General features: G+C 43.6%; 1 protein-coding gene across 1 annotated transcript; it reads left to right on the top strand.

Annotated features, from left to right (window-relative positions):
• Positions 1-47,942: 47,942 nt before the first annotated feature.
• Positions 47,943-49,756, top strand: LOC126412525 (ATP-dependent RNA helicase p62-like). Its single transcript, XM_050082162.1, is given in 1 exon segment — positions 47,943-49,756. A coding segment is annotated over 1 exon segment (1,305 nt). The 5' UTR covers positions 47,943-48,185; the 3' UTR covers positions 49,491-49,756.
• Positions 49,757-72,089: the final 22,333 nt, after the last annotated feature.

The following is a 72,089-nucleotide window of genomic DNA, read 5'->3' as shown; positions in this document are numbered from 1 at the left end:
TAGGTGAGGTATCTACGGGCGAAGAAGCGACAGTATAGAGTACTGGAATAGGCAGAGGGGCGTTAAGTAGCACCAGCGTCGCAGAACGAGAGGGTCGACACATCGCGCCGTCGCAGAACGAGAGGGTCGACACATCGCGCAGCTGCGGAGCCAGAGGGTCGACGCAGTGCACCGTCGCGGGTCCAGGGGGTCGCCGCGGCACGTCTAAGCAGAAGGTGCTGATTCACGCCAACGCAGCACCAGCGTCGCATCGCGCCGCCGCCGGGGTGGAGAGGCGCCGGTCCGCGCCGTCCCAGCAGCTGCACCGTCTCGCACCGCGCTCATCTCGAGCGGGTCTACGCGCCGCCACCGCGACGCGCCACATTCAGCACCAGCCAGCAGGAGTCAAGGTTAGTGGAGATGTCAACCTCCAATGAAGTAGACTCGGGCGAAGGCCCGCAGACACTCTCCAGTGGAAGCAGGCTATATTTAAGTTATAGTGAGGCTACCAAGTTGGTACCCCATAAATTTGATGGGGACAGAGAAAGATTGTCCGAATTTATTGATAATTGCGATAACGCTTACAAGTTAGTAAATCCTAGTTATAAGCAAGTGTTTCTGAAGTTCATTATTGGTCAGATAACGGGCTCAGCCCGCAGTAAACTATTGGTTAGAGATCATACAGAGACTTGGTCTGCCGCGAGGTCTATATTGTTGGAAAATTATGAGAGCAAACGCACAATTGACTACTATGCTTGTACTATGTTTAATAGTCGGCAGGGAAACGGTGAAAGTGTGGCTCAATGGGGCTCTCGCGTTGATTCTATGCAGTTCCACTTTCGAGAGGCAATGAAGAGGGTCATGGATGAGGACGAGATTGCAGGATGGGCTGTGTTCATTCAGGGATTATACGACGAGAGAATAAAAACAGTAATACGGGCGCAAGGCGAACGGATAACCCTGTCAGAGGCTATTGACTTATCCGCAACGGAGGAATGTGCGATAACGTCCGAGCGAGATAAACGCCGCGTGACGACTGCAAGCAGGACAGGAAGGAAAAGTAGTATGAAATGCTTTAATTGCAGAAAAGAAGGGCATGTAGCACGTGAATGTAGAACAAAGTATACCGTCCGAAAGACAGACGTGGTAAAGAGCGGCTCCCATGGGACAGACCGAAATCGATTACCAGTCAAGGAAATTGACGTGCGGGAATTTAGGGGAAATGGGGGACGAGCTCAGTGTCCTCCACCCGTACGGTGTACAGCATGTAACCTACCGGGACACACACCCCCGTGTACCAAAGCCAAACCAGTGACATGCTTCACGTGTCACCGACACGGACACTATGCTCGCGATTGCCACGAAAGTAAATGGGTTAACATCCGTGGGAAGAATACGCAGGGAAACGAGAAGAGGGCGTAATGCCGCAGTTCCATTACGCTGCGTCAGGAATAATAATAGCTGCCGAATGCACGGGCAAAAATGACTATATATGTGTGAGGAGCAAAGATGTAAAAGGAACTGAGACGAGATTACTAATAGATAGTGGGGCCCACATTAACCTCATTAAATCCAGGGTTTTGAGGGATGGTGTAAAGAAGGACACCGAAAGGGCAGTGACAATAAAGAGTATCGTCAATGAAGAGGTCAGGACGGAGGGTCCTGTATTAATCGAATTAAGTAGCGGCATAGGAAGAAAATGGGTTACTCAGTTTCAAGTTGTAACTGAATGTCTTGATCTGCCGTTTGATGGGTTACTTGGACGGGAGTTCCTGGACGAACATAAAGTCGTGCTGGATTATGGGCGACGGAGAATGTATGTGCAAGACGAATGGGTAGAATTACGAGAAGCGTGCGAAGAGGACACTTTTTTTTTTCACTAGCTGCTTATATTTTATGACCCACCGTCTAATTTCTTATGGTGGGTCGTATATTGCCACTTACCCGCTGTGACTGGGTCCGGGGTCCGCAGTGACTTAAAGTAACACCACACCGGCTCCCGTCCCCACTCACACCGTTGCCCGTGTCCCGCCACGTGGAGGCGGGCTCTGTTTAGATCCATTTGTTATCTTTTTTTTTGTGCAGCATTAGAAAAACTTATAACTAATACAAAATCAAGTAAGATATTAATAAACAAAACGAAATTAAATATTTAGAAGAGGACACTGCAAATCGATTAGTTGCGCAAAGTGGTAAGATGGGGATGGAGGTAAGAGCCAGTTACGCAGATGTAGCGCGAGGAGATAAGGCGCCGGTCGAGGTTACGACGCGCGCGCGCGCAGTCGCTGGGAGACAAATAAGACATAGCGGTCCAAGTTATACAGATAGTAAGGGTGGCGGTTACTCCAAATACCCGACGAGGCGAGACAGCCGAGTGCCGGTTGCGCCAACTTGTAAGAATTGTGCGACGCCAGATGACAGTGAAGTTATTCGAAACGAAGAGCTGCCAGAACGAGCAAAGAAGCCCTGTAATATCACGACGAGTAGGCGTGACAAGTCACTAGCCCCGGAGGATCTGGAAGAAGTCAGGATAGGTCCCCGGGAAGAGAGGTTTATAAGAGTCCGCGTGACGCGAAAAATAGGTAGGGAGGCAGTAATTCCCAAACAAGAAATTAGACCAGGGGTCTATATACCAGAAGCCATAGTGGCCGTCCAAGATGGAACATGTATAACGAGCGTAATGAATACCCGAACCCAAGAAGTGCGGTTTAGGGTGCCGGAAGTACTAGCAGAAGAGGTCCCACCGCCCAGTAGCTACAAAGTTAGACGTGCACCCCAGAACAGGAGGATCGAGAGAAAAACGCGGCAAAAGTTGTTAACGGAAAATATGCGTATAGACCATTTAAATCGGGAGGAGCACAACGCCATACGGGAATTGTGCTTGGCGTATAACGACGTGTTTCACTTACCAGGGGACGTGCCCACCTACACTACCGTAGTGAAGCACCAGATCCCACTAACGCCGGAAGCTGAAGGAACAGTTATGAATCAAAGGCCGTATCGCATCCCACAAGCTCAGCAAGATGCACTGCAAACGGAAATTCAGGGCATGTTGAGAGACGGCATAATCTCGCCGAGTACCAGTCCATTTAATTTCCCCTTGTTATTATTGCCAAAGAAACTTGATGCTAGTGGTAAACCCAAATGGAGAGTAGTTGTTGATTATAGGAAACTAAATGATGTCTCGATAAATATGGTTTACCCGTTACCTAGAATTGACGAAATTCTAGATAGTCTAGGAAAGGCAAAATATTTTTCAACGTTAGATCTCGCGAAGGGATACCACCAAGTATTAATAGATGAGAAGGACCGGGAAAAGACGGCATTTAGTACGCCGACGGGACATTACGAATGTAATAGAATGGCCATGGGCTTAAAAAGGGCCCCATCTACATTTCAACGGCTAATGAACACCGTGCTGACGGGCGTGCAAGGGAATAAAGTGTTCATTTATCTGGATGACATCGTCATCGTAGGTGCATCGCTTGAGGAGCATAACGCACGCCTTGAAGAAGTATTTGAACATTTAAGAGAAGCGAACCTGAAGTTGCAGGTCGACAAATGCGAATTCTTGCGGACAGAAGTTACGTTCTTAGGACACGTTTTAACGGCAGAAGGTTTGAAACCCGATCCCACGAAAGTAACGGCAATAGAAAATTACCCGCCGCCAAAGACAACTACGGAATTGAAATGTTACCTGGGAATGGTCGGATATTACCGACGGTTTCTGAGCAATTTTAGTAAAATTGCCAAGCCTCTTCATGAACTACTGAAAAAGGGAGTTCCGTACGAATGGGGCGAAGTGCAACAGGATGCTTTTCAGACCTTGAAAGAGAAGTTAACCAAACCTCCAATACTAGAGTACCCGGATTTCACTAAGGAATTTTTGGTAACCACAGACGCCAGCAAATACGCGGTAGGAGCGTATCTGAGTCAAGGTCCTATAGGAAAAGATTTACCGGTTGCGTATATATCGCGCACTCTCAATAAAGCAGAGATAAACTATAGTACAATAGAGCGAGAGTTAACTGCTATAGTGTGGGCTGTTAAATATTTTCGTCCTTATCTGTTTGGGAGGAAATTCAAAATACTCACGGACCACAAACCCCTGATGTGGTTAGGCAGTATCACAGATCCATCGTCTCGATTAATGAAACTTCGGCTAAAATTGGAGGAATATGATTACCAAATCCTGTACAAGGAAGGGAAACAAAACCGCGTAGGTGATGCATTATCACGGATTCGGAGTGTACAAGACAGCGATAAGGAAGTACCGCAGGATAGCAGGAGGCAAGGAGAAATAAAGGCGGACGCCGCGCAGCGGGACGAGAACCGAGAAGTAGATAACGAAGCAGCGACAGAAGCAGTAGCGACAGCTGAGATAACAGACCCCGAGGAAACAGCTGACGCGACCGAGACAAGTGAAGACGGAGCCGCACCGCCGATAAACGAAGAAGACGTTCTAAGCGCAGAGGACAAATTGGAAATCCTAAAACAGATGCACATATCTCCCATAGGAGGCCATCAGGGAATGGGAAGAACATATGCGCGAATAAAGCAGTACTGTACCTGGCCGGGTATGAAAGCCGATATAGAAAAATTCATAAGAATGTGTGAAAGTTGTCAAAAGAATAAGATAACCCAAGCAAAAACGAAGCAACCGATGGAACTAACGCCGACTCCCGAATTCATATTTGAGCGATGTGACATCGATATAGTAGGTCCCTTACCAGTTACCCGAGTTGGCCACAAGTATATTTTGACCTTTCAAGACTCTCTTACGAAGTTTGTAGTAGCTTCGACAGGACGCGGATACAGTCGCTCGAACGTTAGTAGAAAACATTATTTTGAAGTTCGGCGTTCCGACCGCCCTATTAAGTGACATGGGGAGTAATTTTATTGGTGATACGATGAGACGAGTCTGCAAATTACTGAGAATAGAGAAGATACAAACAACGGCGTATCATCCGCAGTCGAACGGAGCATTAGAACGTACGCACCGCACGCTAACAGAGATGTTACGACATTACGTGAACCGGGACCAGACGGATTGGGACAAATGGGTATCGTTCGCATGTTTTGTGTACAACACAACACCACACAGTACCACGGGATACACTCCATTCCAGTTATTCTTCGGCAGGAAGTGTAATCTGCCAGGGTGGCTACAGAAGAAGCCAGCCAACGTGATCTACAATTATGATGATTACGTGACGGGAATCCGACAGCGACTGCAGTTAGTACACCAAGAGGCCCGTAAGGCAACACAAGAAAGCAAAATCAGGAATAAAAGCGATTACGATACAACGCAGAACCCGAGAGAATTTAAAAACGACGATCGCGTATTACTGTATGATGAAAGCGTGCGTCGGGGACGCTCAAGGAAGTTAGACAGCCAGTGGCGAGGACCGTTTACTGTAGTAGATGTACAGGGACCGAACGTGATAATTAGACTGAAGGGAAATAAATGTATAAAAGTGCACGCGAATAGGCTGAAGGAATTCTACTAAGCAGCCAAGAATATCTTTTAGTTGTTCGTGGTAGAGGAAGTGAACAGATTGCAAGCGATAGCACATTGTATAAGTACGATGAATCAAGCAAAGTTAGATGCCGGAGAATGTGAAAATGTACAACAAACTGTAAAATGGCAGGTGGGAGAGATTTCTAAATCAAAGGACTTGATTGACCAGTTGGCTAGACATGAACGGCCCAGAACCAAAAGGGGGATATTGAACTTTATTGGGGTAACAAGCAAGGTATTGTTAGGTACACCAGATGAGGATGATGCGGAATTCTTTAAAGCTAAGATAGATGTTTCAGAGGAACAGCAAAGGGAATTATTGCGATTGTCCAAGGAACAAGTAACCATTGTGAGGGCGTCACTGACGGGGGTGAACCAAACAATTAATGCAGTCACCAGGAATACTCAAATAATTGCGGATGGGATAAGGAAACTGAGTAAACATGTCGAGGATTACGAAAATAGTACCAACAGGAAGATACAACACACCCTGATTGTTTTGACTATGACGGAACAACTTATGCAAATCTCTAATATGTTCAATGAGCTCGAAAGGGAATATGATCTATTGATCTCTGCCATAGTTAATGCGCACAAAGGGCTATTGGAACCACACTTGATTAACCCTGTACAAGTAGTCACGTATCTCAAACTGATAAAGGAGGAATTAAAAGACAAGAAATTTCCCGTTGAACTCACGAAGGACCAAGGGTATCTGTTACTTCGTATAATAGATATAGATGTAGTTCTTGCCGGCAATACCTTAAGTTATGTACTAAATATACCTTTAGTAGATAGTAGTGTATACACTTTATATAGAATATGGCCATTACCCGCAGAATATGATACAGCTAAGAAGTTATTTGCGTATATCGAGCCTGAACGAAACTTTCTACTTATTGACGATGCGAAACGACAGTACGCACTACTGTCTCGTGACCAATTGCAGTGTAAAACGGTTACGGCGAGAAATCAAATTTGTAAACAACGGTTCGTTCTGATGTCGACCTATGATCACGAGCGATGTGAAGCTCGAATGCTACAGCCTATAAGGGAAATTCCGAAAGATTGCAATCAAAAGTATGTCATACTGAACGAAAGTATCTGGACACAGATCACGAGCGATGTGAAGCTCGAATGCTACAGCCTATAAGGGAAATTCCGAAAGATTGCAATCAAAAGTATGTCATATTGAACGAAAGTATCTGGACACAGATACAGGATAATGAGTGGCTGTATGTCGCTCCCAAGGATGAAGGACTGACAATATTATGTAACGGATTACCCCCAAATGACCTTATTGTAAGGGGTACCGGAAAGTTAACCTTTACGAGTCAGTGTAAAGGATACGGTGCGCAGGTCATGTTACAAGCTGACCATATAATTAGTACTAATGTAAGTAAGAATGATATAGTACCTATGCTAAACTTAAATATAGATTGTTGTATCATAGACGAAACAAAGCAAGAGGTCACACGTATACCTATAGATTTACCCTTAGAACATATTGTTAGACACTTAGATGACCTCAAGGTAGCCAGTCACAAAGTGGATGAACTGCAGAGTGAAATAGAATATCAGCAGCGAACTACCTTTAGCGGATGGTCTAAGAGCGTATCTTCCGTATGGGGATATACGGGTTCAGTAGTGTTAGTTGTCTTAATTATATCATGTTGTTTATACATCTATTGTAAGTGTTGCCGTATGTGTGTCAAAAGATTGTGTGAAATCGGAGGACATTGTTGTCCTAAAGTGTGTGTGACAAATACAGTGGTAGCGGATGGCCGCTGGGAACGAAGTGTTCAGTACACCCCTGCCCGACAAACCGAGCAATGTGAAGCGGTAGCAGAAGGTGGAGAGTATGAATTAAGTTGTACACGTCGCACTCCTCTCTCCGATAGGGTACAATGGAGAGAACAGAGTCGAACGCCACAACTCTCAGAGCTCCGTGCCAGAGCAATGGAGCTGTTAACCTCCAAGACAGACAGGATATAACACAATTGTATGTTTATTGATAATCTTACCCTCCTGATGTATCCTAAATTGTTGACAAATCAGATCTTTTGTATGTGTATAAAACTCAAAATGTGTACTTATATATGTAACTATTCTATATGCTCTTGGTAAAAATTTGCAGCATTTTTTGAATATGTGACATAAATTTTGTTTGCTCTATGCACATTATGGACGGCACTCAACTGTATCTTATAACTTCTTGTGTTTTTTTTATTTTTGTGCCATGTATTTTTCATGTTTATAATGTCAAGTCTTGATGGCAATAAAGACTGGTAAGTTTTACTGGCACCGCGAGTAGAGAACGAAAATTTTGTAATCTCGAGGGACCGAGCTTACAAAATTTTCCCCTGGGGAAGGGGAGGTGTCGCGAATAGTAGAAGATAGAATTAAAATCATGTAGGCTGTAGGCTGGAAAATTATTGCTACAGATCAAGCGAGGCGGACGTGACCAGACTATGTCATGTGTAATGTGTAATGTGTACTCGAATAACAAGAGCGGAGTATGCAGTATCACGAGGCTCAAACACAGTTAGTGGCAACCCTTGGACACAGCAAACAGTGGAGAATGGCTAGTTCATCACGTAGGCATCACATGCTGCCGCGTGACTGGCCTACTCAGGGCTCAAAGTTCGGGGTGCTAGAACCTGCTAGAACCTTCTAGAACAAGTGGTGCCGGGTGCACTAACCCCTATAAAAGCGGATAGCCGCTAGATCGAAGGACAGTGATGGAATGAGGTACTTAGGACGCCGGTCCACGTTAGTCTGCGTCGGGATGCTGCAAGAGTTGCAGGAGAGTATTGAGCATAGCAACAAGCAGGGACTTAGGTTGAATCGACACAGCTGACACTTAGTCTCGTGCGCTCGCCTCTGCTGTATTAGGACTTAGGTTTGGGAAGTTAGGAATGGCAACTGCATAGCCAGATAGACAATCATTGGAGACTGTATATAGAATCTTATGTAAATCACAAGTGCCAGGGGTGCTTCCAGTGTAATCGTTCTATACATCGAGTGTTCATACATGAAAGCTTCCCTAAGATCCTATCCGAGTTCCGTACTCTAGCTCACCTTGCAGCCTTCTCTGCAACGGAGCAGTGAGGAGTTGGCGGCCCACACCACCGAGACCTCATGCCAAGTAAGTTCTCTGACGCGCACCAACGCAGTCCTTCCACTCCCTCTCAGGACACGTCAGTGGGACACGACAATTTTACCCCTGCCACCTTCAGAATTTGAAAGAGAGTATTCCAGTTAACATTATCAAAAGCTTTCTCTAAATCTACAAATGCTAGAAACGTAGGATTGCCTTTTCTTAATCTTTCTTCTAAGGTAAGTCGTAAGGTTAGTATTGCCTCACGTGTTCCAACATTTCTACGGAATCCAAACTGATCTTCCCCGAGGTCCACTTCTACCAGTTTTTCCATTCGTCTGTAAAAAATTCGCGTTAGTATTTTGCAGCTGTTACTTATTAAACTGATAGTTCGGTAATTTTCACATCTGTCAACACCTGCTTTCTTTGGGATTGGAATTATTATATCCTTCTTGAAGTCTGAGGGTATTTCGCCTGTCTCAGACATCTTGCTCACCAGATGGTAGAGTTTTGTCATGAATGGCTCTCCCAAGGCCATCAGTAGTTCTAATGGAATGTTGTCTACTCCCGTGGCCTTGTTTCGACTCAGGTCTTTCAGTGCTCTGTCAAACTCTTCACACAGTATCTTATCTCCCATTTCGTCTTCATCTACATCCTCTTCCATTTCCATATTGTCCTCAAGTACATCGCCCTTGTATAAACCCTCTATATACTCCTTCCACCTTTCTGCCTTCCCTTCTTTGCTTAGAACTGGGTTGCCATCTGAGCTCTTGATATTCATACAAGTGGTTCTCTTCTCTCCAAAGGCCTCTTTAATTTTCCTGTAGGCAGTATCTATCTTACCCCTAGAACAACTGTGTGAAGTGAAATGACAAGCTTAATGTCGCAATATTTCGCCCCACATTACAGCTTTTCACACAGTTTTCAACTCGCCAACATAAAAACAGTGCAATGAATAACGCATCTTGCCAACATCAAAAAGTGAAATAAGTTTATACACAACAATGTTAAATATTAACTCGCTGAAAGAAGCACCATATTATGAAAGTTTAACTGGAAGTTTCTTTACATTAATCCTAAGCACAATAGTATGAAATTTTAATTCGACATTTCTTTGCAAATTTGCTCCTACACATACGTTATGATGTTGGTCAGTACTACGAAAATCGTCCGATTCCTGTTCAAATTTCGGTACTATTTAGGATGACAATCAAGTTTACGGTGGATGGTTAGTCAAGTGACAAATTTGAGTGCAAGATTACCCAAGGCCGCTCGAGTTTACAGTGGACGCAAGCTGGTGAACTAACAAGGTTTACACGTCTGCACATGGTATTTACCTTAAGCTGCGATGTGATGCTGTCTGCAAAGCCGCTCTCTCACACTGAAATTCCTACAAAACTGATCTAGCCTTTGCTGAACTTTCCAGCAGAAACTTTCCCTATGTTTCCCATTATGCAAGAAAACATTATGTGGCGACATACAAGCGCTTGGTTGGAGCAGAATGCATATTAGAGTGCCCACTCAATTCTCACAAGAACAAATTAACTAATTTGGCTGGTTCATTTCTCCAAAGTTGGAGCTAAACGTTGCTACAGCTAATTTTAGATGGAGTACAGCTGCTGTGAACACAGTGTCCACACCAATTTCTTCTTTGCACCGTAAGGAGCGCTAAGCACTCCGTTCTGCACTTGACACCAGTTCAGAGAAGAGTCCATACCACAAAATTTCTCTCTTGTCCTACTCATGGCAGAACTGCCTCCCTCCACTTGGGTTACTTTTTCACATCATGGCCTTTTTTGACCAATAGGAACTTTCCTATTATTTTGTAGAAACACCCTCTACCAATCGCAACGTCCCTTCTATGAAACCACATGGAAACTTCAGTAGTCTTCTCCTTCCTAGTGAGTTTCCTCCAGCGGACATTGTGTGCCCGCTCTAGACACCTAAGGTACATTGACCTTTCCGTGTGTCGCGCTCGCTGGACGAAAATACGTCACTTGCTTTTGTTCGTATCCAGTTGGAATTTCGGAACGCAGTTTTCTAAAGCTTCTTTTCTGGCCTTGTACCGATGCCCTCGCTACAGGCGGCCCTCCAGCTTCAATCACCTGGCCCAGGGTCGCTGTCCTCCTTCCTGCCACCCCTTTAAGTGGTTGCCAGCATGACTCCCGCAGGGCGGTTTCGCTACGCCGTTGTGGAGCTGGCTTTTAAAAACTAGAAGCGACTGGACTCGCATTCCCTGTTCAACCTTACACTCAAAGACATGCATTGTATAGGAATGGTGTGTTAATTACCATCGATTGACTGTCATCCCTTTTTGCATTACATACTGATAGGCAAATGTTCTCATAACTGTCGATTTACGTTAGATGTCATCTTCACCTTCTCATTGCGATTTGGAAAGGTCTCATGTAAGGTGCAAATCTGACTATTTATTCTGCCACCTTACACAGTTTCGCTCAGACCATCACCTGAGCTACAATCAATCTCACTCTGGTGAATACCATTCACCTGGTTCCAAAAAAACCACCTCTACTGTGGACTGCATCATGAACTTCCAACTCAGAACTGCTCTCGATCTTGTGTCACTGTCTCTCTGACAGATGCTGGTGTGATTGCCACCACCGTTAATTGCACCTATGTCCGAGGGAGAACTCAAACCTCTGGCGGGAGCAGACGAGCAATCAGTGACATGGCGCCTCTAACCACGAGGCTACTCCGGGCTGCGTTAATGCTTTGAGCCCTCAGTTATCCTGAATGTCTCCATTACGATGTCATGTCCTCTCAGGGATGTTGGAAAAGGATAAAAGTAACAATCGGTGAAGAGGTACCCTGATTGGAAACGACTCACTCGAAAGTTGTAACCTAATATGAGAAAATTTCACACTTCTCATCGGCCCTTTGATAGTTATTTGTCCAAACAGCCTGTAAAAGGAACTACATTCACACCAGTTGATCACAATGGCATGCCCCAGCAACAACGAGTATGTGGGCGTGAAATCGTCAGTCAGTGTTCTACTGTACCCATTCAGACAACCACGGTGTTAATCAAGCAGTATCACATGCAGCCATAATTCTCACCAGGTAATCCTACTGAATCCCCACATGTGTTCGATATGCACGAATTTTAACATCATCATCTCCATGCAGACCTGGAGCCACAGACATTACGTAGCATTACAGATATAATTAAAAATAAATATAAATATTACTTCCATTACATAGGTGGCTATATATCGCGAGGAGTTTATATGAACCTGCGTTGTTCATCCCAGTGTCTTATTTTTCGTTAATTGTTATTTCATCCACTGTGCCCCCATGATCACGGCGTGAGCTGTGAGTCGTTACAATTCAACTCTACTCAGCTGAACTATTTCCAAAATTTTAAAACGTAATAAATAGGTATTAAAAGGCATTGAAACTGAATGCACAGATAGTGAGTTGCAATAGTTAAAGGATGAAGAATTTATTTGTTGATTGCTTAAAATATTGACAAGGAAAAGGAATAAGAGATCATTTTACGCGGACTGTCAGTGGCAGGAGTATTTTGGGGTTCAGGTATTTTGGGTTTTGTGTAGCACAGGTTTTATGTGAGTGGATGATTGGCTGAGGAATCTCAGAGGGTGGTGAGGAAGGGCTACAAACCAAGACTTAGAATGGGGATAGAGGGGAGTCGTGATCCGGGTTAGTGTTTAACGTCCCGTCGACAACGAGGTCATTAGAGACGGAGCGCAAGCTCGGGTTACGGAAGGATTGGGAAGGAAATCGGACGTGCCCTTTCAAAGGAACCATCCCGGCATTTGCTTGAAACGATTTAGGAAAATCACGGAAAACCTAAATCAGGATGGCTGGAGACGGGATTGAACCGTCGTCCTCCCGAATGCGGGTGATCAGGGAGCCAGGTCAAGATGAGTAGAGGCGGTTTCTGCTAAATCGGGCAAGACCAGTATGTATCTGGTCGGATTTCAAGGTTTGATAATGGGAATGATTAAAGTTTCGTTGTGAGAAGGTGTGGAGGATGTGATGTGTGGGTGCAGTGTTTGAGGAATATCAGGTTTCCAGGTAACTGGTATATTACACTGGGTTCGATAGAATTTTGAAGGACAGAAATCCATGCTACAGCGGCATCGCAGATGATGGATTGGATCTGGGATTTATAGCTGTGGTGGGCTACCGAGGGATCAGTGGTCTTAACAGTTTCACTCTATCTTCATAGCACCCGGCGTATACCACTGAAAGATGTACATAAAGAGAACGGCGGTATATGAGCTGCTTACAGACCTAGACTGTTAAGTTCTTCACTAAGTAAGTAATACACAATGGGAACAATTCTCACAGCATTTTCTCGAGATGATGTGTATTTGATACTACAACAGAAGAGGCTTAGGAGCGAGCGGCGCCCGCTCCGGAACTTAATTAAATCCGCGCAGCGCCAGAGAGGCCTGCGGTGGGCGCAGCGTCGGCAGCGCTTTGTGGCGCCACCGCCAGAGCGCGCGCGTGCAGCCCGGCGCGTTTCGCCCCTTCTGGGAATCTTCAGCTGCAGGTTAAGCCGCATTACTGCGGCACCAGGCATAAACAGCCGGTTTGTTTGCACGTTGCGGAAGCGGCGCCGCCGCGGTGCTCGGCTGGCAAAAGAGCTACAGGCTCTCCCGCAGACGTGAATGCTGAGACAAGTTCCGTGCAGCTGTTCTCCTTTGTTACTCAAGTTTCAGCGCTTTCCCCGTGGTATTCCGACGCTCCTTTTGAGTCGACTGGGGTATACTATGATAGTTGGTGTCATCACAATTTTAAGTTAACATGTCCTGTGTATGTAAACTAGCTGAAAGAGAAAGTGAGGCAGCGAAAAGGGCAGCGGGAAACGAAATGAAACTCCACGGGTACGGAGGGTATATGATGATATTTCAGTCTAGACAATATCGGTTCAAATTTATGAAGAACATATGTATGAACCCAGTTATCAGTATGTCAGTCAACCACTACATACCTGTATACATGCATAGATTTGGCTTGGAAGGCTGACTTAAAGCCGCTGTATCTCAAATGCATCATCACGTGGATTTATGTGACTGAAACTACTAGCTTTAAGAATGACGTTGATTCTCATTAAACATGCAATTTATTGTGGCACTTTTCTCAAACCTTTGCGGAGAACAAAGCATATGTTGCGTGAGTCAGCTGTTCCTACTGATGTTGATTTATGCAACCCAGAATGTTATGTATGCCTCCAAAAGCCCGCAAGAGGTTTTCATATTCTCTCGCTTGCTATGGTCAAACTATTCGTCCTAATAAAAAAAAGTACAAAAGTAACCTTCGAACTCACATCCACCCCCACAGTCATCCCTCACGAGTCAGCATATATAACATGTTGTTCGAAGCTCTCCCACGTACCGAAGTACAAAAGTTTCCGACTGCACGAGCTTTTCTCGATATTCGACCTTGTTTGGTCACTGTTGGCTAAGCTATCACGCCGCCAGCATTGTAGGGTATTTCGTCAACGTTAAATCTGAAACGCGCCCGTGAAGGTAACGAAAGAAAGAAGGCCGTTTTTAAATAAAAAAAATGGCTCTGAGCACTATGGGACTCAACTGCTGTGGTCATCAGTCCCCTAGAACTTAGAACTACTTAAACCTAACTAACCTAAGGACATCACACACACCCATGCCCGAGGCAGGATTCGAACCTGCGACCGTAGCAGCAGCGCGGCTCCGGACTGGAGCGCCTAGAACCGCACGGCCACCGCGGCCGGCCTTTTTTTTCCTTTTTTTTAAAAAAAATATTAGAAGATTAGATGGGTAGATCACATAACTAATGAGGAAGTATTGAATAGGATTGGGGAGAAGAGACGTTTGTGGCACAACTTGACCAGAAGAAGGGATCGGTTGGTAGGACATGTTCTGAGGCACCAAGGGATCACAAATTTAGTATTGGAGGGCAGCGTGGAGGGTAAAAATCGTAGGGGGAGACCAAGAGATGAATACACTAAGCAGATTCAGAAGGATGTAGGTTGCAGTAGGTACTGGGAGATGAAAAAGCTTGCACAGGATAGAGTAGCATGGAGAGCTGCATCAAACCAGTCTCAGGACTGAAGACCACAACAACAACAACATCTAATTACGTTGACAAATTGATCCAAACCTAACCCCTTAATGAAGAGTGGTTTCGTTGTCAGGAGGCCTGACGAATACAGCTATGTCATTGTCTATTTTCTACTGTGCAAATTCACAAAGTGATTAGGAAAAATCCACACAAACGTCAAGTTTACAATCTGCAAGAGCTCGAGCACGCAAGTGGCGTAATACGTCCAGTCAATGAAGGTTGACGAAAAATTATTTGTACAGTGGTGGGAGAGAGTGCCGTGATAAACATACTGGAAATCTTGACCGATGGGGGCTGAATGTGGAACTGGGCGTCCCTCTCGTGCGTTTCTCTTGAATAACACGAAAAATACGGCATCTAGGAAAAACATATCCCAGTACAAAATTTAACTAAATTAAATTTCCTACAAAAAGGTCCTGCTCATATTTTCTGTAGGGCTAACAGTTCGGATGAGTGAGCGAGAGAATATGAAAATGTCGAGCGTGTTTTTTGAAGGCCCGATATAACGTTGTAGGTTGCATTAAACGACATTGGTAGGGGCAGCTGAATCAGCCTGTGTAATATCTTTCACCCACTGATGACGCTCGACATCTAAATCTAAGAAGTCTTTCACGTTGTTATTCGCAGGATTAGGTTGCTTCCGGGATTAAGGTAGTACTTACGAGTAACTTCCATATTCATACCATCGATTCACTGTTTCCTGGCTACTTTTTTCTGATAATTATCCACACACTGTACCTATTGGTGGGCTGAACTGATTTGGAGCGAATAATAGATGTATAATTTCAAGATATCACAAAACGGGTGCAAATAGAGATAAAGCAGATAAAACTACATGCAATAAAATAAATATAAGTCATCAGAAATTACACGTTTAAACCGCTGTGACATTCTACAACAACGATCAGTTCGCAATGACCGTGCAGCTAGCACCATGTGAGTTATTGGAAATCAATGCCAGAAACATGCACTCATCGTGGCGGATCGAGTTTGGATTAATAGCAAAATTTCACATGCAACACACATTGTAAAATTACACAGAAACGTAAGTAGCTCATTGACTATGTAGCCAGCACAATATGGGTGACTGGAAGTCAATGGCACGATTATGTACTCACTATGTTGGGTCGTTCTTGCATTACTAACAAAAGTTCACACGCATCACAAGCAAATCATATCCCTAGCTGACTTAGGAAGCAGCTCGTCCTTTCTCCGTGCACATTTAGTCACGTCGGAGCATGTAGACAGCGACCAGCAGAGAAATACAAATAAAATCAAATAATTCCACACGCACACGAATAAAATCAAATATTTAACCATCAAACGTCGTTGTGGGGTCCTTTCGGGTACCAGTGAGTACCAGTGAAACTGTACACCGCTGCCATTTCCTCTGTTGGCCGTTCTATAGTTGGTTGTTCTACGTACCTCATCGTCAGCTGTCTCCGACCAGTGCACAAACTACAAGCATTGTCGGGTCATCGACTTTTTCAGTGCACAGTTGAGAAGGTTGGGTGGTGCCATTACTGATCCCAGGACACCGTAAGGGTTTCTGTATTCCATATTTCCAAAATTTACTTACCAACTAAGTATCGTCTTATTTTTAGTCTCGGTTAGTGTGTATATTTATTTTCAATGCTACTATGGCTTCACGGTCTTATTCATGTAGCTGAGCCAAATTTTTCAGGCATTATGAGAAAAACGATAGAAGAAATAGAAGAAGAAGAAGAAGAAGAAGAAGAAGGAAGCAATGAAAATGATCTCGAAGATTAAAGTAACCCTTCTTACAACAGTAAACATGAAACTGCTTCAGAACGAAGTTGTAACTCTAGTAAATCAGATAATGTAGGGAGAAATAATTAAAGAGGGGAGAGGTCTAGTTCCTTTGGCAGAAGTGGATACACGTTGTCCGCTCTTGAAACTCAAAGGAGTGTGACAACATCAGGCCGCAACATTATCACAAAAGTTCGTTAACTGAAGGACCCTGCAAGCATATTGGGAGTCGCATGCAGTCCATTGGAAACCTTAGTGTTTTTTTTTTTTTTTTTTTTTTTTTTTACCATAGATGTGTTGGAGAAAACTGAGAGTTACCAGTGTGAAAATATCTTCATACCCCTCAAAATTTTCTGATCAACAGCACACTAAACTACGATACATGAATGTCAACGAGCTTAGGGCGCTATTTAAATTATTATATTTTAGTATTATTTTCAAATCTGATCATGAAATTTCTGAATGTATATATGCAACAGACGGCACTGGAAGAGACATTTTCCGCTCCAAAAATGAATGAAGAGGGTACTGATGTTACTTTGCTGCCTAAAATTTGAAGATGTAAGTAGCAGACATGAGAGGAAGAAAAATGTTGCTATGATTTCTAGGGTTATTGAAAGAATGGTTCACAATTATGAGGCATGGTATAACATATGTTCCTTTGGATGCATGGATGAAACGCTGTTTGGTTTTCGTGGTAAATGGGCATACAGGGTTTATATTGCTAGTAAACCAGCGAAATATGGACTGAATATAATGACTTTAGCTGATAGTCGTACAAATTACTTTCTGAATGCCTATTTGTACACTGGAAATGAGAGTGATGTCGTTGACTTGACAGTAGAAGAAAGACAGTTTCAGAAATCTTTTCAGTCTCTCCTGAGACTAGCAAAGCCCATTTATGGTACACACCGTAACATTATATCTGTTAAAATGGTACATTGGTACATTGACAAAAAAGAAAAAGAAAATTCCACCTTAATTCTAGCCATCTAAGGGGCTTGTAGATGGTATCAACACTTCATGGAGTCACAAATGACAGGACATTTATTTCGAATGTCCCTAAAAAAGAACAAGCTGTCATTTTGATTTCCAGTATGCATCATTCAAACTATACATATCCCAAAACAGGAAAACCAGAAATAGCACAAAAGCTTGAGTAGACTCTCTTGACCAGGAGTGTGCTACAGCAGCACAAGCAGACAAATACGTAGATGGCCTTTTGATGTGTTTTATGTAATTCTGAACACATTCGGAGTTAATCCATACGCAATACAAACATCTTGCAAGAAGTGAATTCCTGTTTACCTATTTGACTTCATGAAAGCACTGTCCAGGCAGATTACTGAGCCCTATCTCAACGAGAGGCTGATCAATGGCAGACTGCCAAAAGAACTAAGAATAGGAAACTCAGAAGTTTTGAAGAAACCTCTCCTAACATCACAAATACCCGTTCTAGATTCAAAGAGGGAATGATGTGCTCTGTCTCCCCGTGCCAGCGTGAAAAAGACCAACCATTATTGTAGTTGCTGCAGTCTTCCAGATCGCCAAACTTGTCCTTCAGTCGTGTGTAAATAGTATGCAGAGGATGTCTTAGTGTGTGAAACTGCAAAAAAATGACCAGATGTGAAAAACTCTCTATCAATTCATGTCTGTTGTTCATCATATACTACTAATTTTTCACACTTTATATGTTCATCTTGCAGCAATTTATTACTAATTCGTTTTATTTCTAACACAATTAGTCTGAACTCTTATGCAGGGTTACGTAAAAATGTTTTCCTATTTTGATTTATTTTGAGTATTTTGTATTAACTGATATACAGGGTCGTCCATTGATAGCGACCAGGCCAAATATCTCACGAAATAAGCGTCAAACGAAAAAACTACAGAGAACGAAACTCGTCTAGCTTGAAGGGGGAAACAAAATGGCGCTATGGTTGGCCCGCTAGATGGCGCTGCCATAGGTCAAACGGATATCAACTGCGATTTTTATTTTTTATTTTTTTCATTTATTTATTTATTTATTTTTGTAAATAGGGACCCCCAATTTTTAGTACATATTCGTGTAGTACGTCAAGAAATATGAATGTTTTAGTTGGACTACTTTTTTCGCATTGTGATAAATGGCGCTGAAATAGTCACAAACGTATAAGTTCGTGGTATTACGTAACATTCCGCCAGTGCGGACGGTATTTGCTTCGTGATACATAACCCGCGTTAACTTGTACCGTTTACCAATTGCGGGAAAGGTCGATATCGTGTTGATGTATGGTTATTGTGATCAAAATGCCCAACGGGCGTGGGCAATGTATGCTGCTCGGTATCCTGGACGACATCATCCAAGTGTCCGGACCGTTCGCCGGATAGTTATGTTATTTAAGGAAACAGGAAGTGTTCAGCCACATGTGAAACGTCAACCACGACCTGCAACAAATGATGATGCCCAAGTAGGTGTTTTAGCTGCTGCCGCGGCTAATCCACACGTCAGTAGCAAACAAATTGCGCCCGTACCATATTTCCATGCATCAGGAATTGGATGGCTACGACTTTGAACGTCGTGTACAGTTCCGCCAGTGGGCACACAAGAAATTACGGGACGATGACAGATTTTTTGCATGCGTTCTATTTAGCGACGAAGCGTCATTCACCAACAGCGGTAACGTAAACCGGCATAATATGCACTACTGGGCAACGGAAAATCCACGATGACTGCGAAAAGTGGAACATCAGCATGGTGAGGCATTATCGGAGGAAGGATAATTGTCCCCCATTTTATCGATAGCAATCTAAATGGTGCAATGTATGCTGATTTCCTACGTAATGTTCTACCGATGTTACTACAAGATGATTCACTGCATGACAGGACGGCGATGCACTTCCAACATGATGGATGTCCGGCACACATCTCACGTGCGGTTGAAGAGGTATTTTAACAGCATATTTCATGACAGGTGGATTCGTCGTCGAAGCAGCATATCATGGTCCGCACGTTCACCGGATCTGACGTCCCCGGATTTCTTTCTGTGGGGACAGTTGAAGGATATTTGCTATCGTGATCCACCGACAACGCCTGACAACATGCGTCAGTGCACTGTCAATGCATGTGCGAACATTACGGAAGGCGAACTACTCGCTGTGAGAGGAATGTCGTTACACGTATTTCCAAATGCATTGAGGTTGACGCACGTCATTTTGAGCATTTATTGCATTAATGTGGAATTTACAGGTAATCACGCTGCAATAGCATGCGTTCTCATAAATGATAAGTTCACAAAGGTACATGTATCACATTGGAACAAGCGAAATGAAATGTTCAAACGTACTTACGTTCTGTATTTTAATTTAAAAAACCTACCTGTTACCAACTGTTCGTCTAAAATTGTGAGCGATATGTTTGTGACTGTTACAGCGCCATCTATCACAAAGCGAAAAAAGTGGTCCAACTAAAACATTCGTATTTCTTTACGTACTACACGAATATGTAATAAAAGAAGGGGTTCCTATTTTTAAAAAACGCAGTTGATATCCGTTTGGCCTATGGCAGCGCCATCTAGCGGGCCAACCATGCACCATCTGGTTTCTCTCTTCAAGCTATACAAGTTTCCTTCTTTGTAGTTTTTTCGTTTGACGCTTATTTCGTGAAATATTTGGCCCGGTCACGATCAATGGACCGCTCTGTATATGCAAATATGAAAGTGATTAATAAAAGTTTGTGGTGGGACTAAATTAAATTAATTTTCATGGCTGAAACGAAGTGGTATTCTTTTGGATCCACAACACCATACTAGCTGTTATGTCGCCTCTTTGTCTCTGCAAAGCCGTAACACGGGAAGCAAGGAGAGAATGTTGGCTGGTGGCCGATATCCTTGTTCTATAACCCAAAATGCACGCAATTATTAAGTGCGTTCTTTATTCATAATCAAAGAGCTGATTAACTCAAGCTGTGGTACAAGCTGTCCTATATAGTCCACTTTAGCCTCCCTCATTGCTGTTGAAGTACAAAGTCCGCTATGAACACTATTATGTTCGCTATGTGCTAGAGGCTGTGTCTGCGGCTCCGTCTCGGGGACACGCTGAAACTCACATGGCGTACAGACTCCAGCTAACTGAATTAACTGGCCATCCAGTCCCCAGCGGCGATCCTAAATACTGGCGGCCGAGAGGGCGTTGGCAGCATGTTTCTGGCGAGTCTGATTTTGGACTCTGTCGATTTTCTCATGACCTCTATGGTGCATGGTGTGCTGGCGCCAGCTAATTCCAGCACAACAACTCATTTGAGGGTGAAATATTTCACACTGTTCGCTCGGTTATGAACAAATACAAAAAAGTGTAATCTTTGTTATAATGTCAGTCAGTAGGGTGACACATACAGCGGGTGTGGCCCATATAATAAAGGAAAAACTTTAAACATTCTGGAAAAAAGTTAACGAAAACGAATAGAGGCATATTAAGGGAAAGAAATAATACAACAGACATCAAAAGTGTGGAGGGCGCCACAGGATTAATATCATTCAACTGGATTTGAAATGAGCTCCACGTCCTCGTTATAAATTTAAGACTTAACAGCCGAATTTACTTAGAAAATAATTAGAAAAGTAGTCGCAAGATAACCCTTACTATGAGGGTAATCCCAAAAGTAGGGTCTGCTATTTTTTATAAGTAGATAGACTTGTTTGTTTCTACAATGGTTTACATCAGATTGCAGCTTGAACATCTAGCTATTTTTCAACATAATCACCATTTCAGTCGCTGCATTTTTGTAGACGCTGTGGCAGCTTTTGTATACCCATACCAATGCTGTTCAGAAAGTTATGAACCTCTTCTTTCACCTCGTCGTCGGAGCTGAATCGCTGGGACCACAATTAACGCTGACAGGTACTGTGGGACTCTGAAAAACTCAAATGGGCAATTCAGAACCAGAGAAGAGGAATGTTGAGTAAGGGCGTACACATTCTCCATGACAACACTCGGCCACACATCGCTCGGCAAACTGACAGTTTCACTGGAATATAATCAGCCACCCACCCTATAGTCCTGACTTGGAGCCCATTGACTATCACCTGTTCCCTAGGTTAAAAGAACATTTGGATGGAAATGGACGACGAGGTGAAAGAAGAGGTTCATAACTTTCTGAACAGTATGGCTTGGGCATACAAAAACTGCCACGGCGTCTACAAAAATGCAGCGACTGAAATGGTGATTATGTCGAAAAATAGCTAAATGTTCAAGCTGTAAACTGATGTAAACCATTGTAGAAATAAACAAGTCTATGTAGTTATGAAAAAATTGGAGACCTTACTTTTGGGATTACCCTCGTAGTAAGGGTTGTGTCATGGGGCGATATTTTGCTGCGTTTGCTGTGTCTGCTTGATCTTTAGGTTTCAGATAAGTTTTCCTTGTGTAAGTGTATCAGGGACTGTGTATGCGTCTGCAATGTAACTGTTAAATAATATAGTTAGGTGTGAATGTATTGAGGTGAACTTCTTTAGCCAGAAATTTGCTATTTTATCTTTTCCAGGGGCGTTCCAATTGTGCGTAGAATTAATTGCTCGGGTGACTTCATGTCGCAAAATTATCACTTATGGCGTTTGTGGTATCATCTTGTATGTGTCTGTTTCTGCTTGTATGCAGCGTTCATGTCTGTTATGTTGTACCGGGTTTGACCATACGTTGCTCCGGAAGTGTTCCATGTCTGTTATGTTTGGTGGATTGTCTATTTTAACGTGTGTGTTATCTATTGTCTGGTAAAATTTCTTTTGGTTTGTGCTGAATTTTTGGTTTTGTTTCCTTCTATATTCACTTTTTTTGTGTCTTCTAAGTCGTTTGGCCAATGCTTGTAATTTCTACTTCCTTTCATCTAATTGCTCTATCGTTTCTTGTTATGAGATTTTACCTAACCTTTTTCGTTTTTTGTCTGATATTTCGTTTCTTATAAATTGTGTTAGCTGTCCGATGTCTTTTCTCAGTTTTTCTATTCTGATCTGTAGCCTGTGTTGCCATGCTGGTTTTGTTTGTTGGTTGGTTCTGATCTCTGCCTAGTGTGTATATTTAGTGTAGTGAGTGCTCCTATATAAACCAGTAGTTGTAACTCTTCCATAGTTGTATTTTCATTTATTTTGTTGTGTATGATTGTGTTTATAGTTGTTATTGTTGTTTCGACTTGTGGGTTATTTGGTGGTCTATGCAAGAATGGTCTAATGTCTGTATTTGTGTCTTTGTATTCTATATATGTCAGCTGAAATTTTTCTTCTATATCTAAGATGTGTGTCACTTTGTGTTCTATTTGTGCTTGTTCTGGTGGCTGTCTTAAGATTTCGTTTTCCTCTGATTGTGTAATTGATGCGTGTTGTTCTTTATTTGTTTGCTCTGGGATGTTTGAGTCCATTACTGTATTTTCTTCTTCTTCTGATTGCACATTATTTTGTTCCAGTATTTGTTGTACTTGTTGTTTGATGTTTTCTTATTCTGACTGGGGTATCCTGTTATTTTTTATTATTACACGGATCTGATCAGCTAGTCGTTGTTCTGTTAAAAATTTTAATTCTGGGTATCTGGTAATAAATGTTGTGTATACTTGTGATCTGTGTTGGTTCCTAAGTTTGTTGCTTGGTAATAACAGAACATGATGTGTCGGCTAATTTCATCTGACCATCTCATCCTCTGTCTTTGTTTTCCTTCTAGAGTGGTTGCAGGAAGCATACCCTGCAAAACACCTCTAGTTGGATTTAAATCATTTTCCGTGTGGCTAGCACTGTCGTTACCATTGTGGACGGGCATAGGGTTCAAGCGTCGTCCCCGACCACGATAGCGCTTATCCGAAGCTTCATTAGTTCCGTTCTGAAACAACTAATCACACTAAAAGGGGGGTTAGCCCTATTAGTGGTTTGTTCTTTCGTCGCCTTTTACGACTGGCAGAATATACCGGAGGCCTATTCTTTTATTATTTTTATTATTATTATAGGATGACGAAGCAATGTCAGTGCATTGCGATTACTACCTACAACTCCTACGCAGAAAAGAAAGCCAACTATCCACGCTGAAGGTAGACAATTGTTACAAAACACGTTCCCTATGTTTTTCTCCAGTCCCAGGGGACAATTTCTTCACCCACACCTTGCACCCCTATTTAAAAGCAACCAAGTTAAAACTTATGTAACAAATCTAAAGAAACGCTAAAGAAATTATCCAGAGTTCGAAAACAGACATCCAAGATCTTAAGACGAAATAAACAAAAATATGTCAATGAACAACTGTTATCAATTGAAGACAACTTCAAAAGTTGCAGTACGAGGTGCATTCAAGTTCTAAGGCCTCCGATTTTTTTTCTAACTAACTACTCACCCGAAATCGATGAAACTGGCGTTACTTCTCGACGTAATCGCCCCGCAGACGTACACATTTTTCACAACTCTGACGCCATGATTCCATGGCAGCGGCGAAGGCTTCTTTAGGAGTCTGTTTTGACCACTGGAAAATCGCTGAGGCTATAGCAGCACGGCTGGTGAATGTGCGGCCACGGAGAGTGTCTTTCATTGTTGGAAAAAGCCAAATGTCACTAAGAGCCAGGTCAGGTGAGTAGGGAACATGAGGAATCACTTCAAAGTTGTTATCACGAAGAAACTGTTGCGTAACGTTAAGAAAAATGGTTCAAATGGCTCTGAGCACTATGGGACTTAACATCTGTGGTCATCAGTCCCCTAGAACTTAGAACTACTTAAACCTAACTAACCTGAGGACATCACACACATCCATGCCCGAGGCAGGATTCGAACCTGCGACCGTAGCAGTCGCGCGGTTCCGGACTGCGAGCCTAGAACCGCTAGACCACCGCGGCCGGCTGCGTAACGTTAGCTCGATGTGCGGGTGCGTTGTCTTGGTGAAACAGCACACGCGCAGCCCTTCGCGGACGTTTTTGTTGCAGTGCAGGAAGGAATTTGTTCTTCAAAACTTTTTTGTAAGATGCACCTGTTACCGTAGTGTCCTTCGGAACGCAATGGGTATGGATTACGCCCTCGCTGTCCCAGAACATGGACACCATCATTTTTTCAGCACTGGCGGTTACCCGAAATTTTTTGGTGGCGGTGAATCTGTGTGCTTCCAGTGAGCTGACTGGCGCTTTGTTTCTGGATTGAAAAATGGCATCCACGTCTCATCCATTGTCACAACCGACGAAAAGAAAGTCCCATTTGTGCTGTCGTTGCGCGTCAACATTGCTTGGCAACATGCCACAAGGGCAGCCATGTGGTCGTCCGTCAGCATTCGTGGCACCCACCTGGATGACACTTTTCGCATTTTCAGGTCTTCATGCAGGATTGGGTGCACAGAACCCACAGAAATGCCAACTCTAGAGGAGATCTGTTCAACAGTCATTCGGCGATCCCCCAAAACAATTCTCTCCACTTTCTCGATCATGTCGTCAGACCGGCTTGTGCGAGCCCGAGGTTGTTTCGGTTTGTTGTCACACGATGTTCTGCCTTCATTAAACTGTCGCACCCACGAACGCACTTTTGACACATCCATAACTCCATCACCACATGTCTCCTTCAACTGTCGATGAATTTCAATTGGTTTTACACCACGCAAATTCAGAAAACGAATGATTGCACGCTGTTCAAGTAAGGAAAACGTCGCCATTTTAAGTATTTAAAACAGTTCTCAATCTCGCCGCTGGCGGTAAAATTCCATCGGCCGTACGGTGCAGCCATCTCTGGGACGTACTGATAATGAACGCGGCCTCATTTTAAAACAATGCGCATGTTTCTATCTCTTTCCAGTCCAGAGAAAAAAAATCGGAGGCCTTAGAACTTGAATGCACCTCATACACAAGATTTCTACAAGACCTTTGCGAACCAAATCAAAGGGTACTCGCCACAGATACCCTGGTTTCGAAACAGGATGGTAAATTAGCTTTGACAAATAAAGAAAATTGCCAAGAACTAGCAACATATTTGTCCAAAGAGAGATTCCCGAAAATACACAAGGAATGACAACAGAAACTTCGTCACCCTAACGCAAGAGGAAATTTATCACAAGGAGCTTAAAAATAACACAGCATTACGGGAGGATGGAATTGTAGCTGAACTCTTGAAAAATTTAGGTGCAAACTCACTGAGAGATATAATACAAAAACATGTGGCAAAACAAAAAAGTCCCGGATGGATAGAAAATTGCTCTGTTCGTCAACAACAAATCAGATGTAAACAACCATAGAGCCATTTCTCTCTTACCGGTCATCCACAAAATATTATCAGCTTGTCTCTTGATTAGAACACATAAGCGGTTAGAACCAAAATCAGCAATATATCAGGGGTGGGTCCATAAAGATGAGATCATGCCCAGAAAAAATTTTTATCCTCAAAACCTTGCTCAAAATTCGAACTGTCAGACAAAAATCTGTACTATGAAGGTTTGTGCAATTCAAGTAGACGTACGACTTGAGACAAAGACCCTCACCGTTCCAAACTTTAGATGAGAGGCGACTAGACCTCAAAACAACAGAACTCATAAAACAAACAATATATGCCACGGAAATATAAAGTAAAATTAATGGGGGAAATCTCAGGAACCTTTGATATTCAAATAGGTGTGAGACAAGGAGGTGGACTCCTTTCCTATTCTGATCGACGGCGTCATAGACCAGATTATGGAAGGAGGGAGAAAGAACGCAAGAAACGTGGGTTTTGGAAGCCAATCTTACTGTGCTTTCCAAAAACATCTACGCAGGATACCTCGCGATTGCAGACGACCTCACGACGCTTACAGAGGACGAGGAGACTACCGTGAAACGCCTATAGACACTTACAGAACGTGCAAAAAAAGTAGAGCTATGAATCGCGTTCGATAAAGCTGAATTCTTATGTTCAGAGACAGAAATCGCGAACCTAAAAACAAAATATGGTAAATTCAACAGAGCCTCGTACTTTGAATACCTCGGAGAATTCATGGAACCGACAGACCTTGAAAAACTCTCATAGCTAAATCTCCTCCAAAAAGTAAATCTGCATTAGGGTTAGTCCAAAACTGCTACAACAAACATCGCTTAAGAACTCAACACCTTGGCTGATCGAAAGTCGAAAGCATGGCATCAGTCAGACAAGTGTTCCAATAGACGTCAACCATCTCGGCAGTTACCTACCAACCTCTCCAACCAGTTACCTGGAAGTGCTAGTTTAACACCCACACAACGCAAAAGAGAAAGAAACAGGTGACGGCAGAAGAGGGGGAATTACTGTTCTTGCTGCTGTTACAGCGCCGGCCGCGGTGGCCGTGTGGTTATAGCGCTGCAGTCCGGAACCGCGGGAATGCTACGGTCGCCGGTTCGAATCCTGCCTCGGGCATGGATGTGTGTGATTTCCTTAGGATAGTTAGGTTTAAGTAGTTCTAAGTTCTAGGGGACTGATGTCCTAAGATGTTAAGTCCCATAGTGCTCAGAGACATTTGAACCATTTTTTTTTTTTTTTTTTTTTTTTTTTTTTTTTTTTTTTTTTGCTGTTACAGCTGGTCCGCACGTTAGCTCTCGCACAGTCGCACAAGGAAGTGGCATGAGTCAGCTAAATGTCCTACTCATACTCCATCGACATAATTTTCTAATCTATCACATCTCTCTCCATTAAGAGCTGCATGGAAATGATTGTGAGAATCGTGTTAACTTCTGTACACGGGCATTGAGACAGGATACTCCAGATACATCATGTATCTTGTTTAGTGATGAAGCCATATTTACCACTTATGGCCGGCAAACCGCCGAAACATGCACTATTGATCTGTTGGCAAACCCAGATGATTTCATCAGGTGGGACATCAGTGTCCACTGACTGTAAACGTGTGGTGTGGAATAGTAAACTATCAGCTCTGTTTTCCATAGACGGAACACTGAACGGACAAAAATATCGCAACCTCCTTACGGGCCATCTTCCACGGATGCTAGAAGACGTTCCTCTGCGAACTAGGAGGAACATTTGATACCAACATGATGGATGTCCAGCCAATAGCGCACGAAGTACTACAGCATTTCTGTTGCCAAATCGTTGGATTGGAGTCTGCTCGGACATCTCTGCTGAAATGCTGGCACGTGTACAGTAGTCGTTCCATACCAGACTGAAAACGTGTATTGCCGCTGCCGAAGGTCATTTTGCACTCAAACTGTGATGGCCAATTGTCTCGTTACTGGTGAGAATCCACAGAACTAGTGTGTGCGCTTGTTCTTTAGCGTGTTCTACCACAGGTCTTGTACAAGTGTCGCATTGGGAACTTCACAAAATAATACACCTCGCAAACGACTCGCAACACACAAGACTGAAGTTATTATGTACCCTACTTCCAGTTTTTTTTTTAATGGCAATAGGTATAGTTCCATTTAAAAGGAGTATATTTGGACAAAAATACGCTTTGTAAATATTATTACAATCTGTTCATTGGCTAATATGACGAGCCCCCGACTACCAATCCATGCTGTGAGAACTGCACATCAGTAAGACTTCCCATTTCCGCAGTATTTGCGGTGCAAGTTTTAGGTGATTCACTGTGTATACAGAATGTAGGTGGCTTTGTTACTAGTTACCTGGCGTGGTTGCGCTGGAATGATAATCAACTGAAAATTCAAATATATATGACACAGAATGATAGTTTTAAGAATTTTTCTTGCTGGCAGCATTGTGTTGCAGTTTTGATGGCCACGTGTGCAGTATGCTCGGAACTAATTGCTTTTGGTGTTTTATTTCTCATTTTCACATTTGTGGAAATGAATGGACAGGTTGGTTCCAGCAAACAGGTTGTGTGTAACAGAACATCTTCATTGTGTTCTTGGTTGACATAATGACTAGGTAGTAGAAAAAACTGGATAAAATGACTCGATGGTCAAGGGAAACATGGAGGCGGAGATTCAGGAACAGCTGGACGCTTGGGAAGAAACTGTGTGGAGTGAAACTAATGTGAGATCCTTGCTACACCTAGAAATAAAGACAGACCAACTAGCGGAACTGGGATTGGAGGTGAACAACTGAAGAAGTGGGAAGTGTCAAGTAACTGGAAAGTGTAACGGAGGGCAATGGAAGAAATGAGAAAGAGATCAGTGAACGTGGCAGACAGGTGGAAGCATTCTTGCGAAGTTTTAGAAGGTTGGTTCGGAAGAAAGACGCCCCCCCCCCCCAAAAAAAAAGCAAAGAATTAATGTGACCCACGCACCTGAAAAATTAGTAACGTTAAAATGAGGTATAAGCACATTAAAGGCATGTGAAGTAAGGGTCCTCTGAAGTAGGACAGGAATAACAGGGTGAAATAGGGTGAGGAATGAAAAGTTATGGAAAATAGTGAAAGAAAAGCCGTTGTAGAGAAAGATAGAAACGTCAAGGCTATGATTTTATGGGCATTCGAAGAGACTGGAAAACAAGAGGTTCCCAAGGAGGTACATTAAATGGAGACGTGAAGGAAACAACCAAGAGGAAGACGGAGAGATAGATGACTGAAAAGTGTGAAGGTGTGATTTGGAAAAATAGGAAGTTACTGGACCAGAGTGAACATAGAAAGTTGGGGGCAGAACACGACTAGATGGAGAGGCTTACATTCCAAACAGGGCCACCCTAGGGCTGGAAATTGTTCAAGATAATGCTGGGTGCACGAATGGCGAAACGTGATGATGATTTGTGCTACTCGTTCTGTACGGCTTTCGAAGCCAGATATCAGTAATCACTGGTTCTCTTACGAAGAAAGATATTGCAGCATTAATAACGTAACACTCCTAACCAAGAGCAACAATGTTGTCGACCTTAATTTTTTAGTGGCGTAACGAAACAAATTGTTACGCGTTGACATCTTGCACTCAAAGCGTAGCTTTCTCATGCTCCCACAGCTGACGCCGGCTACTGAGGCGAGCGAGCCGTTGTACTTTCTTACCGCCTCGTGCAGTGCGTTAAAGATCAATCAATCTTCTTCATACTTTGTATACCAATTTCTATGGATAACAGAACCATCCTGCTAAAATTTCAAATCAATAACTTCAAATTTTCAGGTATATAAATTCTTATTTAAAACACGTAATAACCGCGCTGGCATTGGGAAACCGAATCAGGTACCGTAATGTCTTAATCTATAGTATCAATTGAAACTACAGCCAAGAAGATTTCATATCATCTAATTTTCTGTAATTTTCTTTAGTTTCATTGCCACAGATTCCAGACGTATTTAACTGTACATGGAAAATTACTGTTTCAACGTCTTTTGGTTGTCTGAGTATTTTGGAGAGACACAGAGTGAATATGAGAATCTGAAATTTCATTAAAACCGTGTAAATGTAAGCGTGAGAAAGTTGTTGTCTAACAGGGGCATTTGTGAAGCATTGTCAAGTGAGGTTTATTTTGTAAAAGGCAGCCAAGAGGGGCGTGGAGTATTAAATTTATCAACAATTTAATTTTATGGAAACGAATCGTATTTTTTCATTAATATTTATTGACTTTCGGAATTAGGAAATTTGTTTTTTCAGGCTACAAATTAGAGTTACGCCTGCGCAGCCACAAACGGAACAGCGGGCGCCCGGGTGACCATCCGCCGACCCATTCGATGCCGCCGAGAATAATACTCTACTGGCCTTTAAAATTGCTACACCACGAAGATGACGTCCTACACACGCGAAATTTAACCGACAGGAAGAAGATGCTGTGATATGCAAATGATTAGCTTTTCAGAGCATTCACACAACGTTGGCGCCTGTGGTGACACCTACAACGTGCTCGCATGAGGAAAGTTTCCAACCGGTTTCTCGTACACAGTTGACCGGCGTTGCCTAGTGAAACGTTGTTGTGATGCCTCGTGTAAGGAGGAGAAATGCGTACCATCACGTTTCCGACTTTGATAAAGGTCGGATTGTAGCCTATCGCAATTGCGGTTCATCGTATCGCGACATTGCTGTTCGCGTTGGTCGAGATCCAATGACCGTTAGCAGAGTATGGAATCGGTGGCTTCAGGAGGGTAATACGGAACGCCGTGCTGGATCCCAACGGCCTCGTATCAGTAGCAGTCGAGATGACATGCATCTTATCCACGTGGCTGTAACGGATCGTGCAGCTGCGTATCGTTCGCTCAGTCAGTAGATGGGGACATTTGCAAAACAACAACCATCTGCACGAACAGTTTGATGACGTTTGCAGCAGCATGGGCTATCAGCTCGGAGACCATGGCTGTGGTTACCATTGACGTTGCATCACAGACAGGAGCGCCTGCGATGGTGTACTCGACGACGAACCTGGGTGCACGAATGGCAAAATGTCATTTTTTGGAATGAATTCAAGTTCTGTTTACAGCATCATGATGGTCGCATCCGTGTTTGGCGACATCGCGGTGAACGCACACTGGAAGCGTGTATTCGCCATCGCCATACTGGCGTATCACCCGGGGTGAATGTATGGGGTGCCATTGGTTACACGTCTCGGTCACCTCTTCTTAGCATTGACGGCACTTTGAACAGTGGACGTTACATTTCTGACGTGTTACGACCCGTGGCTCTACCCTTCATTCGATCCCTGCGTAACCCTACATTTCAGCAGGATAATGCACGACCGCATGTTGCAGGTCCTGCATTTCTTTCCTTTTATTCCTATTATCTTTTATTTCTGGAGACAGAAAATGTTCGACTGCTGCCCTGGGCAGCACATTCTCCAGATCTCTCACCAATTGAAAACGCCTGGTCAATGGTGGTCGAGCAACTGGCTCGTCACAATAGGCCAGTCACTACTCTTGATGAACTGTGGTTGTTGTTGTTGTTTGTTTGGAGGGAAGAGACCAAACAGCGAGGTCATCGGTCTCATCGGATGAGGGAAGGATGGGGAAGGAAGTCGGCCGTGCCCTTTCAAAGGTACCATCCCAGCATTTGCTTGGATCGATTTAGGAAAATCACGGAAAACCTAAATCAGGATGGCCGGACGCGGGATTGAACCGTCGTCCTCCCGAATGCGAGTCCAGTGTGATAACCACTGCGCCACCTCGCTCGGTGAACTGTGGTATCGTGTTGAAGCTGCATGGCAGCTGTGATTACGTTTTCACGCAATTTGGGTGCATAGATCCTGAGAAATTAGTACCCAGAACAACCACCTCTGGCCATAATAACGGTCTTGATACGCCTGTGCATTCAGTCAAACAGAGCTTGGATGACGTGTATAGGTACAGCCGCCCATGTCAGTTCTAGTATAATATATTTGTCCAATGAATACCCGTTTATCATCTTCATTTCTTCTTGGTGTAGAAATTTTAATGGCCATTAGGGCACTATACTGGGCGTTACGCTATACGAGCAGGTACAGAATCTGAAATAATAAACTACTTCCAGTACTATCCCTGAAAATAATGTGCCAAAATGTGGTGATCGAATATGATTCTGCATTTCTTTCCTTTTATTCCCATTTTCTTTTATTTTGCACGCTTCGTTCTCTGTTGTCTGTTGTATGTACTTCCTCCTCTTAGATATTTTACCTTCTACCGTTCTCTCTGGCAGCATAGAAGTTATTCCCTGGTATCTTAACACGCATGCTCTCATACTTTCCCTTCTTCTTCTCGGTGTTTTCCATGTCTTCCTTTTTTCGGTTATTCTGCGGGCAACCTCCTCGTTCCTTATCCGATGAGTCCACCTAATTTTCTGCACCCTTCAGTAACAACATGTCTCACACACTTCAATTTTCTTCGCTACTGGTTGTCCACAGTTATGATTCGCTACCATACAGTGATGTCCATCAAACGCACATCCTCAGGAACTTCTTCCTTAGATGAGGACCGATGTTTGGTATTTCATACTTTACCATTTGAGTGAATTTAAAAAAGTAATAAAAATAAAAATAAAAAGTGAGTTCAGCAATAATCTTTCAATAACGTGTGTTTTGGTACTATTGCTGCTAACTAGAAAGGCTAATAATGTTCTTGACGAAACCGTTGATGAAGGATTACCTCATCAAATCTTATTATTGCATCTGATCGGACTATAAGAATTAACTTCGCAACAGTATGTTCATTAAATACACGTTTGACAGCATTAATTACGTACACCACACAAAATGGAATGATAATAAAGTCTGAACACAACTGAATGTAGCCTTATATAAGTTTGAGCTACTTCATTCCAGCACTATGGACACGTTTGCTGGGAAGCTCCACTATACAGGTTCGCTTTCATGGAGATGAAAGGAGAGCGCTATCGTCACGTTCCAAACCAATGGTCTCTCCAATCTCCGGCGGAACACGAGAGCTTTGACTGCGCAATGGGATCCCCGTGGTCTCTGAGAAATCCAATAGAACTTTGGGACTCAGCGGCCTTGGACGCCTTCCGATGTCTCAGGAAGCTGCGCCCTTCCGCCCGTCACGTGAGGTGGAGACGTAACCAGCCCGCTGTGTGGAAGATCTCAGGCGTTTCCTGCCCTGTGGAAATTGCCGTCGTCTTGTGAAATATGTATTTTATTCGTACCATTTTGTAGGCTAAGGCACATGCTAAATCGTATCAGAATAACGGTAGCAACGTTTCGGTTTGATTTCACTGTCTTAAGCAAAAACTTTTGTTTCGTTGTGATCATTACGACATTCATTATGCTGATATGGTTCCTCTTCTCTTTCTTCTCCTTAACTTCATCACCCACCTTCGCAGGATCCTTCACTTAAATAGAAACATTTTAGTTTGGAATTTGACCCGTGACTGAATAACAGTCGGTTCAGACTACTTTTAATGGAGTGTGAGGGAGTGGGCAAACTTCCTAGATCATCAGAAAAATAAAGATAACATAAATCTTGTAACCAAGTCTTCATCTGTTCTAGAGCATAGGTCACCAGAGCAACAAAGACAGACTATATGAAACCAACTTCTAACAAATATCCTGTTGTTCTAATGAAACGTATTAGTCCTTATAGGAAGTGTGTGCCATGCAGATGTAGCTACACATAGTATGTTCTTATACCTATTGTAAAGAGATTAAAACGTTTGAAAACCAAATCTCAAAGTAACCATTGCTGCAGCACGTGTCTGGAAGTTTACTACGACTCACACCCACTCCATAGCCAGAAAATCGTAATAAATTTGAAAACACCGTGTCTGCTGAACGCAGTTTACGGGAAAATTAATTCTGCTCAAGGCACTTTATTTTAAAAATTTTGTAGTAGCACCTGGCACTATTACAAATGAAGATAAATGAGAACATGTGTAAAGGAACATTAGAGATGGTAGGACTGAATGATGACTTCCAAGCAAAATGATTCGTGGGAAATTTTAAATTGTTATTATTCAGCAAGCCGGTTCGAAACCTCATGAAGAACATGCACAAACGACCTTTAACAGAGCACATTTATTTACAATACTAGGCAATCACAAACAAAAACAGAAAAGTAAGCCAATATGCTATCCAAGTCCACAATACTATTTAGAGAGTGCGAAAGTAATGTGAAAGACGACCGATACTATCGGATGAATCGATACAAATATGTCGCCCTAAATACTGATCTTCGCATATTCAAACAAAGACGCGAACTGAAAAAAGACTTAACTTTGCCCAATATCAGAACCATGCACCTGAAATATCATATGGTATACATACAGCCCGTCTCAGTAACAAACGGAACAAATATCTGGCCTTTCAGCAGGTGTGAAGGCGTTACCAACTTCAGGCAAAGAGCAAGAGTGGCGTGACTGTCTCTCTACATGGCCGTATCAAACTCGTAACATAGTGCCATGCTTTTCACTACTCAACGAAAGGTAAGACCATGGACTCTAGAGTAGTTGTGGCATACGAACGCTTCGCAACTAGCGTACTAATACATAACATGAGAGTCGATTACAAGAGACGACTTTGAAACCACCTGCTTGAACACCTACTATTTTTCAACTTCTTTATCTATCCGACCCTGTGTCTTTAATCAAAAATATTCGCCGATTACGCTGCCACAGTTTGCTTTATCGATTAACTCCGCTGACACGCATCTGAGATCTACGATGAAACTACCTTTTTACCTCTATAAAGTTTACTGACTTTTTCCACCTTATCCAAGAGAAATGATCGGGTGTTTGTTTACTCGATCGTCCTTACAGGACTATGTTCATTTCGTGTCATTTCGTGTAAGCCAAAATACGGGAGACTGGTAGAGGTGTAAAGTAAAATGAGTGAAGAAAACTACTGCCTAAAAAATGTGACATATAAAACCAGTGAAAAGATGCATCTTATATTATGAAAGTATGGAAAAGACAGTCAATTTGCAGCAGAAATGAGTAAACAAGAGGACTCGCAGAGTGTGGAACAAACAGCTACCGTTAACGATACGAAAATTTGAAAGTTAACGCAAATGACACATTAAAGGCACAAATTTGTGTACACAGACCAAACAGTGTAACAAGATAATCATGAGATAATCAATATACTTGGTAAAATGTATAAGCAACGTAGACAAGAAGTTCACTGTCGTAGAGAAAGTTGTACAACGATGTTACAGAGTGAAGAATGAATTCAAGAGCTAGAAATTTGCATTATTTGAAAAAAACTGTAAAACCTGTAGGTAATATATCGATATGAAGAAAGCTGTCTCCATAGTAGTAGTAAGTGAAATAAATCAGACAGAGAGTAGCTTCCTGCAGTCCACTGCAGCACGAGGCTGTGGCATCGTCCTATTCTGCGATATTACGTTTTGCAGTGTTTCATCCATGTCCCCGCTCTCCTGGGAATCGTAACCCTCCTGCAACCTGGACGGCTGTGCAGGGTGCTGCGTCGCTCTTTTGCACGATACGTCACTCCCACCGAATAGAAATTATTGGCACTTTTCCCCTTGTCTTCAAATTTTTCTCACCCGACACCCACTGTAGTTCTTTTCCATCTTAATAGCGTGTCGTTCCACTTTTGGAACGCCATACGGCAGCAGTTCTACACACAATGGATTCCAAAAATTGTTGGCACGTCTCTAGATATAGTGGTACCAGGTTTCTACGCATGGATCACAGAATTCCCGAAAATTAAGGGCTAGTGTTTTGTAGGCATGCCAGATGTGTTCTACCGTGTCTCGACCACGTGACTTTCGCTGCCGAGGACCACAGTGTGATTCCCGTATGACGCTACTCAAAGACGGTAGCACGATTCCAACCTTAAGACACAGATATAGAAGATGCTACTACTGCCGGGAAAACAATGTCGTGAATGGATGCAAGTGGTTTCCAGGAATGTTCACTTAATCCATAGCTCTAATGGTGCAGTCGATTACTACCACGGGTCCCGTGAAACCCCACGTGAATGTCAGTCATGTCGTAATACGATCTCCAACGGCTTGAGTCCGGCGCGCGGTGTGTGTTTCAAGCAGCCGTTCTCTTGGGTGATACCATATCAGGAAAGGCCATCGATCTGGTGCAAGAAGAAACTTGATTCACCCGACGAGCTGACACGTTTCATTTTGAGTCAATTCTTGATGGTCCCAGACACGCTGCTCTCATAACGGATAATGTCATTGGGTCAACATATAAAAACTTAGTTGTTGTGTAGCCCCTTGCTTAACTAAGAGCGCGTAACATAGTACTCTAGATTGTTTTGGTAATACAATGCAGTTTTTCACGACGGAAAGTCTTTGTTGCTGGTGAGTCACCCGGGTTGTATCGAAAAGCGGCAAGCCACCTAGGATGTCTCTTTTCGTTTTGTATATGAATAACAATGTATTTAGCGGATAATCAGGGGGCGAAATATGACAGGAATGTTTATAAAAGTGAACTGAACTACAGTGACTGTATGTGCGTTCTGACTTATAACAGACGTAAAATTTTAACTACACTCCTGGCCATTAAAATTGCTACACCAAGGAGAATTGCAGATGATAAACGGGTATTCATTGAACAAATATACTATACTAGAACTGACATGTGATTATATTTTAATGCAATTTGTGTTCATAGATCCTGAGAAATCAGTACCCAGAACAACCACATCTGGCCATAATAACGGCCTTGATACGCCTGGGCATTGAGTGAAACAGAGCTTGTATGGTTGTACAAGTACAGCTGCTTATGCAGCTTCAACACGATACCACAATTCATCAAGGGGAGTGACTGCCGTATTGTGACCAGCCTGTTGCTCGGCCACCATTGACCAGACGTTTTCAATTGGCGAGAGATCTGGAGAATGTGCTGGCCAGGACAGCAGTCGGACATTTTCTGTATCCAGAAAGGCCCGTACAGGACCTGCAACATGAGGTCGTGCATTATTCTGCTGAAATGTAGGGTTACGCAGGGATCGAATGAAGGGTAGAGCCACGGGTCGTAACACATCTGAAATGTAACGTCCACTGTTCAAAGTGCCGTCAATGCGAACAAGAGGTGACCGAGACGTGTAACCAATGGCACCCCATACCATCACGCCAGGTGATACGCCAGTATGGCGATGACGAATACTCGCTTCCAATGTGTGTTCACCGCGATGTCGCCAAACACGGATGTGACCATCATGATGCTGTAAACAGATCCTGGATTCATCCGAAAAAAATGATGGTTTGCCATTCGTGCACCCAGGTACGTCGTTGAGTGAACCATCCCAGGCGCTCCTGTCTGTGATGTAGCTTCAAGGGTAACCGCAGCCATGGTCTCCGAACTGATAGTACATGCTGCTTCAAACGTCGTTGAACTGTTCGTCCAGATGGTTGTTGTCTTGCAAACGTCCCCATCTGTTGACTCAGGGATCGAGACGTGGCTGCACGATCCGCTACAGCCATGCAGATCTTTACTGCTAGTGATACGAGGCCGTTTGGATCCAGCACGGTGTTCCGTATTACCCTCCTGAAGCCACCGATTCCATATTCTGCTAACAGTCATTGGATCTCAACCAACGTGAGCAGCAATGTCGCGATACGATAAACGGCAATTGCGATAGGCTACAATCCGACCTTTATCAAAATCGGAAACGTGATGGTACGTATTTATCCTCCTTACACGAGGCATCACAACAACGTTTCACCAGGCAACGTCGGTCAACTGCTGTTTGGGAATGAGAAATCGGTTGGAAACTTTCCTCATGTCAGCATTTGTAGGTATCGCCATCGGCGCCGACCTTGTTTGAACGCTCTGAAAAGCTAATCATTTGCATATCGCAGCATCTTCTTCGTGTCGGTTAAATTTCGCGTCTGTAGCACGTCATCTTCGTGGTGTAGCAGTTTTAATGGCCAGTAGTGTACATTTAACACGGTGCAGGGTTCTTTTGTCTTTACTCTTGAGGATGCGTGGGAACAGGGCAGAATGTTGGATCTTGGGCAAGAACATCAGTGTTCAACATAAGAAAACTTTGGATTTCAGATCTGTCATCCAACCCTGCAACCAAGCAGTGGTCAGGGAAGGAGCTACATCCGCGACAGGCCTGCGCTGTGGTGTGTTCTGAAGAGTACCTTCAGCAAATAAGAATCTTAACGCTTTCCAAGCGGTGTGCAGAAAACTGTCAGCCTACCCTTAAGCAGAGCTTTTGTTTTCAGAGGATCTCTGATGCGAGACTTGTTGTTGGGCGCTTTATTGGACCGATCTTTGTGCAAGAACGAATCACGCCACTGGCCGGCTGAGTGTTCTTGTTCATAGATTGTCGTGTATGTCCTGTGCGGCGACAAGAAAAGAGTAGACTGTAGAATGCAGCTAATGGAGCTGGTTGCGGGACGGAGACACGGATAGATCAAAGACTTCATCCAAAGAGAGGGAGGCACGGACCTGTTGTCCATCTTAGCAGCCGATCAGAGTCCCCAGTTCGCAACAGTGGAAGCGCGACCCTCGCCTTCTACTGCAGAGACACAGGTATAATGCCAGCTTGCTGCAAGTCTCATGCTGAATATTTATGGTGAGCACTTTTACCAGCGCCAGCATCGCACAACAACTCGTTATCCATGTTTGCTCAGGTCACTGCGGCTGCTTATCTCAAGTCCAGCATTGTATTAGTAGACCCATGAGTTCCCAACCAATCAGACCAAAAGTCACTGTATTCATTGGAATAGAAGATCTAGAGTAATTTTAGAACGTCATTTGTGTCTAAAGAGGACGTCCTCATTTACCTTCGAATAACACTGAAAACCAAGACGTTTACCTGGGCACATTTTGTAACATCAGTTGAAGTTCTTTCTTAGTCAGATGAGTTTATGTGTGTTTTTAACTGAAAAAATTAACGAGTTCACTGAAAACTCGTTTCTGACAAAACCTTTCATTAACGTCAGATTTAATGCTACACAATTTTCAACTCAAGGATCCACAGCCAGAACCGTTTATACTCTACATTAGTCCCTCCGTTGTGCGGAATAATTTCAGCTTGGGTTTTAAAGGCATGTACAGCTCTCATTAACTTCGTGCGTCAGGGTAAAAATTTTAAACACGCACGGCGTTTTGCATAAAACTGGTGAACCCTTGTCCAGGATACGACTTTTGGGATTTTCTGGAAAACACTCAGTAACTTTAATATCTGTGTCTGCATAAATTGGTTTCATGTTCATTGTAAGCGACATCGTCAGAGTAATAATGCACAGAACCACGACAGCATGTAATTTGACTTTCAGCTTCACCTTCATGGTTTCCTATATTTTGTTCAACTTATAATTGCTTATTGGCGCTATAAAACTTTGAATGAGTTATATACCGTGTTGTGGGAATTTGTAAAACTCTATGATGACAACAGATGTTAGTTTTAACGAACTGGGTTTCGTATTTTGAATGTGAACATGAAGTAAAATGCTGATTGAAGTGCATCAGTGCAAAAATAAAATTATTTTTTTGAGCTACATAATATTCACATGTTCCCTTTTAAGGATATACACTCCTGGAAATGGAAAAAAGAACACATTGACACCGGTGTGTCAGACCCACCATACTTGCTCCGGACACTGCGAGAGGGCTGTACAAGCAATGATCACACGCACGCCACAGCGGACACACCAGGAACCGCGGTGTTGGCCGTCGCATGGCGCTAGCTGCGCAGCATTTGTGCACCGCCCCCGTCAGTGTCAGCCAGTTTGCCGTGGCATACGGAGCTCCATCGCAGTCTTTAACACTGGTAGCATGCCGCGACAGCGTGGACGTGAACCGTATGTGCAGTTGACGGACTTTGAGCGAGGGCGTATAGTGGGCATGCGGAAGGCCGGGTGGACGTACCGCCGAATTGCTCAACACGTGGGGCGTGAGGTCTCCACAGTACATCGATGTTGTCGCCAGTGGTCGGCGGAAGGTGCACGTGCCCGTCGACCTGGGACCGGACCGCAGCGACGCACGGATGCACGCCAAGACCGTAGGATCCTACGCAGTGCCGTAGGGGACCGCACCGCCACTTCCCAGCAAATTAGGGACACTGTTGCTCCTGGGGTATCGGCGAGGACCATTCGCAACCGTCTCCATGATGCTGTGCTACGGTCCCGCACACCGTTAGGCCGTCTTCCGCTCACGCCCCAACATCGTGCAGCCCGCCTCCAGTGGTGTCGCGACAGGCGTGAATGGAGGGACGAATGGAGACGTGTCGTCTTCAGCGATGAGAGTCGCTTCTGCCTTGGTGCCAATGATGGTCGTATGCGTGTTTGGCGCCGTGCAGGTGAGCGCCACAATCAGGACTGCATACGACCGAGGCACACAGGGCCAACTCTCGGCATCATGGTGTGGGGAGCGATCTCCTACACTGGCCGTACACCACTGGTGATCGTCGAGGGGACACTGAATAGTGCACGGTACATCCAAACCGTCATCGAACCCATCGTTCTACCATTCCTAGACCGGCAAGGAAACTTGCTGTTCCAACAGGACAATGCACGTCCGCATGTATCCCATGCCACCCAACGTGCTCTAGAAGGTGTAAGTCAACTACCCTGGCCAGCAATATCTCCGGATCTGTCCCCCATTGAGCATGTTTGGGACTGGATGAAGCGTCGTCTCACGCGGTCTGCACGTCCAGCACGAACGCTGGTCCAACTGAGGCGCCAGGTGGAAATGGCATGGCAAGCCGTTCCACAGGACTACATCCAGCATCTCTACGATCGTCTCCATGGGAGAATAGCAGCCTGCATTGCTGCGAAAGGTGGATATACACTGTACTAGTGCCGACATTGTGCATGCTCTGTTGCCTGTGTCTATGTGCCTGTGGTTCTGTCAGTGTGATCATGTGATGTATCTGACCCCAGGAATGTGTCAATAAAGTTTCCCCTTCCTGGGACAATGAATTCACGGTGTTCTTATTTCAATTTCCAGGAGTGTAATAACACGCAGAGATCATTCTTTGTTGCCATGTTCAGTCAGGCTTAGTAAACACTCCATGGTTTTCACAGACAAAGTATTTTAGCAAATTCAAATATACTTTGCTTCATACATGATTAAGGTGTCAGGGTTTCCTTGACTGATTTACAGATCCTTGTGTAGTGCCTTACCGTTTCTTTTCTTTCCACATATGTCTCTTATTCATTCTTATTCATTCTGAGAATGATGTAGGACGTCGCACTATTTTTCTAAAGTTACGGTCATACTGTACTTTAATCAGATGTCAATAGAGGTCATGTATCTTCTGTACACCTTAGTAGTAGCGCAAACTGCGTTTTGTGCCTTTCTGTTGGAGCTGGCTGCACACATTCAGAGGGAAAACTTGATTGACCTATAACCTTCTTCCCTTAATCTATTGTACTGTTAATTCATTTATGATCCCCTGGGGGTTGGCTTCTGACCCCTGTGAATAATATGTCCTTCTGAGGAAGCTATGGTGTAGAAGGAAGTAGTTTTACAACTTTAATGTTTGTCACCATAGTGAGTGGGATAGAAACTTGCAGGGTAGATGTATGTCAGATTTTTGACATATATATATCTTGCAATAGAATGTTAAGAGCGTTTTATTTCACATGACTAATATTTCGGAAATAACATGGCTTTAACATCATAGTATGTTTAAGTACAGAACTGTGTAGTCTTAGGAGTGCCTGTGTTTATGTTCTATGATCATTTCTCTCTTGCAAATATGTTCTTGGTATTTACCCTAAGCATTATAACAGAACTTCACAATTAATTGCACAGTTGATTTACATATTAGGCTTCAACCTATGTCCATGTCGAGCTCCATCATCCATAAACTGCACGTTTCTTCTTAACTGTCTGTTATATCACCACAACACTCTCATATCTACTGTAGACCGATAAGGTGTGCTAAGGTCCTCAGCATGTGCTCATATGGAGAAACATTGTGTACTTGTTTAGGTGCTTTGAGTAAGATTTGTGCAGAACAATCTTCACTCAACAGCAGTTACAGACTCAGGTCACTCTGTTCCATAACGAGACATGGAATGTAGTGAGTATAGCACCCTCCTGCCTCTGGTCAGTTGCAAAATAAACCACGACAGTGTTGCAGGGAGGGTTGGTTTAAGACAGTGCGGGGAGATCTTTCAATTTCCAGCCTTATCCTATGAATGTGAGAATACTCTGTGACCCCCATTCAAACAGGGAAAGATGGCCAGTAGAAATAGTATATTTCACACTGTGATCGAACTGCTAGAAATATGTAGATAATCTAGCTGTATCGGTATAGGACACTGTCTGGTGTACTTCCATGTATATGTCCAAGAATTAATCATGACTTGACGTACTACACAGTAATCTATCTACATTCACAATCTAATATATGGTACTCACAAAGTAGTGGAGGGGTGGGAAGCATAAAGCCATACCATTTGTTGGCGTTGAAATTGTAGAAAAAAGGTCAAAATTACTAAAATTGGATGCACTGCCAATTTTGCTGCTTATTACAGTACATTATCCCATAGCGACAGTGGCTTTTCTGTCCCATCTTTCCCCTGGTGCACCGTTGATTACCACATAACAACCGACTGACATCACTTATCTGAGATCGGGAGAGTCTTGGTGGGAGCAACACTTGTGGGGATGATCAAGACTGAAAAAGTGATGCCTGTAATATTGGGAATCAATGCTCTAGGTTTCTTCGAAATGGAACACTGAGACATCTACTAACCTGTCCTGTAGACAATGAGATCAAATGTAGAGATCATCAACTTTGGACAGTTGTTTGGAATTGATCAATGTTGCAGCAAACTATTCCAGTTTCCATATGTTGCAATGTCTTCCACATTTTTGTTAATAAGGAACTTCGCCTCTGTCTTTCATATCAACCAACCTGTGTGTTGTGATAGCAGCATACTGTACACCACACGATGTCCAGCTTTCTGTGAGAGCCAATGAATCAAAACGTGCTAATGTCCAGTTAGTACCTGACACAGACCTCGAAGTCATGGTCAAAAAAAAAATATGGTTGTATACACAGCTGCTGTCGTACATTGCTTTGATGTGTTACAGCAAAAAACAATGTATTAAAATAATTATGATACAACAACACGAAAACCCTGTTCTTGTGACTGATAGTCGATATGGTCTTCCTCCAGTAAAGGCAACAAAAATTTACACAAGTCTGTGGAAGCGACTTCAACCACCGGTGCCTGCTCCAGTGGACCAGAACATGTATATTTAACAGATTCACCACGTATACTCGATGTCAACGCTCAGACGGTATTTGTTTCCTGATATAAAGTGCTACAGTCTGGCGTGCGCAAACCGGTGACAGGAAGGTAATATTGTGGTGTGTGTAACGAGAGGTGTTTCCGACCAGAGTGTGGAAGTTCACAGCTCGTCGCTAGAGGGCAGACTGCACGTCAGGTGACAATAGCAGTAGCATGCATCAATCGTCCAAAGTTGCCAGTCGCATTGCAAACAGTGACGTGGAGGCGTCAACAGAAGAACAAAGAGGAAGAAGCAGTAGGAGGAATGGGCATTCATCGGCGAATGTCACAAGTGTACGACGAACACTGCACGTCCCTTACAAGGGTCAAGGCATGGCACAAGCACTTCGGGGAAGGACGGGTGTCGTTAACCAATGATGCACAGTCTGGAGGACCACACTGCATTACTCATGACATCGTCCAGCTGGTGGATGCACTCATTACCCAGGACCGCTGAGTGACAGTGAAAGCCATAGCTGCCATGGTGGGACTGAGCAGCGGAAGTGTTCATACTATCATGAAAGAATGAATGCACATGCGCAAAGTGTGTGCCCAGTGGTTGCATGTCGAATGGCGCACTGTCTTGCTCATCTGCAACACTATGCTCAGGAAGGGAGCTGGCACGAGTGGCAGCTGGAGATGAGCTGTGGTGTCAGATGTTCGAACCAGAATCAGTGGAAGTATTCAGGGTCACTAACACCAAAGTGAGCCAAGGCCATCTGCACGCGTGTAGGAAAGGTTAAGCTGACGTTCTCTTTTGACCAAGACGGCACCCTTCTGATTCACTTCCTGCTCACGGGACAACAGTGAATGCCTAGTGTTACATGCAAACCTTGACCACCTTTCACCAAGCGATCAAATCAAAAAGACCAGGCACTCTCACCAATGGGGCCATTCTGCTCCTCGACAGTGAAAAGCCTCATATGGCCAACACAGTCACGGCACTCCTGCAGAAGTTCAAATGGAAGGTTCTCGGCCACTGTTAATATAATCCTGACCTCTCTCCCTGTGACTACACCATTTTTGGTCCCCTTAAATAGGCATTGAGGGGATAACGATTCACCTCAGACGACGACGTCTAGCTGCACGTGCGGAACTGGCTAACATCGCAGTCCCAGGAATTTTATTAGACAGCCATTCACCACTTTGTGTCACAGTGGCACACAAGGTGGTCAATACTTCTAACATACACGTACTGGTCAATACTTCTAACATACACGTACTGGTTTCTGTATATATCGGAAGAGAGAGATGTGGTAAAATCTTATTGAGTTTTCTACCTGGTGATGTTAGCGAAGTTTTTATAGTTTCCAGTTTTACTCCATTGGATGCTCCAAAAATATTGAGGAGAGAGAGATTGTGGTGTCAACGAAGACTCGGACATGACCACACTGTTTTCTTTCTAGCGCGATAATCATAGGATCTTGATAAAGGTGATTAGGGCATGAGCAGAGTGATATTTATAGACCATCATTAGATATCGAAAAATTGTTGGTGTCATGCTTGTGAATTTCTTTGTACAGTCCATGTATACTCTGCAAGGTTGTGCATTTCCTCCTGTACGTTAATGTGCTATTTTTCACATTGTGATAGCTCTCTACCTGTCAGCCTTCTAACAAATGGAACAGTGCAGTCGGAACGTAATGGGATTTCGAGAGAATTAGCTGAAATGTGGGACTTAGGGAGAGCAAGAAAGGTGTAAACGGGGCCTAATCAGTTACCATCGGCTGCACAGAATACACATAAACTTAATTTTTTTTAAAAAAAGATACAAAACTCCCAAATGTCATTTTTAAAATATTTTACTACACTGGCTGTTGAAAGCCTTATTAGAAGAATTGCAAACTATTGTCAGCTGAAGACCACAAGCAATATTACGCACAATCAACAGCTGAAGGCATGATTAAGAGGGTTGAAAATTATTCGTGGGCTGAAGGCCACAAGCAATTTCGCGATACACATGGGCTGAAAAGCCTGAATTACAAATAAGGTGGACAATTACACCTTAAAAATACTAAAACCCTTTCTAATAATCTTAATAACTTGAAACCAGCTGTAGTGACGGCTGAAGGTTTCACTAAAACAGAACAGAAAATTATTTGTCGGCTGAAGGCCACAAGCAATGTTACAAACAATTAACGGCTGAAGGCCGGAATTACAAGTGGGTAACGCATTAACATGTTAATACATTAGGGTAAATTTTAAGCAATTATGACAACTTGTCCAAATAAGACAGAGATATCCACAGACAGTGCTCCCTGGATCGATCTAAGGAAGGTGACTACCGCTGTGTAAGCGGTGAGACAGGCAGCCAAGAGTTGTAGTCACGTAACAGGATTACAACTCAAACTAGGAGTAGCTTAAGCGCCGACCGACCGACTAACCAATCCCTTCAAACGTCCTGGGTTCGATCCTCGGCTACAGCCCCTTGGTCCGACAGTGCCTGCATGCCGCCAGCGGTCCCGGCCTGCCCTTGCACTGCAGACCTCCTCGCTACTCCGTCCAAACCAAACTGCCGACACCATAACGCTGGCGGCATTTAAATAACTGGACATTAAAACCCTCACAAGATACACACGGATCCGTGAAGACAATTCCACAATGTCTCAATCAATACTACAACCAGTCACTGTGAAACAACACGTACGAGTTGTAAGTCGGCACAAACACAGGGAAGCCAGAAGCGATCGGAGAACCAACTGCAACGTCGTCCGCTGCGACGACCGAATGAACGATCAACCGACGGTCGTCCCCGCTAAAGTACGGCACTGCAAATATCACAGTATAAACCAACGACTGACAACTTTTGCCATGAGGGTACTTCGATGGGCGGACACACACACGTAGGTGAAAGTTACACTACTCGAAATACCACGGCCCATTCAACTAAAAGTCGCTGAATCCGGTCCTTGACGTGGTCGTGCACTCTCGCGACCACATTCCTCCGTCGGACAGTGCATGTGTGTCGCCAGTGGTCGGGTGAGCACTGTTTGTCCGGACCCCACTGCTGCTCCGTCCCAACACAACTCTCCTCGACACACGACGACCCGGAAATACTAGAGGCCGATCCAAAGATGGTACCACAGTACGTGCTATCGATAAGCGCTGCTGCTGCCACTCACGGACAGACAAGTCGAGCAAACGCACTCGCGCCAGTGAACACACTAAGAAAACGAGACGCCACTACCGCTATTACAAGATGCCAAGCTATGAACGGCATTAGCGCGAGCCGCACTCAGCTCATTAGCAGTGTTCTGTGACTTGGTGGGGGACATCTCTTACTAATGGAAATGATATGAATTCAAATGCTATATGTCGAAGACTGGAAGAGTCGTGGCAGTACGGTAGGTAAGTAATACTCTGACGAAAAGGGAGTTGAGTTCTATACCACTTCTTTTAAGGCAAACGTATTACAACCTCTTACATTCGTCTAGCGGAGTGATTGCGCTGACAAAACTGGGAACCAATATGAAGATTTTTACCGAGAGACAATCATCAGCAGAAGTTCCACCTTTTTTTTCTCGATAAATAAGATAAAACATTCTTCCATGAGATGTTTGTGCCTATAAACGGATGGACTCACATCTTAATAGGTAGACTAAAATTACATTTACATCTATATGCGTACTTCACAAGCTACTGTAGAGTGTGTGGCGGAGGGTACCCTGTACCACTATTAGTCATTCAATTTTCTATTGCACTAACAGATAGAGCGAATGAAAGAGACTGCCTAAATGTCTCCTTATAAGCACTAATTTCTGTTGTCTTGTCTTCGTGGTCATTACGCGAAATGTATGTTGGCAGCGGTAGAATCCTCCTGCAGTCACTTCAAATGTTGATTCTCAATAGTGTTCCTCGAAAAGAACATCGCCTTCTCTCCAGGGATTCCCATTTGAGTTACCTGGCAAGCACAATCCGACAGCTGAAATAAATCACTCTTGATGCAAAGTGAATTTCATCATCAATTTAATTAATCAGCCTATCAGTTTGATATCAATGACGTGCCACCTGGCTCATGAAACCGAGGGCAGTAATCAGGCGTTTTTAGTTGCAGCGATATCTCTTAACGAAATTTCAATCCCCCACCTACACAGGGAGAGATGACCATAATAATAAAATCCGATGTATTATCGAATTTATATGCAGTACACTCCTGTTTATCCGAAATTGTCGGGACGGCGGCCGGTTGGGATAACGAAAATTTCGGATAACCGAAGTCCCCCCTCTATTCACCCGTGAAACACCCAGTATTGCGTCAATACCGTGAAATATGATCGTAAAACGTGCGTAGGGCACGTAGAATGATATTGATATGGTTGTGAATAAGCCTGTATGTTTTGGACTGAAAAAATAGTGTTGATGTGTTAAAAAGGCTCCAGAGTAAGATTGGAAACTCAAAGTTTTTAAATCCTGAATAACAAAACTCGTTTATGAAACTTCATGGCAGATGTGTGCCCGACCGAGACTCGAACTCGGGACCTTTGCCTTTCGCGGGCAAGTGCTCTACCATCTTTTTTTTTTTGCATTTTGTTCGTTGTTGATCGTTGTGTTTGGTCGTTGCGGACGTCACATGACATCCGGTCAAGTTCGTTTGTTGATCCTTCCACTCAGTTTTTTATTACAGAGGCCAACCAGCTCTCTGACCGAACACGCTGAGCTACCGTGGCGGCAACCATCTGAGCTACCGAAGCACGACTCACGCCCGGTACTCACAGCTTTACTTCTGTCAGTATCTCGTCTCCTACCTTCCAAACTTTACAGACGTTTCTTATCAGCACACACTCCGCTGCAGAGTAAAAATCTCATTCTGGAAACATCCCCCAGGCTGTGGCTAAGCCATGTCTCCGCAATATTCTTTCTTTCAGGAGTGTTAGTTCTGCAGGTTCGCAGAAGAGCTTCTGTAAAGTTTGGAAGGCAGGAGACGAGATACTGGGAGAAGTAAAGCTGTGAGTACCGGGCGTGGTCGTGCTTCGGTAGCTCAGATGGCAAAGGTAAACTTACCTGGGATAACAGTTAATGGTCACCGGCTTACCTCAATTACACCACATGTTGTAAGCATTGGAACCAACGTCTACAAGTTTCACCAAAGGAAAGTAATTGCCCCGAATATGTCTTTCCAAAGAAACGGGGGTGGCTATCGAGGGGGGAACAAATTTGAAGATCGCAGGGGGGGGGGGGGGCAAAAACTTCCGGGGAAGAGATGACCAACTTGGTGGTGGACTAAGGAAACCAGCCTGGGATATGAGTATGCTTTCCCCAATAGCAAAAGATTTTTATGTCCCACACCCTAATGTGGCAAACAGGAATAAGTGTGAAGTGGATGATTATAGACGATCAAAGGAAATAACAGTGAAGGGTCTTGATGTCCCAAATCCCATTCAATATTTCGAGGAGTCAAATTTTCCTGATTATGTGATGGAACGTATTAGGATGCAGAATTTCTCTGAACCTACAGCTATTCAAGCTCAAGGATGGCCAATCGCAATGAGTGGGAAGAACATGGTAGGAATTGCAAGAACTGGTTCAGGAAAGACGTTGGCATACATCCTTCCAGCTGTTATACACGTAAGTAATCAAGAACGACTAGCACGTGGAGATGGTCCCATTGCTCTTACTTTAGCACCAACCAGAGAACTTGCCCAACAGATTCAAACTGTTGCATCAAATTTTGGTGGCAGTGCTTTCATAAGGAATGCTTGCATTTTTGGCGGTGCTCCAAAACATCCACAGGAACGTGCTCTTCAACGTAGTGTTGAAATTGCAATTGTGACCCCTGGTCGTTTGATTGACTTCTTCGAACGTGGGACTATAAACCTCAGACGTTGCACATACCTTGTTCTTGATGAGGCAGATAGAATGCTGGATATGGGATTTGAGCCACAGATTCGCAAGATTGTTCAGCAAATCAGGCCTGATCGCCAGACCCTCATGTGGTCAGCAACGTGGCCTAAAGAGGTGCGGAAAATGGCAGAAGATTGCCTGAAAGACTACATTCAGATCAATGTAGGATCTCTTGAACTTTGTGCAATTCATAATATTGAACAGATTGTGGATGTTTGTCAAGAACATGAGAAATAAAATAAGCTGTGCCGTATCTTACAAGAAATTTCTAATGAAAGTGAGAACAAAACCATAATATTCGTGTCAACAAAAAATAAAGCAGAAAACATAGCATACAATATAAGAAAATATGGGTTTGAAGCTGTTTGCATGCATGGGGATAAGTCACAACAAGAAAGAGACTACATTTTAAAAGATTTCCACAATGGAAGAGCATCTATCCTTGTTGCTACTGATGTTGCTGCACGTGGTCTAGATGTTGATGGGATAAAATTTGTAATCAACTATGACTTTCCTAACTCATCAGAAGACTATATACACAGAATTGGACGAACTGGTCGCAGTCAGTCAACGGGAACGTCATATGCGTTTTTCACAGCTAAAGATAGTCGTCAAGCTCGTGACTTGATATCGGTTCTTAAAGAAGCGAATCAAGAAATCAACCCTAAATTAGCTGAGATGGCACAGTTTGGAGGATGGGAATGAGGCAACAACAAGTGGGGCTACAGCCGGGGGCGTGAGAATAGTTTTGGTTCAGCGAAGAATTCTCACAGACGATGGAATTAATGGTGTTGTATTGCAGAATATACACCCATTTTACACTTATCAGTATTGAACGATCTGTGAATTTCTCCTTGTGCAGTCATAGACATGACAGTTAGATATATATGCATGACTTGCTTTCACTATTTATTTTGTAATAGTTCTTCAGTCTTGTATATCTGTGAATTTTTGGCTGTGTAGAAAGACACGATATCCTTAATTCAGAAGCATTTGTTGTTTCATTCCATTTGCTACTGAAATAATGTAGCTATAATTCAGAGAAGTTTATTTTGTTGTGCACATTTTATGTGTTGGGCATCTTCTTTATTATTCAAGGAAATGTGAAAATAATAAACGTAAGTGAAACAGAAAAAAAAAAGATGGTAGAGCACTTGCCCGCGAAAGGCAAAGGTCCCGAGTTCGAGTCTCGGTCGGGCACACAGTTTTAATCTGCCATGAAGTTTCATGTGAGCGCACACTCCGCTGCAGAGTGAAAATCTCATTCTGAAAACTCGTTTATTTTGCTTTCTTACAGAAAAAGTCCGCCTTATTTGACAGCAGGGAGAAACAGGACTTTTAATTTTATTACCTACTGTTTTGAATAAAAAGTAAAGTACTTACAAAATTATAGACCAAATCTAGAGTTTACTCAAAGGAACGAAAAGTTTATCTAGAGGAACTTTAAAGTAAAAAAACCAAAAACTTTTAGCTTACGAACATTGAAGTTCTAGGACGATTCATTAGAATTTATTTTTTGGTAAAAAAGTCTGTAAGGGTTTTTTGGCTCTAGAAACTTTTGTTGCAGCAACATATCTCCAATGTTGGAATCAAACGATTTAGGGATAAGTCGCCTTCTCCAGTTCGCTGATGTAGTCCAGGGCGGTTTGGATCGCTTCGTAACCGACTGTGTGACGAATATTTTTCTTTGCTTCGTCATCAGAGACATATTCTCCTGACGCTTTCTGACTGGACGCAATTTAGTTGATTTCTTCGTCAGTCAAATCAAAAAAGTCGTTTTCTGTCCACTCTTCAACGTCTTCACAGTTCGCGTCTTCACAACCCGGTAGCTTCTCCAGTGAATTCACGAAAAATACGTCGTTTTCATCTGTTTCTGGCACGTCACCTTGAGTTTCGGTGTTGCCTCCTCCTTCTTCCCACCACCGATGAGTTGCCTTATGATCTAAGAGTTTTTTCCAAGACCTAACGAGAGAAATTGGAGGAATTAGATTCCAAGCGTCAGCAATTCAATGAATGACACTTAAAACATCGATTTTTTTAGAGCTTGCACAAAATCTTATAAATTATCAATCGCACCGAATAAGTACTCCAACAGCTTGCATCTCTAATGTGTTTTCATGGCCTCAAGAACATCTTGGTCCATCGGTTGTCATAGAGGCGTGACGTTTGATGGGAGATACACAAATTTGATATCCCCATCTTGTACATCAACCGGGTGAGAAAGAGCGTTGTCCACAAGAAGTATCATTTTTCGAGGAAGTCCATTTTTCTCCGTGTATTTTTCTACAGCTGGAAGTAACTCTGCCTAGAACCAATCTTTGGAGATGGCACCTTTCATCCGTGCCTTAGACTGATTCGTGGCAAAGGTTCATCAGTTAGTTGCCGTCCAAATGCTCTTGGTTTTTTGGATTTCCCAGTTAAAATAAGGCGTAGTTTATGACTACCAGTGGCATTACTGCATGCGAGGACAGTAATTCTTACTTGGCTTTTTTTATATCCAGATGCGGTTTTTTTCTTTTTTAGAGGCAAGAGTTGTTGTTGGCAACATTTTGTAATTCAACTCGGTTTCATCACAATTGTAAAGTTGATCGCCAGTATAACCTCCTTTGTCGATGATTATGTCCAGTTTCTTCTTAAAATCAGCGATAGCGGCTTCATCACAGGATAATGATTCGCCGCTGATGGCAATTTCACGTCATGCCGCTTCTTGAACCGATCCAACCAGCCATAACTTCCGAGGAATTCTTGCTTCTGTCCTTCAATCAGCTCATAAAAAATCGCTTTTTGACGAAGCAGAGAACCTGAAAGTGGCACACCTTTGGCTCTTATTCGTTCGTGCTACAAAAATGTCACCTTTTCTCATTGTTTTTTGACAGTTCACTGCGCTGCCTGACGCTAGGATTGACCAATTTTTTTCAATTTCTGATCGATTTGTCTTCAGGCCAGTAATCGTACTCCAACCGACGTTCAAATCCGCAGCAACTATCGCGGGTGGCCAGCAGCATCAATTCTCTGCAAAGCGAGAAGCTTTTGTTCCAGAGAGATCACATTCTCTTTCCGTCTCGCACCTGTAGTCACGTTCAGCGTTTTTTACCGACACTCGACTGATTCTTCTTTGGTTTGTTGCCATTTTTAACTCTGGACATTTTAAAGCATGTAGTGCAAGCACGAAGCGGTAAATCGGACACAAAGTGGCACGACTTGATAGCACTCGAGACGCACTAGACAAAGCTTTCGACTTTTGAAACCAGGCTGTGGCAGCCATCGAACGAAAACATTCGATACATCTGTCCCCTCTCCCCTGTCCTACCCAAATCCACGTGGCAGCACAACAGTACGTTGTACGTTCACTGTTAAATTGTTAAACGCTCAGCTTCGTCTGGCGTACCGACAACAGACGGAAAGTGTTTGGCGACGCACTCTCATTGTCGGTTTAGACAGGGCTACGTCGCACTGCATAGAGCGATACTGTAGATACTGTACTTCCAAGGAGTTCGAATAGATGGCAATGGCACGAAACTACGCAATGGGAACAAGAAATACGTTAAAACTTCAACCAATACACGCACGAATTGAGGACATTCGGACGTTTGACACCTAAAGTGCACTGATAAGCAGTAGACTGCCGAAAAATACCAGCGAATGCAAGGCTCCAGGCGCAGACAAGTTGAAACCTGTCAAGTGTCAGTCTAGGTAGCCAAAAGTGCAGCTGTGCGATGCGTCAGACAACGCCAATGTGAGCCGCGAAAATCGGAAAAATTTGTTCGGATAAAGCGGATTTCGGATAAACGCAATTCGGATAACTGGGAGTTTACTGTAGTGACATGTAGTACAAACCCGACATTTACAACTTCTCTGTGCTTTTACCTTAGCCCTTTAACTGTTCTGGACGTGTTAACGCGCCCGCCTTTGTACCTGTCCCTGTGTGCTCTGCAGGCCGGAGTGGCCGAGCGGTTCTAGGCGCTACAGTCTGGAACCGTGCAACCGCTACTGTCGCAGGTTCGAATCCTGCCTCGGTCATGGATGTGTGTGTTGTTCTTAGGTCAGTTAGGTTTAAGTAAGTGTAAGTTCTAGGGGAATGATGACCTGAGAAGTTAAGTCCCAAAGTCCTCAGAGCCATTTGAACCTGTGTGCTCTGAACGTGTTTGCGCGCGCCGCCAGTCCTACCTGGTACTCTGTACGTTTCTACGCGTAAACACATTCACAGTACCAGGTAGTAGGACTCGTGGCATGCGTAAACACCTTCAGAGCACACAGGGACGGGTACAAAGGCGCGCGCGTCAACACGTCCAGAGCTGTTAAAGGGTTAAGTGGCTTCGTATGTGGCTAAACATTTATCTACTTCAAGAAAATTCGATATTGGGGGGGTATTCTGTTACAGAGTATTCTGTCATGAGCCAAAAATAAGTTTAATGTTGTAGTCAGGTAATGCAGGGCGTAAAAGATATTAAGCTGTTTAGAACGGAGTTTTTTTTATTTTTATTTTTTTCACCTGACGAGAGACAACTTAGAGGAAGTAAAGGTAATGCCACGCCGTTACAGGACTTTCACACCAAGTAACAATACTTTAACGAGGTGAAAACGCATGTATGCCCCGATTTCTCGTATAACTCGAATAAAAGAGAAAAATATACATTTCTTGTTACGAATTGAGGTTTATGATCAACAAAATCGCTATCTTCGGTTGAGTAAAGTGCATTTTTAAACTGGGGGAGGGGTCTGTGTCAAGGTGGAATTGGTTAGAACTACTGTATACCGCCAAGCAGCTGCTACTTGACTCGCAAAGTGCCAAACCGGCGGCAGCGGTGGCCACGAGGAGTCGGCGACCAGAAGTCATGGTTTAGCTTGGCCCGTTTCACACTGGGACACCGGTGACGGTCACCGGCAGAGAGATATTCGTTTGAACTGGAGCATTCACACCGCGACACTACACTGCCAACACCTTCTAACATACAGGCCTCCCAGCCAAGACGAGTAGGCCATGTGACGTCACTTTCACTAGGCCAGTGGTGGAAAGACAGATTTTGCTACAACTAGCGCTGCTGGTGGCCAAAACTGGATCTAATAGCCATACCAACCATGCAACAAAAGGCACCGGTAGAATACATTCTTCGTTTAATTGAAAATGAGTATATGAAGCACTGCAAGAAAAAGTAGCACCGTTTACAAAGCAATATGCGATAAGAAATCTGCACCGTGATATGCTGTGCTTAATTTGTATGGATTTACCTTTATAAGCAATTCGAAATTCTGTGTTTATGTTGGCTAACCTACACGGGAAACAAAACTTGTGTTCTGTTTACTTTCAAAGTATAGTGGTTGATTCGTCGAAATTACATCTCCGTTTAACTCTGAGATTTGATTTAATCGTTCGAAATGGTGTATAAGTGTTGTGTTCCACGTTGTAGAGGAAATTACGAAAACGGGCCACGAGTAGCGGTGTTTTCTTTTCCTAAAAGCACTGAACTACAGCAGAAATGGATATCTGCAATACATCGTGAAAATTTCCAGGTTACACAGAATTCGAAGGTAAGCTCAGGTTCTTTACAATTCAGTTAGATTGTCTCAGGGTGTGTGTTCTTTAATTTAGAGAGCGGGAGCAACTAATCACTATTTAAGTAGCACGCTCTTTAGATGTTCATTAACAGCTGAATTCGATTGACTTGATACCCTTCTCTAGAAGATCAACTGCATTACATACATTACTGAGTCACTGGAAAACTGTGATTTACTTATGCAAGAATAGCTTTAGCCTTTTAACCTGAAATACCGAGTGAACAATAATCGATTTGATCTGAAGATAACTGACACTAATCCCATGTGTTAGCATTAGTACCCCTCGGGATTATTACATGTAGCTGATAAAAGATTTTCTCATTATTTCAAGGTCTGCGAGCTCCACTTCACTGAAGACCTCATTCTGAAACACAGTGAATATTTCGACAGTTCCACAGGGAAGAAATATTCTGTGCCACTTCCAAAACCTCGCCTTATAACAGGAGCCATACCATCCATTCTGCCTAACTGTCCGAAGTATCTTTCGTCAGCTTCTTGTTCGAGGGAAAGTGGAGATGAGAGACGAAAGCGTCTAGAAAATAGAGACTTAGAAATAGCTATTGCAGCGAGTGTAGCAACTCATGCTCAGTATGAACAGGAAAGACATTTTATGGACTTTAATGGTTTTGTTGTTTAGAGGGTATCAAGCTGCCTAATGACTGGCATCTGATAAAGTCAGAAAGTTCCATAACTTTTGTTCTAATAGACGTCAAAGGTATTCCTCCACTTTTGTGTTCTGTTGTGGTGACTACTGACCTGAGCATGTATTTATATGAGGGTAAAAGTGTAATCTCAAAACTTGGTACAAGAAGGTTCCCTTTAACTATAAACCATTTAAATGACTTAATTAACACTATTGATAACTTGGAGAACTTTACTAGGAAAAACAATGGTAGCACTGGAAAAGGCCACTTGCTGTTCATTACTGATTATTTGAAAGATATGGCAAAACATTTTGATGAGAGTGAAAGTAACAAAATAAATTTTTTATGTGAGCAATTGAATCTAATGGGAGTCCACAAGAGCCATTACAGATACTCAACAGACTGTATTATATTTTGTAGTATTCTATTTTCAATACCACCACATGCTTATAAGTTTATAAGAAGTACACAGTATGTTGTGCTACCTCATCCTAATACCCTGCATAAAATCTGTTCACATTTTCAAACAAACCCAGCAGCTGAGCAGCTAGGTGGAAATTTTCTGATGTATATAAAACAGAAATTCCAGTTTCTTTCTGAATCAGATCATGTTGTTTCACTAATGTTAGATGAAATACACTTGAAACCTTATTTAGACTTCACAGGAGGTAACATTTTGGGTGCTGCATTCAATTCTAAAAATGTGGCAACTAGTGCTCAGGTTTTTATGATACAGAGTTTGTTGTCTTCATATAAAGATGTAGTCCACATTCTTCCAGTATGTTTGTTCTTATTCCTAGTATTGGTACTATGTATTGAGCTATTGGTTGGAAGTAGAGACATATTGTTTGCAACAAATTGCATTAAGGAATAAATATACTGGGAAGCAGTGGTTAAAATAACCAGTTCTTTGAGTAGGTTTATACATTATGCTCTTGAATGTACACCACAAATGAGTTATTTCACACTTTTGCATTGGTTAAATGAGCGTTTGTAATTAAACTTCTCACTGTGACAATATCTCCAATATCTATGCGATCATTGATGAGCCATTCATGCCGTAGTGAATTACATTTTTGCCCCAGTAATAAACTTATGATTACTACAATAATTTCGTCATCCTGTCTGTTAACTATTACGAAGTATCTCCGTTAGTGTCATTTACTGACTAATGGATCTAGGTTTCTGTAGCGACGTTTTTCTTAACAAGTAAGTCAGATTTTGCATACGATTTTAAACACAACAGAAGGAGATCACACTGTGTTGTGATCAGTGTGCCACATTGCGCGCGATATCATACAAGGGCGGCACAATTTCTCTGTAAAGGGCAAATTTAACGATCAGTGAATCTGCTATGGTTTCACGAAAGAAATACACGTTCATCGGCTCTAGCGCACAGGCTGTCTTGCAGCGGCAGATGTTAGCCTAGCGCTGATGGCGTCATAGTTCCGCCGTGAGGCCTGTGTATCAGAAGGTGTTGACACTGCCTCACCGGGGCACTGTGACGCAGCAGTGACTCACACTGGTCACATGTGACGGACAAGGTCACTGTGTTCACAGCAGTCACCACCGAACATGCTTTAGTCTGAATTGGAGTGTTCGCACTGGGGCACAGGTCACAGACACAACACAGCAGATTTACCAACAGACAGGCAGTCATTTCTGAAACAGTGACGCAAAACATTCACTGTACATTTTTTTCTGTGCACATTGTAGCCATGAGCTTAGATTTGATAAACACGGAACATTTTATAAATGAACCACTACTATTTGCGATGTCAACAGCGTTAACTGTAGCAAAAAATTGGTGAAAACGAATGCGTGACAAGAAATTATAACGAAGTTTGTGCCTGATTTCAATGAGAAGAGCATGGCTGAAAGAAACAAGATTGGTAAGTTATGTGTTCTTTTTTCAAATTTAATACCTTATTTTTCGGACTGTAAAATACTAGCGAAATTTAGTTGCTACCCCTGTTCGAGGCTAGGAGGGCAGTAACCTTCAATCACATTTGCATCCCTCACCACTTTTCTTTTGTATTTACCAGTATCAAGTGTACCGTAATGCAGTCTTAATGCGATAAGAAGGGACAAAATGAATGAGCGTGGAAACCATGAACTGATCCCTGCAGGGCGAATGAAGAGAAAATCTAAAAAAATACTTATATCTGAAAATTTCCACAACAAAATTAGGGGTGCATCTTATAGTCACCTTATGGTCCGAAAACTAAGTTAAACATTATTCTTAATTACAATTATTTACACGTACATGGCTACTACAATAATGAATTTTATTTATTTATGATAACATTATTGTGGTACAAGTTCCTGACACTCAATAATTTTAATTGTAAGTTCCCATCAGTTCCGTGAATGCAACAATATGACTTGTTACAGTTAACATAGTAATAATTGCACAATTCACATAACAAATAGAATTCCATATGAACAATGAAGCCTAAATGTTCTAACGTTCACATAACATTTCTAGCAATTAGATTATTTGTAGCTGCGAAGGCACTTCACCTTCAGGGCTAACGAAGTAGTTTGCAAGGTCATCTCTGATAGTGTTCGCAATATTTCCTCCATGGACTAAGCAAAGTGACATGTCATGTAATCCCTGAATAGTTAACGTATCCTCAGACACCATTCCACTGCGATCATGCACGGAGTTATGGAGGAGACAACATCTCTTTACGGTAGGGACTGCTAAATCTAATTTCACATCGAGTGGGCTGTGGAAATTCACCACTTGTTTGCAAGAATTCCAAAACTGCACTCGACGTACCTTGTTGCTCTGGACAGTCTACAGTTGAACACATGTTTTTAACGTCTAAATACTTTCCTCCAAAAGGGGGTGGAATAAATTGAGATATCATAAAACCTTCATCACCTACTAACATGAATGGCATAGGTCTTTCAAAAGTTAATGACAGTGCTTTGGGTGGAGGGAAATCTTGTCTCAGATCTACATAAAGAGTATAAAACAACCCTCTCGCAGCCAATCACGTAGCAGTGGTTGTATGTGTAATGAACGTTTTGTCTTCATTCTCCTCCGCCAGCTTAGAAGTAGTAAAAAAGCTCCTCCTCACTCGAGTCCATTTCACTAACTGATCAGTTGGCAATACCAGCGGTGTCGGACACTGGTGGTCCAGGAGTGTTCACCACAATTACCGGTGACCATCACTGTCGACCGTCACCAGTGTCCCAGTGTGAAACGGGCCTTAGCCCATGACAGGTGGTTAAGTACAAACGATGTGCCGACCTGTCTACTCTTGCTTGCAGCAGCTGGGACTGGTTGGTTGGTTGTATGGTTTTGGAGGAGTAGACCAGACAGCGAGGTCATCAGCCTCATAGGATTAGGGAAGGACGGGGAAGGAAGTCGGCCGTGCCCTTTCAAAGGAACCATCACGGCATTTGCCTGGAGTGATTTAGGGAAATCACAGAAAACTTAAATCAGGATGGCCAGACGTGGGATTTTTATTTATTTAATTATTGTTTCGTGGGACCAAATTAAGGAGAAGTCTCCATGGTCATGGAACGAGTCAATACATGAAATTATAACACGATAGTAGAAACAGATAAAATGAAGTACAAGAAACGTATTCAGGCAACAATTCGTAAGTTTAAATAAAGAAAATCAACAATGTAACACTGGAATTCGCTTAATTTTTCAGCTCTTCCAGGAGCTCCTCGACAGAATAGAAGGAGTCAGCCATGAGGAAACTCTTCAGTTTAGATTTAAAAGCTGCTAACTCTTGGGAATAAGCTAATATTGCTAACAACAAGAGACCTTAAAGGAAATATATACTGTGAGGGCAATGTCAGAATTCCCAGACTATTGAATAGGGGTCGACAAGAGGTTATCGAACGTACACCACATATAGCTCGAACAGCCCGTTTTTGAGCCAAAAAATACCCTTTTTTAATCAGAAGAATCACCTCCAAAAATAATACCATATGACATAAGCGAATGAAAATATGCGAAGTAGACTACTTTTCAGCTGACTTCAATCTAAAAACGGTGCAGCTCTAACACCCACTAGTACAGGAATTTTCCCATGAGTGACCCCACCACCCCCACCTATGCTGTCACCTATAAGCTTTACCAACCTCCCCTTTCCATACCTTGTGGGGCGGCGGATGTTTAAGTTTGTAAAATTAATTACATCTATTACTGGATATATGCTTGCGTGTTGTATCAGTTTCTAGCTTTTAGAATGTTGTTATTGCTGTCTTTTGCCGTTCTCAACACTGGCTCTCTATTTACTCCGTGGCCCCCAGAAAGTGATTTAATAAAACTTGGAGCCAGTAAATAGATATCCTAGTGCCCACTTTACCTGAGAATGTTCTTATAGCTGCAGCTTATAGCTCTGAGGAATTAGGAGATTGTCCGGGATTTCTAATCAAAAAACAGTTTTCCAAAATAGTTGAGTATATTCTGAAATTCACTAATAAAAACCACAAGTATCCCTACAACCTAACTAACAGAGCAGTTCAGAGTCTAATGCGCTGATGCAACTATAAATGTCCGAATTAAATGTTAAAAGAATGCTCGCCATAATTTGATGAAAATATTTCATCAAACGCCACGCTAAATATTTGGTAGAATGTCTGTCCCGCGACGGCACGTGAAAATTGCGACAATACGCAAACTGAAGCTACATAATGAAAATCATTCCAGAATTAATCCTTCACATGAAATGTTCTCCTGGTTCCGCGTATCTCTAGTAACTTAATACGGCACCCGAGGCTGTTTGTAGCAGATACACTGATGCGGCGCGACTACCGACACAGATGGCGTGTCATTCAGCGTCTGGAGACAACTGGGGCCTTCCTTCCTCGCGCAGTGTTCTTATATATAAAGCCGCGGTGCGGACGGCTGAGGGATCGCCTGATCTTTCCGGCTCTCTCGACTAGCCGCTGGGCTAGTAACGCACCACTTCAATTTACATAATAATTTATAGCTTCTTTGGCTGATGGCCGAAGAAGCTCTTAATTTAAACGTGCATTCAGCACGCAGGTAAGTATTGATAATAAAATTTTGACGTGGCTAAGTTAAATACTTTGGGCGAGAGAATTAATTTAATTGCCCTGCACGCACTAGATGAGCTCTGAACTGGCCCTGTTGAGATCCGCTATCGCTATAATTTTATAGGTATTAAAAAGAAACTTTACACATTTTCATAATCATAGCGGACCTCCAACCTATTTAAATCTAAACATCCTAGCCTTATTTACTAGCCTACTTAATCTATCTTGCTTCCTTCAGTTTTGAGACGAAAACCAGAAAATCATGAATTTCCACTAAAGTCTTAATTTGTGAAATCCAAAGTACTGTTTTTATTAAATCATTATGAAAGATGAATCTAAATATAAATTTTGAAGTCTCTAGCTCTGTTCTGTTGCGCCAATGAGTTTTCCAGAAAAACGTCCAAATCTCGGAAATGGCTGAAGTTATCGAACTGATATTTAACACACATTAATTTAGTATTATTTCTGACATGCTAGAAAAGTTTTAGTTCATTTGCTTGATTTTTAAGGTATTGCGCAACATTTATGACGTCAGAGCTAGTTACAGCAGACTGGCTGGCACACAATGGAAACTGATGTGAATTTACAACAGCGTGAGTAGGCTGCTTCCCTACAACCTGTTGAGGTGCAGGCCATGTCTAGTGAAACCCGTCCTGCTGATAGGCTCCACCGACACCACTGAAGTGTGACTGATGCCTTCTGTCATCAGCGCACCCCCAAGTCTCGTGTTATTACGCTTGACGGCTGTATTAAGATGAGGCCGATCGTGATGCTGAAACAGTTCCACGAAATGCACATTTGTGTTGCCAGTTTGAGTGGCTATCTTTTCCAGGTCACCATCTATGTCATACTCCCCATCTCTATCAATACTATTACCAGCCCCACCCACAATCACTACCTGATCCTCTTCAGTAAAATCCCAATATAACCCCCCTATGTTAACCAGAGCCAGTCCTGCATTAGGCTTCACAATGCTGGTGACCTGGTACTCACTCCCCAACACTTCCTGCAACTGCTGGCCCACACCTCTACCATGAGAACTACCTAGCAGCAGAACCTTCTTCTTTCTATTAGCCTTTGCAACTGCCCTAGCCACCATAACTGCTGAGATCTGCTGCATACTTCCTACATCTACAGCTACTAGAGATTCCTCTCCACTAGACTCAGACAGTTGGTCATATCTATTGCAATCACCAATTGTGAAACTATCTGAAAATCTTCTTCTCCTAGCAGATCTCTTGCCAACACCCAACTCCCATTCTCCAACCCCCTTCTCCCTCCTCATCCTATCTAGCTCCTCCTGTGCGCTTTTCTACTGCACCTGAAGGGCACAGATCTTACGCTCCTACTCCTCTATCAACTTATTCTTGCTACATAACCTGCAGTTCCAGGAGAGGATCTCACCAGAATGCCCACTGGCTTCCCCACTGCATTTCCCCCAGTGAAAATACTTTGAACAAGTCTCACCCCGCAATCCACTACTCACGAACCTACGGCAAATCCCACACTTCTCACTCATGGTAAAATTTTACAGTTATTGAAACAAGAAAACTACTTTATCTATGTTCCGCTAGTACAATAAGAAGATGTTAAAAAACTGACTACAATAATCACAAACTTGAGCCGTCATCCTCCTGAATGTGAGTCCAGTGTGCTATCCACTGCTCCACCTCGCTCGGTAACTGGGACTAGTGAAGTGAACTATGTGCTGGGTGAGCGACGACAGAAGCGGACATATGTGTTGCATCAGAAGATTCAAAATAATGGGTGTGAACTAGACGATTATTCTCCCATGTAAATTGATTCATTGATTGCTTGGTGATAGTCTGTCCAACCTCTGAGTGTTGTCGGTAGGGTTGGTGTATGGATGCTACAGGATGAGCGTACAGCTGCCAGCATAGCCAATACATGTGCAGGTCTCTCCTCATCAGTGCCTGTGAGATGATGCGATGTCTCTGCTGGTGGCAGACGGAATGTCCACAGTTCCCAGCAGACGGACAGTGCACTAATTGCGATCGTGAGTGTGTGTAACTGATTCGATTTTTGTACCTCATATGTTTAGTGAAAACGTTGCAGTGGAAGAGGGTGCTTGTGTCCTCAAACGTCGGTGCATACAAGACCTCATATATACGAGGTGTGATTAGAAAGTCTTAAGAATGGATCCGCTACTGCTTACTGTTGTAGCAGGCAGGTACACGGAGGGTGCGGAGTGTGAGTCATCGCTTTGTCCTTGAACGTCCTCTGACAAGAAACTGCGTTTCCTTTATTCAGTTTGTTGTGGCAGCTGGTTGAGTGCAGGTCTGTCAGGGCTTGTTGCCGGATTCTGTCTGCATGAAAACGGATGTAAAAACGGAGCAACGAGTTTGTGTGAAATTTTGTTTTAAAACGAGGAATTGTATAAGCCAGTCAAATGTTTTTGCCTGGTCCAACAGATTTAAAAATGGCCACGAATCATTGAAGATGAACCATTGTCTGGCCGTCCTTCCACTTTAAAAACGAATGAAAATGTTGAGAAAGTTCGCCACTTAGTGCGCTCTGATCGCAGACTTACAATTAGGGAGATGGCTGATGAACTGAATTTAAGTTTCTATGCAGTTCAGTCAATTTTAATTGAAGATCTGAACATGTGTCGAGTGTCTACAAAATTCATTCCATAAATGTTGTCAAGTGACCAGAGACAATACTGACTTGAAGTGTGGTAAGAACTGATTAATCAGACTAAAAATGACCCAGATTTGTTAAATAGGGTAATTACAGGTGACGAATCGTCGGTATACAGATATGATACTGAAACCAAAGTGCAGTCTTTGCTGTGGAAGACTCCAGGTTCACCACAACCGAAAAAAGCATAGCAAAGTTGGCCGAAGGTCAAGACAATGTTGGTGATTTTTTTTTCGATTCTACCGATATTGTTCATCATGAATTTACCTCTGGAGGAAAGACAATTAACCAGGAATAATACAAATGTGTCCTTGATCGTTTGTGTGAAAAGGTGCAGAAGAAAAGGCCTGCATTGTGGAAAGACAGGAGTTGGGTGCTACACCATGACAATGCTCTGGCTCATTGTGCCCCCCCCCCCCCCCCCCCCCCCCATCGTTGAATTTTTGACCAAATTCAAACTTCCTGTGCTTCCACGACTGCCATATTCCCCTGATTTGACCCCTGCGGATTTTTGTTTCCTAAACTGAAATTTACACTGAAAGGGAAGCGATTTGACTCTATTGAAGACATCCATGGAAACACGGCGAGCATCCTTCACACATTTCAGGAAAAACATTCCAAGAATATTTCCAAAAGTGGAAACAGCATTGGAGTCGGTGTGTTCACACCCACAAACAGGATTGGATTAGATTGTGTGGGGGAAGAGACCAAACAGCGAGGTTAATGGTCTCATTGGATTAGGGAAGGACAGGGAAGGAAGTTGGCTGTGCTCTTTCAAAGGAACCATCCTGGCATTTGCCTGGAGCTGATTTAGGGAAATCACACAAAACCTAAATCAGGCTGGCCGGACGCGGGATTGAACTGTCATCCTCTCGAATGCGAGTCCAGTGTCTAACCACTGCGCCACCTCGCTCGGTCATACAAACAGGAAGTAGACTGTTGAGGTGCGAAAGGACATTGCCACAAAGAAAAGAGCTGCCAGACAGCCATAAAAATGAACGCTGTATTCTGAGACACTATTGCTGCTCTGAACAGGACGGTCGTAATTCTCAAAAGCAGTGGCCTGTGACAGAAAGTAGCCACTTGGTGTGCTAATACGTGAGGCCACAGGCAGTTTGATAGTTGGTAGCAGTCATGGGGCTAGAGGGAGTGCAGTGCGGCCTCTCTCCTGATCTGCATATGCAGGAATACACGAGCTACTGGCACGTCTGTCATGTAGTGCAAAGATGGGACTGAGAGATTTTTAAACATGTAAATATGTGTGGTGAGTTATACTGACGTCGATTTCGTGACAGTATTCCTTGTGTGATCAGAAACAGGCGATATATTTAATTACTTCTTTTTAATGTATTTTAGGAGAACCGCATCTTCCCAAACATCACACAATGATAAGAAAGACAGATCGAACCTATGCAAATTGAAATTTATAAATAAACTGTATAGTTTTCGCTATGTAATTGACATTGCTTTGAATTTCCTGTCATGCGATCCTTCTTCTCCAGCAGAGATGAGTCATTTTCCTGACAATTTCCAGGTGGGAGAGGCGAGGGCTGAGTAGTGGGTTGGGAGAGGAAGTTGAGGGATTGAGGGATTTTGCAGGAGTGGGAGGGGGTAAGTGATCAATTAATTTTATATCAAAGGTGTGCTTGTATTGGCGAGGTGTTTAACAGATGGGTGTGGGAGATGGAAGGGAAGAGGAATCTGTGTGGGGCTTTCTCAGAAGGGTAGATTAACTGCAGTGGGACAAGAATTAACCCCCAGGAGGTCTAAATCAATTAACAGAACAATAGGGTAAGGGTAGGGGAAGGAGGTCATAAATCAATCAAGTTTGCCCATGAATTTATGCAACCTGCATTAACAAAGTGGCATAGAATGCAGTTTGCTCTACTTCTCACCTCTGAGTAATGCTTAAACATTGTTACGCCCCAGGTCTCCAAGCGAAGCAAAGTGACAACATCGAAGTTTCTTGAGAAGTGCTAGATACAACGCAACAATAAGTATTCAGGTGCTGAACTAGCCGGAAAGAACCTCTGAAAGGTGAAGCTGAAGTCGCTAGGAAAGCTGATGGCGAGAGAAAACCAGGACACATGATGTCATAGCCATCCCCAACTCTGCAGAGCACATGGAATAAGCCAGCTTAAATACCATATCCTTCTTGATAAATGTTTCATTGCTAAATGTCGATTGCCGACTGCCCAGCACGTAGTCTTAGCTCTTATGTCAGCTGCAGCTGTCCATTGTGAGGGGAGGCTATAGAGAACGACACTCGGGATGCCTAGCTATCTTCACTCGTACATGAAACCACGAGTCTGGCTGGAGGGAATCTGCTGCTGTCAGCTGCACTGTCACACTGTCAACTTTCAAGGCAAGACTGATGGGAAGCAGAAGCCACCATCACCCTGCGGGCATGCTGGGGGCTTGACCTGCGTGAACTGGACGCTGTCCATCATTGATCTTCGAGAGGGAGGGAACCGCTGCTCCACATCCCGTCCCTGTCGCAGGTAGTGATGCTGCTGACTCCCGCCTCCCAAACGGGGCTGGAAACCGATCCCTGCGGGCCAGAGAGTAATTCAGTTGGACATGACATCTAACTCTTGATTGCAAAACATCAACATCAACGAGTTTACTTTGGAGGTCGATTCCAGGGTCTGTAATCCACCAGAGTCATAGCTCGACAGCCGTCCTGTGACTTAACAGCCGCCGCCTGACACTTCACTGTGCTGGCAGCTCTGTGAGTCGAGCACACAAAGGCATTCCGCTGCTGACAGATATGTAACTCTGCTGGCCCAGCCTTAGCGCCGCTTTGGAAGATAATCCTATATTACTGTCTAATAAATGTGTTATTATCAGTGATGTTTTCGTGGCGCTCTCGAGCATAGATAGGTCCTCACCACCGCATCCCGCAGAGCTGTGTCCTGACTACTGTAGGGGTCTAGGACTGTATTCCTATATCTGGTGCAAGCAAGTGGCCGGCAGTCGTAGAGACGTCTACTCCTGGTGCCACACCCAAACATCTAGCACAACAGCAGCCTATCGTCTACGCAGCTCTCAGTCAGGGGGTTCACGTCTACGAGTTGAAGTTCGCAACAATGTCGTGTGGTGAGTGCCTGATATTTGTTTTCTTTCTTGTTCTGCATTTTTCTTGTGTCCATGTTGTGTCGTAGGGTCCTGCACAGTACGTTAAAAGTGTCGTTTTTCGGACCGCAGGGATCGACAGACATATCTCAGTTCCGTGGTAACACTAGAAATGTTTACTTGCAACTAGTATCTCGTTGTTAATGTAATTTAGGCAGGCATGGCTTTCCATGTGTTCGAGCTGTGTCAACTACCTGTAGTACATGTAGAAGGGTTGGTACGAAACACACCAGTGCACAGAATCTCGTTGGGCTATCATACCACTTTGCCGGCCGGTGTGGCCAACCGGTTCTAGGCGCTTCAGTATGCAACCACGCGACCGCTACGGTCGCAGTTAGTTAGGTTTCAGTAGTTCTAAGTTCTAGGGGGACCGATGACCTCAGATGTTAAGTCCCATAGTGCTGAGAGCCATTTGAACCATATATCATACCACTTTGTGATTAAGTATAGTTTAATTCCTTTCTTTTCCTGTTGCGTGTGCAGTTTGCATCTTTTCTGGTATAACGGCAGATGGAGATTACACAAAGACCAGAAGACGAGCAGCGACTCTGAATGAAACGGTGGAAGCTTTGAAGTGGCAGATAGCCATGTTGTTACAAACTACAACGCATCAGGCCAAGAAAATGAAGCATTGTGTAGGGGAGTAGAGTAATGGGACCCCTTTGAGGAGTAAGGACTCCTTGATTCAGGAGAAAATAAAAACCGTATTGAGTGTACAAGCCCATTCCATCGATCCCGATTCAGCTAACCTCATAGAGCCCTTTTCAGGGAAAGCAACAGGGGATGTATTTGATTTTACTAGTGATGTAAAGCCTGCCGACAAATTGGGAAAGTGGTCGCAAGAAAAGTGCTTGAATATGGCTAGGTTAAGCGTAGTGAATGACGCGAAAACGTACGTTATATAACACGAGACCGTCAGTAAGGCCCAAACATTCAATGAACTGGCTAAGGGCCTAACACAGCGCTATCGGAATCAGCACATCGTCAGGCTCTTTAAGAAAAGGCTCAATGAATTATCGCAGAAACATGACGAATGAGTAGAATCCTTCTTCGAACTTGGACACGTATAAACTGACGCAAAACGTGCAGGCCGATAGCGCCGCGTGATGCAGAGAATATGGTTCTGGGTGTGTTTCTAAATGGTATTTCTGCCGATATGTCGGGGGTCAGAATGTAAAACTCAACTGACTCATATGCTGCCATTAGGGCTGCTTCGCAATGGGATACAGAGTGATTGCGGTGTTTTTTTCTTCTCAGGTGAAGTGTTTTTGATGTAGGCGCGCGGAAAACGTTAGGAAACATAGTTGTCACACAGTATGATATGAATATGGGGAGATGGGCCATAAAACACGTTACTTTCGTAAGAAAGCACTAATGATCGGTCGTTAACGAGAATGTGGGTGCCTCTTCCGTCGGACGGCATTCCTATCACAAACGCACGCAGAGACGGAGTATTGCTTTCTAGGTAAAGTAGATAGTAGGGAACATAAATTTCTGGTGGACACCGGGGCTCACGTGTCAGTGGTCTGACTACACTCCTGGATATGGAAAAAAGAACACATTGACACCGGTGTGTCAGACCCACCATACTTGCTCCGGACACTGCGAGAGGGCTGTACAAGTAATGATCAGACGCACGGCACAGCGGACACACCAGGAACCGCGGTATTGGCCGTCGAATGGCGCTAGCTGCGCAGCATTTGTGCACCGCCGCCGTCAGTGTCAGCCAGTTTGCCGTGGCATACGGAGCTCCATCGCAGTCTTTAACACTGGTAGCATGCCGCGACAGCGTGGACGTGAACCGTATGTGCAGTTGACGGACTTTGAGCGAGGGCGTATAGTGGGCATGCGGGAGGCCGGGTGGACGTACCGCCGAATTGCTCAACACGTGGGGCGTGAGGTCTCCACAGTACATCGATGTTGTCACCAGTGGTCGGCGGAAGGTGCACGTGCCCGTCGACCTGGGACCGGACCGCAGCGACGCACGGATGCACGCCAAGACCGTAGGATCCTACGCAGTGCCGTAGAGGACCGCACCGCCACTTCCCAACAAATTAGGGACACTGTTGCTCCTGGGGTATCGGCGAGGACCATTCGCAACCGTCTCCATGAAGCTGGGCTACGGTCCCGCACACCGTTAGGCCGTCTTCCGCTCACGCCCCAACATCGTGCAGCCCGCCTCCAGTGGTGTCGCGACAGGCGTGAATGCAGGGACGAATGGAGACGTGTCATCTTCAGCGATGAGAGTCGCTTCTGCCTTGGTGCCAATGATGGTCGTATGCGTGTTTGGCGCCGTGCAGGTGAGCGCCACAATCAGGACTGCATACGACCGAGGCACACAGGGCCAACACCCGGCATCATGGTGTGGGGAGCGATCTCCTACACTGGCCGTACACCACTGGTGATCGTCGAGGGGACACTGAATAGCGCACGGTACATCCAAACCGTCATCGAACCCATCGTTCTACCATTCCTAGACCGGCAAGGGAACTTGCTGTTCCAACAGGACAATGCACGTCTGCATGTATCCCGTGCCACCCAACGTGCTCTAGAAGGTGTAAGTCAACTACCCTGGCCAGCAAGATCTCCGGATCTGTCCCCCATTGAGCATGTTTGGGACTGGATGAGGCGTCGTCTCACACGGTCTGCACGTCCAGCACGAACGCTGGTCCAACTGAGGCGCCAGGTGGAAATAGCATGGCAAGCCGTTCCACAGGACTACATCCAGCATCTCTACGATCGTCTCCATGGGAGAATAGCAGCCTGCATTGCTGCGAAAGGTGGATATACACTGTACTAGTGCCGACATTGTGCATGCTCTGTTGCCTGTGTCTATGTGCCTGTGGTTCTGTCAGTGTGATCATATGATGTATCTGACCCCAGGAATGTGTCAATAAAGTTTCCCCTTCCTGGGACAATGAATTCACGGTGTTCTTATTTCAATTTCCAGGAGTGTATCTTGGGCAGAAAGAGACTGCGGCCGCCAGGGTACAGGTTGCGCCGAGTAGGTGACAACGACGTGAAGCCATTTGGGACAACGCTGCTCGATTTTACCGCGGGAAATCAGTGTTTTCGAGAGGACGCAGAAGAACTGCTGCGTGTGGATGATGGCTACTGTGCGATGCTAGGACTCTGCTGTCTTGCTAAATATTACGCAAAAATTGATCTTTTGCAGAGTACAAGTGAACTTCGTGGAACATTGTTTCCGCTAGGGGCAGCAGCTAAAAGTGTTACATTATCGCAACGTTAACCGATCGTGAGGGTGGTACCCAAGAAACTGCGGACACAGTCACTAAAGATGAATTCGCATGTTACCGCAAGATACAGGGAATCTGGTCTGCATGATCTTAGATACGGATCTATTCAAGGATTTATTATATGTCGTAAAGTCACTGGAAACTAACAGAGAATTGGGTAAGTCACACTCTTTTGTACGCAGAAGTATAGAATGCGTCAGTGGCGTGGACGCACATTTTATGCTTCTAGTCAGTCTTGATAATTTAGGCAGAGAGTAAGTGAGTGAGCCAAAGAGTTTACTGATTGCTGATTTGGATGTTTTGGAGGAAGATGACATGGATAGGTCAAGTGAGGCCCTCTGTTGCAGACAAACCGTCAATCCAACTGCGTTGCGTGAGAAAGTCAATCATTTACAGGGAAATGATAGAGACGCAATGTTAACATTGCTACTGCAGTCTATCCGAATGGTCCTTTACCAGCGATGCCACTCACGCAGCAAAGAATACCAACAGGGAATGATGCTCTAGTGTACAAGAACCCATATCGAGTTCCGAAGTGATTGCAACAGATAATGGAAGAACTTATCGACCAGCAGGTAGCTGATGGCATTTTTGAGTATAGTGATAGTCATTGATGGACACCCGTAATTTTGGTCCCGAAAAAGTAACCAGCTGACACAAAAAATATGGCTTGTACTGTGATCACTGATCGCTCAGTTCGCGAACGATCACTGATGCATATCCGATACCAAACATAACAGAGCTTCTCGACAAGTTGGGTCAGTGTAACTATTTTTCCACAGTGAAGTTAAAGAGAGGATGTCATCAAATAGAAGTAGGGCCAGAGGTGTCGTTTCCAATACCGTCGCATGGCATTCGGAGTCGAGAATGCCCCCCCCCCCCATCTTTGAGATATACATAGGGGATTGAAAAAATGAAAAACAATGATGTATCTGGATGACTTAATACTGTTTTCAGAGGAAATGATAGTGCGTGTACAACGGCTGGAGGGGGGTATTCAGAATACTGAGAACAGCATGTCCAACGCTAAGTATCGATAAACGTTATTTTGCAGAAAAGGAAGTGAATTATCTTGGGCATAAAACAAGCAAGGAATGTGGGAGAACAGATTCAAGCTTGGTCTCAGCAGTTCAGAATTTTTCGCCACCGAACACAGTTAAACAGTTGCAGAGTTTTATTGGTCTCCGTAATTGCCACCATCGATTCGTAGAGAATGTTGCTGATATTTCCGGACTTTTAAACCGTTTTTTACGGATAGGAACAAAATTTGAATTGTCTACCAAACGTCAGAAGGCGTTCGATGCATCAAAGCAAGCACTGACATTGGACCCAGTTTCGATATTCCCTGGTACCGGAAAGAATTTATTCTGTTTTGTAATGCAAGTATTGCAGATTTAGGTGTTGTTCTAGGACAATCTACACATCCCTATAGTTGAACAAAGCAGAGCAAAATTATTCCATGTCTAAGAAGGAGATGCTAGCACTAATCAATATTACACTACTGGCCATTACAATTGCTACACCAAGAAGAAATGTAGATGATAACGAGTATTCATTGGACAAATATATTATACTAGAACTGAGATGTGATTACATTTTCACTCAATTTGGGTGCATAGATCCTGAGAAACCAGTACCCAGGACAACCACCTCTGGTCGTAATAACGGCCTTGATATGCCTGGGCATTGAGTCAAACAGAGCATGGATGGCGTGTACAGGTACAGCTGCCCATGCAGCCTCAACACGATACCACAGCTCATCAAGAGTAGTGACTGGCATATTGTGACAAGCCAGTTCGCTCGACCACCATTCACCAGACGATTTCAGTTGGTGAGAGATCTGGAGAATGTGCTGGCCAGGGCAGCAGTCGAACATTTTCGGAATCCAGAAAGGCCCGCACAGGACCTGCAAAATGCGGTCGAGCATTATCCTGCTGAAATGTAGGGTTTCGCAGGGATCGAATGAAGGGTAGAGCCACGGGTCGTAACACATCTGAAATGTAACGTCCACTGTTCAAAGTGCCGTCAATGCGAACAAGAGGTGACCGAGACGTGTAACCAATGGCACCCCATACCATCATGCCGGGTGATACGCCAGTATGGCGATGACGAATACACGCTTCCAATGTTGACGGTAGTGATGGCTGTCGCTGTTGTAGAATGGTTTTTAGAAGTTCATGAACTTTCTAGCTGATTAATATTGATGGCACTCCGTTTCATTGAATTTCATTATGAAGTAATACACAAGCCAGGGAAAGTAGAAAAATTGCAGTTCTACACGTAAAGGGCAGAAGCGTTACTGAATGGCGCAGGGCTCGAGTTGCTGATGCTGACGGTCAACAATTGAAGTCACAATCTCAGATCGTGATGCAAAGTGGCATGCTGTGCAGAATAACAAAGTGTGGTGGTGCCTGCAGCTTGCCAGGACGAAGTGTTGGCACTAGAACACCATCATATATTGCCAGGCCATAGTGGGCGAAGAGAAACTGATAGACGAAATAACAAAAAATTTCGTTGAAAAACTATAAAATGAGAGCAGTACGTCAATGACTGCATACCTTGTGTGCAATGAACTGATCTTAGACACCGACTGATTCCATTACAAAGTATATCTGAAGCATCTAAAGCACTTGAAGTGTCTGGGATGGACATTTTAGGCCCATTTCAAAAAACCCTAGCAGGAAATGAATACATATTGACTATAATTGACCATTTCTCACATTACGCTCTTAGACCACGTCAGTAGATTAGAGCGTTTTCTGAAGGGAGGAGCGGACAGTGATAAGGTTTCCTTTCTCTCATGTCGCCTACCAAAATGGGTACAGGTATGGGCCAATGATATATTAAAAATTTCAGAGCAAAAAGGTGACTACGCTCTAATGTCGTTGGAAGATCTACATTGATGCCACAGAGAAATTATTACCATCCGCCCAAATATGATGATACAGATTGACGTACAGGCATGCGAGTTCCATTTATTCCTGGGAAAAACTAAAGCAAATGAATGTCAAAGGCAAGTG

This window comes from Schistocerca serialis, chromosome 7 (genome assembly GCF_023864345.2).
Source record: "Schistocerca serialis cubense isolate TAMUIC-IGC-003099 chromosome 7, iqSchSeri2.2, whole genome shotgun sequence".
Classification (NCBI taxonomy): domain Eukaryota; kingdom Metazoa; phylum Arthropoda; class Insecta; order Orthoptera; family Acrididae; genus Schistocerca; species Schistocerca serialis.
Note: the sequence above shows the minus strand (reverse complement) of the source record. Positions and strands in the feature narration are given on the sequence as shown.